Below are 72,089 nucleotides of genomic sequence, written 5' to 3'. Positions count from 1 at the left end.
TGTTCACTAAAAGAAGCTTATTTTTTAATTTGGATACTATGTCCATGGAACTGTACCTGTTCACTACTATTAAATCTGTAGCCTAATGTGCTTCATCTACCCAGCGTATCTGGTATTTGTTACTCTTTCAATAAAATAAAAAAAATAGATTTAAATACAGAGAAATTCTCAACACTGACAGAAGAGCTTGAGTAGTTTGGATAGCTACAAGAAAACCCCAACAGAATTAAAGCCCCTGAACTCTTCATTGCCTACTATTCACTCTATACCTTGCATGTATGACAAATTGTGATAGCCTTTTTATAAATTATTATAATACAGTATATTATTAAAATATCACCTAATGCATTTGGATCAATTTGCACACTTTCTTCTTTTGCTAATTGTGGCCCTTAAGTAAGCAAAACTAAAACTATGTATATGACTAACAAACAATAAAAATATACATATATGCCAGCATAATATAAATGTGAGCTAAAATTATTTGTACATTAGTATGCTATATGTACAAGTATTATGAGGAACAATGATTAGAACATGAGAAGTAGAACAGCATGCTTCTAATGCATACCCAGGCATAGCATATTGTTATTGCAGTAAAGGATCCTTTACTTAAAATTTTATTGGAAAAATGTAAATTCAATTGCAGAAGGATTTTGTTTTAAGCAACATAGCACCTTATTATGAAGCATCAGTGGCAATAGTAGGGGAAGGTTAAAATGTCTTTTCTCTGTTATCTTGATTACTATATATTTATTTTAAATTTGCTTTTTGCTTTTTCATTTTTAGTTGCCCTGGACTTTCCTTCCCATGACCACTCAATTTCTAACTTGACCACCCTCTTCTCTAACTTTCCAGCATCAGGAGCATGGCTACCCTTGCAGTTATACTTTGTGACAATTAGAAAAACTTGGCCTCAGCTGATATCAATTGTATTAGGTCCATTGACTTAGATAAAGCTATGCCAGTTTACAGCCACCTAGGAACTTTCCCACAAATAATCCACAAACACATCCTTGCACCTTCGTATGGCTCCTCTTCATCATATCCATTATGTCAAAGTATACCATATCCTGCATTACATGTCACCTCTGAGTTTCATCCAGGGCTGAATTTAGGCTGCTATGCTTATTTATGTCTCATCAACCAAAGGCCTTCAATTAAATCCCATTTTAGGTTTGTACCACTCTAGTCCCCATATGGGCACATCACAAAAATCAATGCATAGAGCTTAATCTGATTGCCAATCTCCATTCAAGAGAGGATCAGTAATGGAGTCTGGGGGCTGTGTAGGGTAGGAATAAATTTGCATCAGAAAAGCTATGTAAGGAAAGCTTTATCATTGGCTAGCATCCATTCTCATATGAGTAGGCAATTTTAGACATCCCTCTCAGTCATTAGGTCTTAATTTACCCTAAAATGCTAACATTTATTATACATATAACACACAATAGGCATATACACATGATCAGAATGACTGTATGGCTCTATATCAGTAATGAGACATTGAGTCTACCTAACTACCTCTAGGTCACTAGTTCATATCAAGCCCAGATTGGTAGGGATCAAAAATAATTACTATCTGACAACTGTTAGGTGACCTACATAAAATAGGCTGGTGGACTCAAGGCAGTTGTTTGTAAAGCAGCTAGCCCGTAAAATTTGCCACCCATTTTTACTATTTGACATGCATTTGTAAGCTTGTTCACAGCTTCACCAGTGGGACCACGCAATGTAAGGAAATCAGAAATAAATCGGTGCACAGCCTGAACTAATCTCTGATACATCGACTGGGTCAAGGTTGATACATATTGAAAGAGCAGTGTAGGGACATGTGCAGTGCTGTTGACTGACCTGAATCTGTTCTATAGATAAAACAAAGGACATTACCCTCCAGGGTTGTGAATCTGGCACCCTCCATGAGCTTTAAATAAATGTAAAATATTATATTAAAAAAACCCTTTATATAAAGTATTGTACTTTTTCATACTATTGGAAGTATTTCTCAGTTTATGAAACAATCACTTCTTTATTGATATTTAATTCATGTTGTGGCTATCTTGAAAGAGACACATGGGGCTTATTCTCCAATGACAATGGAGAGCAGTATTAACTTTTATAAATTACAGAAGAGTGTTGTTTAATTGATTTCATACTGGAAGGGGTAAACTTATTGTGATCCTGTTTGAATTATTATTATTTAGAAGAGACAAATGATTGTGCTTTTTATTACTCATACAGTACATATGGAGATGCTATTTTGGGAACTATCTTAATTTGTTTAGAAACGGTCCATTGGCTTTGATGTACAGGCATTATGTTGATGATTTAAGAATGCAGTTGTTAGCATGGGTTTATTTTAGCGTCTACAAAACTTCTTTGCAAATGGCAAGTTATCACAATGTTCACTCCTTCACTCAAAGTACATATTTTGCTGCGTGTGTGTGTGTGTGTGTGTGTGTGTGTGTGTGTGTGTATATATATATATATATATATATATATATATATATATATATATACACACATACACATATACATATACATAATAATCATAAAAATTCATGGTGGATAGGTCCATCAATGGCTATTAGCCAGGATGGACAGGGATGTTGTTCAAAGTCTCTTTGCCAGAAACTGGGAATGGAAGACAGGGGATGGATCACTTGAGGATTACCTGTTCTGTTCATTCCCTCTGAAGCACATGGCATTGTCAGAAGACAGGATACTGGACTAGATGGACCTTTGGTCTGACCCAGTATAGCCATTCTTATGTTCTTCTGTGATTGTTTCAGATCTGAAACCATTCTGAAATTCACTGGCACCTCAGTTCTTTCCATCTATAATTAGAATTTGTATAGAATACAATACTATATGTCCCTAACAGTTATACAAGAAGAATGAAGGCTGTGAAGTACCTCCCTCGCCTCCTTCTCACCCTTGCACAAAAATCCACACAGTTGGAATCCTTGAGCTCATGGAGGTCCTGAAGGGGTGGTGAATCTCCAGACTACTTGCAATCGGGAGTTGTGCATTGAAAGCACAATGGAGGCCCATGCATACATCATGAATTTACTGAAATCAGCAACATATTTAATTACCTTTTTTCCATACACAAAAAGCAACCTTATACAATTAGTCAGAAATATCTTGACTTTCTATTCAGAGAACAAAGGAAAAAACAACAAAATCTCCAGGAAAGAGCATGTCACTTGTGACTTCAGTAGATGCAGGATTAGACCCTGAGTAAACAAAACAAAGTAGCAATCAACAAATCAACAAAACTATTGCCAGAATATTCCTTACTAAAGACTTCTGTGTTACATCTATTACATCATCAATGTCAGAGGTATGACTAGAACTATGAGATCCCTGCAAGGCTTGGTCTGTGGTTCCATAAACTCAACCTTGATGTTGTTTCCTGGGGAAGACAGTGAACAATACTGTAATAGATTCATTTAGAGGTTGTAGTTCAGACAGCCTTGGAAGGGAAAGAGCTTACTTCCCTTCCCCTGTAGGTGACCCCCTATATTCCTCCCTCCTTTACTCAACCCGTTTATCTTGGATGAGCCTGTTGCTCTTCCTTGTTTCAAAGGATGGATGGCTCATCCATGAATCAGAGTGTTCTTCAGTTTGGTAGCTATATTAATTTCCTCCCCATGAGGAACAGTGTGAATTGTTAGCACATCTCCTATATGAAGTATTTCAGAATAGCCATCAGACAGCATATCAATCACCAATTCACGCATCTTACGTAGCACAGAAAAGAACAGCACAGAAATTACTAAAGGCATTAGAAATACAACTGAAGTATTATGAGTGACAACAAGTAGTAAGTGAATGTCAACAAATCAGCTAACCATTGAAGAGAATAACACTATTTTTAACTTCAGTGTCCTGGTAATCAGCATCTACACCAACATTTGGCATTATATTTTGTCATGTAGATTTGGTGGTCTCAGCCCCACTACAGTCCCTCTCCAAAAAAGTCTTGTAACATTCTGTGAAGCACTCTATTTATTAGAATCACATTTGTTCTATATTGTCTTGAACACACAAGCTCTTCAAAACAGGAATTTTGTTTAAGCACAATATAGCAAATGCATAAATAAGTCATAATACACTAGTTTAGATTATTCTAACCATAATTGTCCAAAACTCCCTCCTATCGAATCCAGTGTAATGTCCCTCAGTTTTTCTGTGCTGAAAGTAAAAAGGAAAAACTTCCCTTTCCCTCTCCAGGAAGTGACCTTCAAAACTTCCATAAGCAATGCCCTTGATTATCTAACCTATCAAGCCTTGTTCACTATTTCACCATAACATTTTGATACTCAAAGATGTATTATAATGCAGTCCTGTTTTAGGATGCTTGGCTCAACCAAGGTCCCTGTCCTTGTCCATCTCTTGCCTAGGTCTCAGATAACTCTTGACTCTGAAACAATTGACTCTGCTCTTTTGACATCTTCTATGTGTTTTAGCCCACCTGGAGCATTCTCATGAAAACAAAATAGGTCCTTCTTCCCCAAAAACACCTGCTCAGCTAACACTGACACTTCCTGCTGTGGTACTGGAAGAAATGCCAGCTACCACTATCATTTTGTATATTACATTACAGCCAGAGTAATTAGGAAGATCCAGAATACTGTAGTGGTAAAATTCAGGAGCCAGGTCCTCAGCTGGTTTAAATGAACACAGCTCCAACAGTTGATTTACAACATTTGAAAAGTAATCAATAGCAATAGAAAGCATGATTTACCAAACTCAGGAGAAAAAGTAAATGTACTATGACCATTTTAATTCCAAGGGAAGGGGCTGAATTACTTGCACATCCAGGTTGAACCTGGACCTGGACCTGAGTTATCTAAATTTAGAACCAATGCTGTTGTTGTTGCTTTTAACCGCACCATATATGGAAGTTCTGCTATTGATTTAAATGGGAGCAAGTCAAGTCTCATGTGTGAGCATATTCACAACTGTAAAAAGCCTGGGTCACATCAGTGTACACAATCTGGACTGTGACTAACATGGCAGGATTAAGTAAGGTCTAAATAAAGAACTAATGGGTGAAATTTCGCCCCATTGAAGTCAATAGGAAAACGCCCACCAACTTCAGTGGTGATATGATTTCACTCACAGAGACCACAAGAGCTCAAAGCAAACATCTCTATTGAAAATCCAGGAGCAGCTGCACTGAAAAGAATATTGCAACTGATAATAAAGGGATCTCTTTGAAAATCCCCATGGGAAATCCATTTTGGGTATGTTTCCTAAAAACGTATCTCCTGCCTACAAATCCCATGGAAGCCTCTTATCAAATAGAGACTTTTAATGAAAGAATGCTACTTCCGCGTATAATCTCATTCAAAATAGGAAAACACCAAATTGTGGCTCTGTGGATAGCCAGAGATCATTAACACTATTGAAACAAGAATGGTTTAGATCACACATGACAGTTTACTAATTATGAAAATACATTTGTTGCCTTTTGCAAGTGAAACCAAAAATTAATAGGTACAATAGAATGCTTCTATATACTGCATACAAGTATAAACTCTCAGAAAAGGCACTAGATTCTAGGATATTTGATTTTTTTTTTTCAACTATCTGTTTGGGGACAATTAGTGGCTGAAAAATACAACCCAGTTCCAGTTGCTGAGTAATACAGCATTTCTCAAACGCTCATAGCCTTATTTTCCATTATTACAGTTATACTTTAGTTATTCTAATTGTGGGTACCTTAGAACAATCTGCAAAATACTATACTGAGATGAAGTCAAAATGCTGACCTTTCCTTTTTTTTTGAAATCATAAACAACCTCAGAAATTTGACTATCAACCAGTCAGATTTTTTCCACATACATTATATGAACAATCTTACTCCTAAAGAGGTAACACATGGTTTGATATTTATTCATGCAAAGGACACAGCCAAACACTAAACTGTGAAAATGTCAGAAGTAAGGTGCAAACGGTAAGGTGCAGAGCTTTTCTTTTTGTCCTTAAAAACATGCCAAATACCGTTGAGTACAATGCTGACAGCTAATCAAAGTAGCATTTATGTGCAGCCAGAAAGCTCTTCCCTGGTTGCACAGTTTGCGCTAAAGTGTAGCCTTTGTTTGTTTTAGTTTTTGTTTATAGGCACATCCAAGCTGGTCATTACACCAAGTCATATGGTTTCTATTTGATGAGCCTTTGTCTCCTTAACAGGATGAAGAGGAAAAAGAAAATTACAGGCTAGGTTTGTATTGGCTTCTGAACAGATAATATAGTCATGGGGCAGCTTAGAAACAGATTAGATAAAAAATTCTCAGGGCAAAACCCAGACCCAAGGTTTTTCTGCAGTATGGAGACCCCAGGACCTCCACAAAGATCAGTCAAACTTGAGGTTTGTGAAGAGATAAGGATATCTTGAAGTGATGAGGCACAACTTGTACTGAACTCCGAGTCTTGCCCCTCTCATAGAGGGGGGTGAGCCTGAAATAAGCCCCCCCCCATATATGTCAAGAAATACAATGGAGAGTGCTTGGTTGGGGAGGCAGTACCTCCCTTGAGATCCTATTGTGGAGGGAAGGCTCTACCTGGTAGAGTGACACTCATCTTAGGCTTGTAAGTGCTTTCAAAAATTGTATCCATTGTCCACATTTCTTTCTTACTAAAGGGTTATTTCCCAAGGGTTTAGAATTCATATGCAATACTTGTAATTGCTTAAGGTTTTTTTCCCCAAATTTGCATAAATTCTTCATAAGGTACAGATTATTTTTATAAAATACTCAGGTATTGACTCTAGCTTTATGTGCGATATACATGAGGAATATATTCTACATTTATGTAACGGATCTTTATGCAAATCCAGTAAGCATTAATGACAGTGGATCCGATAAAGCGCTATATATTGTACTGCTTCATATTATTTTCTTGTTTTCTTCCCCCCGTGTACTTGTCTCTCTCATATGATTAGAGTGCTGACAGTGCAGACAAGCACAGGTTTTATACACATTTTGCACAAGATATTGCAGTGCGCTGTGATACCATTAGCCCTCCTTCTCCTGTTTCTTGACAATGGATCTATTAATACTTATCTTCACCTGCCTCTAGCTTTCACACAATGCAACATAGACAGCATTACCATAGGTTGGACTTTATCATGGATTGAAACAGTGCAACTCTGAACAATAGGATACTTACAATTGTGTATTTTTTTAAATCACTCTTTTCTGACAATTGGTGCTTTTAACAGTATGTACAAGACCATCCAGAGTTTAAAATAATACATGACCTCACTTAGCATGTACATTCTGATTCTCAGTCTTAATTAACTGAGTGACTGTATTTCGTTAGTTTGGGCAATTTTCATCTGTTTCTTTTGCAGCCTGAATTTACTAGTTGCAATGCAGTTAGTGAAAGAACAAATAAAAGTAGTCTATAAACACAAATCACAAAGAAGCCTTGATTACTGTACATGTAGTAAATGATGAGACATTTGATCCATTGATTCTGCCCACTCAGGTGGAAATCAATTCTTTATACAGGACATGGTCCTGAATTTATATATGAGACTGCAAAATGCACTGAGCCAGAGGTGTTCACTCTGGTTGCATGTTCTATTTTTGGATGACATTATGTGGCAGGCAAATGTGAGCTAATAACGATTACATTGATTATTCAAGTAAACCTTCCAAAACCATTAGAAATAACATGACCAAAAGCTGACAATGTCAGGATTGAAGTTTGCTAGAACAGTTTAAGTGAACCTGTTCCTATTTTCACTTTGTCTTGTCGTCATTCTCTTTATTTCCATCTAATCTGTCACGAAACTTGATTACAGAAATAGCGGGATCCACATAAGTTTAGGAAATCTTTTCTTTTGTCTTTGGATTGTTGAGTGACATGATGTTCAAGATACAGGAAACATCAGCTTACTAAAACGCAGATAAGAGACAGTGTTTAACATAATCTGAACATTTACCACACAGTAGTAAATGTAAGTTATATGAGAAATAACCAAGGTATTATATTTGAGTTTGATAAAACAAGAAAATAGTTTAGTGTTTGTTTTGTTCTTTTGTTTTCTGAACTTTAACATGTTATAAAAAGCATTTTTAGTTTTGATTCATGATTGAACAAACCCCATATCTTAAAGTGAAGCCAAGTAAAAAACACTAAATATGCAAACTTGTGATTTTCATACTATTTATATGTAAAACCACAAATCAAACCACGTATACTAAAAATGTGTTCACAGAAATGCTGCGGTTTTGAATTTTAGCAATCTTTTGAGGAACCAGGACTGAATTTCAAGTTTGCAATGAAAGTCAAAACAAGGTGAGTCCTACCATTTTGGGATTTGTTGAAAACATTTTGCATAACTCTACCAATAATTCTGATTGGTGATGATAAAATATTTCAGTGGTCATAACAGCATAGAAGAATTGAGTTCAGGCAGGACCCATGCCTAACTATTGCAGATTGCTGGAGGTCTACCAAGAACTGGTTGGTCACATGGTGCTGGTTTCCCTAGTTTCCAGTTGCTGAATCACCTTAAAAGGCAACTAAAATACATTAAAGAGTTACCTAGTTTACTTTACCAGGATAGAAATTGCTGTAGGTGAATATAAGTAGGAAGGGGCGAGTAAAGCCAATAGTTCAGACAATCTCTATTAAGATGTGATCCACCCTATGAACTACTATCCCAGACCCAGACATTAAATCAGGGGATTTTGAAAATTGCTCAGTGCCACAGATGATCTCATTTATCCCCATAAGATATGAGAAGAGACACTGTGGCCTCTAAGACAGCCTATATATAAACCATGTAGGCCCTTATATAAAGGAGCAAACATTTGATTGTATCAGCAAATGAATTAAAATTCAGGGCACACAAGAGCACAGATGTAATGTTTCCCATGCAAGAAACACACCTTTTAAGTGGGACAGCCACATTTTACACTGAGTGAAGTTTTGAAGATATCTTTTGATACAACATCTAGTTAGGGTAACCAGATGTACCAATTCTATAGGGACAGTCCCAATATTTGGGGTTTTGTCTTATATAGATGCCTATATTACCCCCACCCCCGTCCCAATTTTTCACACTTGCTGTCTGGTCACCCTACATTTAGTAGAATGCATTGCAATAATCTGTTTTTGAAGTAATTAAGGGAAGGATAACAGAGGCAAAGTCAACATCTTCAAGGAAAGTTGCAAGCTCCTTACTCAGCTAAAAACAAGCAAACAAAAAGTGTTCCCTGCTACTGCTGCAATTTGGATATCTAAAATCAGCTGGAGACTTCACTTGCCCTTTCTTCTCACTCTTCTGTCCTCTTATCTCTTTTGCTTTTGTATTTACAGTAGCTATTATGGTAGCTTTATAGTAGCTGCCATTGGCACCATTGTGGTTAATATTCAGAGAGCTGCACTATTATAAGCCCCTATATTCTTAGCGATTTATAACTGGACAAAAAAAAATCATTCTTAAATGTGAGATTTGTCAAATGAGGACTCAGCCCCCAAGAGACTTTTTTCCACGAAATTAAAGACAACAGTACCGTCTGTAAGAGCCATTTTTACAAAATCGAAATTTGGATACATTTATGTTGACATTTTACCTTTTCCTTTGTTTTTTTTAAAAGGGCAATTGATACTTCTGATAGCACATATGTAATTCAGAATGTTCCTAATTTTAATTTTACAACAAAAAACCCATTCTATTGCCTTTTTCTACCAAAAGTGTTGAAACTATTTAAAAATTACAGTATAAATTTCTGATCACCAGCATTTTATGGCCAGAGAGAAAAATGGGGAAATTGAAAAGCCTTTATATCCCAGCCTCCACTTTTTTTTTGCACTACCTCAACAAGATAAAACTTTTAAATTTCTTTGTTATTTTTTCACTATATCCTTAAAGTGTTTTCCAAGTTTGAGAGCTAAGCTCACCCTCAGATACAAGAATGCAAGTTTCAGTGGGGTCAATTAGAGTATCTTTGAAATGGCTGAGTAGGTGTTGTGCTCTGACCTCTATCATTGTTTCCTTGTACGCCTCTGTTTGTTACACCCATCTGTTCTCTCTCCTTATTCTTACATTATAAAATCTTTGAGACAGGGATGGTACAATGCGTAGCATAACTGGGAATGCTGGGAGCCACTGTGATATAACTTACTACTTTTATGGGTGCATCTGTATGTAAAATTTGTCCCAATACACGGCAGTGAGGGCTCTCTTGGGTCTGCTATTTTGTATTTACTTTTCTGGAAAGAAAGTTTCCTTGACCCCTTTAAAATTTATTAACACTTTGGAGACAGTGACTGCAGACGTTCTCCATGTCTATCAGTGCAATCCTCAGGCAGCAGTATTGCCCAGCCCTAATAGGTCTCATTAGTATGGGATAGGAGTATTTGCTCAGCAGTGGAATCTGGCCATTTCCTGCACGTGCTGTTCTGCAGGGAGCCCCTAGGAAGCATGGCTCTGTGGCACAGGTGCTTCCTATTAAAACTTTCCTTCCACCCCTTGCACAATGACATTATCAATTCCACTTCCTGAGGGCCCTTTGGAGTCATGGAGAGAGCAGCAGGGTTTGCCCCTCATAACAGAGCTCTCCTTTTACTTACTACATATGCAGTATATCTGATAACAAGTCTTGCAAGATAAACTTGATTTCTTTCTTTGAAGGCATCATAAAATTAACAGCCGAAGGGAACATAGTAGATGTAGTATATCTGGATTTCAATAAAATTGACTATGATAGCAACACTGCCACATGGTATGAAAGGTAGCTAGATGACTGTGAACAAAGGGTAATGATCGATAATAATACTGTCATTAGAAGTCATACTGGCAAACTGTGGAGATTGGTGTTAGTTTTGTCTTATAAACATCTTCATTAAATACCTGGGAGAGAGGGGTTATGTAGCATGTTAATGAATTTTCAGGTGTGATCAGACCCAAAACAGGCATTTGAAGCAACAGACTGCAGGGTTTTATTTATAAAACCCTGGTTTTGGTCTGATATATATCCTTCATTATTCTGAAAGAAAGCCTTCAGTATAGGAACCTTATTGTTCAAAAAAGCATAGGGCTTGATTGTATACCCCTTAAGCATCATGATGAGCCCCTTAGGATATGGCTACACTGCAAAGAAAAAACTCACAGCACTGCATGGCTAAAAACAACAGTATCGACATTCCGCTTGGCCTGGGACCCGAGCTCCCAGATCCTCTACCCTCACCAGGGGGAACATCCACATTGCTATTTTTAGCCCACGGCCTGAGTCAGTTGACCCAGGTTCTGAAACTTGGCACTGCAGATTTTTCTGTGCAGTGCAGACATACCCTAAATCACATCAGCAGCAATAGGACTATTCATGTGAGTAGGTGCTCGCTAAAGTCATTAAGCTCATAAATGGACTACAAAACTTATATAAACTATCGATTTAAAAGAAAACACAGAGTGTGATGTATTGCAATCAGTGTTCTGGCCTAAGAAGTGCTTTGTATTACAAGGGTTACTAGTTCTAATTCTGATGCATTCACGTATTTGATTTATAAAATTTTAATGTTGAAAATATGTAAAGTTTAGCATTTAAACTGTGCATGGAAGGTCTCCAAGTGCAGTGTTGGAAAGTACTAAATCAGTCATGAACATAACATCTTGAATGGGGGAAGGGAGATCTCAGATCCCAGATGGCTGAAGAATTTAGTGCTTGATTGATTAGTTTTATTAATTCATTTGTAATGGGCTAGAGTCAGGATAAAGGTGACTGTGAAACTTTCTGGAGTTGTGGTAATTGGCAACGCTCACTGCAGAGTAGCTGTAGTTTTAACACTTCATGAATGTATACTACAAAGGAGACAATTTCACTTCACTTATGATTTATTTTTCCATGTATCACAGCTCCTTCTTCCATTTATACTGTAAGTTACATGTTTATATAATTATAGGAAAATGAACAAATGTACCGTCCTTTGTCATATTTCACTGAGTTGGGCACATGTGTTATAAACCTCTGCGCCTAGGTGGAAAGCAAAAATGACACGACAGCAAAAGTCATGTAACTAAGGTCCTTGTCTGTGTACTGAAAATAAAATAAATTTGTTTTATATGGGATTCTCATTATTTGGCTGCTAATTTCCCTTGTATAATGAGGTTTTTCATCAAGAGCATGTTAGATTAATTTATTTTATATATATATGTATATATATGTTTATTCCTTTATAGAAGAGGGTTTTAATATTTGTAAACTTTTATGCAAAATATTTTTCCTTACTCACTTTCATTGTAAAAGTAAAATTTGATCTGATAAACTAATCCAAAGCCACATGAAGCATACCACAGAAACCCCATAGATAAACCACAAATAAATCAATATGAAATGTCATTTTATATTATTTCCGCCTTTATCAATGAACTGTGGTTAATATAGACCCCAATTCAACACAGCTCATAGGGTGAGATTCTCAAAAAAATACAAAGGGAAGGTAGGCACCCAAATGCCACTGAAAGTCAGGTGCTCAAGTGCTTTTCGGAATAGGGATGGGATGACTCATGAGATTTGGGAAGAGTGGGATCTGATTATCTTCCCACACCTATTTTACTTTAGTGCAACTCTATTGATCTCAGTGAATTCACTCATGATTTAGAAGCAGCGTACATGAGACCTACAGTGCATGATAAACTTTTTGATAACAGTGGAATGTATCCAGACTATCAAAGGTGTCAACTGTGATCATTCTTATTCAATCTCCACTTACGTTACCAGGAAAAACAGGTAAAAGTAAAACAAACAAACCAGGTCATGAAGGATCAGAGATTATACCATGATATTAAAAAAAGGAAACATAAATTTGCCATTTTGAGTGACATGGAATCAAATCTTTCTAACCTGAAGATGCAGTCTTGTATGTTTCCTAGGCTGAACTGGGTACTACATACTCACTTGGCTAGATATTCTGATGTGCTGGAGTACAAAAATGAAGGAAGAAAAGGGAGTAGGGACCCTTTCCTTTTAATCCAGGAGGCAGAACTAGATCTCTTGATAGCCCTAGAAGGGGAGGTAAACAATTATTACACCTGACAGTATACTGTGACTCCGCAGGTGTATGGAGTACCAAGTTCGGTTTGCATCTAGGCCTGCAGGTAGTCTGTGTGCAAATATTTTCAAAGCAGCAGAAAAGGGTGTCCTGGTTCACGCTGCTGGCAGAATTCCTGTAGCAAAAGAGTAGGACAGGAATTACATCATATTTGCATTGCATCAGTTGAACCTTCAATTTGATGTCACATACATATTTTGTTCCATTAGCCTGTAGTGCTATAACACATCCTAGCATAGACTGCAGTCACAATGGTAACAAACAGAATGCTTGTCATTCAGAGGGAAAATTTATTTCTGCTGACGTACGATATCTGTTTTCAGAGACTGGCTACACAATGCAAAATGAAGCGCAAGTATCAAAAGAGACCCAAACACTAGATAGATACCACTGTTCAGTGACTACCTAAATTAAAAAAAAAAAAAAGATGAAAAATCTAATATTGCTGACAATGTTCTTTATTTTCTTCTCTATATAGTTTGTTTCTGTAGTTCTTCTTTCTATATTCCCTCTCTCCATATTAGTCACTAAATTTACTCTTTTTTTCTCTTATTTCCTTCGTAGCTTTTTTGGGGAAAAAATCTTTTTTTTTTTTTTTTTAATATTAGGTTTCTATTCATTTGAAATAAAGATCACAAATGTTCAACATGGGTAATTAAAGCAACTTATGACATCCTAACCTGTACAGCCATTGAAAACATAGTTAGACCAAGATTTTCAGAAGTCAGTAGTGATTTTGGGTACCTAATTTGAGACACTTTGAAGGGAACTGATTTTTTTTCAGAGAGTGCGTTCTCAGCATTCTAAGAAAATCAAACCCCTTTAAGATGTCTTAAATTTAGTAGCAAAAAATATAGCCACCAATCATCTTGGATTTTAAAAATACTTATTGCATCAAATTCATTGCAACTCCACTGAGTGATGTTTCATTAGGGATGATTTTGTCCCATTGTATACATAGCCTTGTAGTCTTATATTACGTCTATGAAAAGAAATCTTGGGCTTCATCCTCATGTCCAGTCTCACAGCTGCTTATTTTGTGCTAGCTCATAACAGATCCCAAAAGGCTGAGATTCTACTTGGGGATCTCATTGAAATGCATTAGTCTTTTGGTCACCTTCTCTCCTTCAGAGCAAGGATCCCTAACAATCTCCTATTCTGGTAGCCATGAGGGAAGGTGTCATAGAAACAACTATACCATCTGAGGTCTCCCCATTGGAGAGGATTTTCTCACCTAGCCTGTGAAGTCCTTTTTATGTCCCCTTTGCATTGCTAAGTGGTACCAAGGGGTGCTAGCAGGGGCCAGGATCTGGATCATTATATTCTCAATCTTTACAATAGCTCACTCATTTTGCAAGATATTTTCTCTGATGTGGCAACACAATTCTGGGTCCTATTGGGGAAAACAAAATATGGCCATGTGATTAAAGACGATATCATAATGCATATGTACAAAGGGGCCAAATTAAGTTTGCACAAGCAGCCTTACTTTTGCATTTCCTGCATTTAGAGCACTTGAAATTTAATATTCTTATCATTTTTTGCTATGTAATATACATGTTTAATAAAAATGACCTCTTCCATATATGTTCCTAGATTAATGTTTAAAGGAAATAATTTATTTTCATCTCACCTGAAATCTGTAATCAGCTCTCTCTAAAATTCATTGACATTCCAGTCTTTCCCTTATGTTGATGTCAGCCTTCTCTCTCTCCTTCTCCCTTTTCTCCCCTATTTCCTCTTGCCCTGAAGGTGCAGATTGTCTCTGTTTCTATCCTCCCTAATCTCTATTTGTTTTCCATTACCTGAGGTCCAATATATTATGATATTAACATATCTTTATTAACATATCTTTTACTTAAATGCTATTCTTGAACATAGCCTGGGGGGGGGGGAAAGCCTCTTTCCTGATCTCTTTTCTAACCTCCTTTCCTCCTTCTCCCCCCCCCCCGTCACCTGTAACACTTTTTACTTGACTAATTCTCACATATCGTCCCGCAATAGACAGACAATCACAATCATAGATCCCAACAAATCATATTGTTGAGTTACGATGACTGTTTTTGGCGAGCAGTGTAGCAAGCACACAGAAATAAGAGAACATTTTTGGTTTCAGGTGCCATGCCAAGGAGCCTCTGGGCATCTAACAAGAGATAACTAAAAATATAAATTGACTAAAAAACCCAAAACAAAACAGCACAGCCCAATTAATTCCCAAACTGGTGAGGGGATTAGAAAAGAGATTTGCTATAGTGCTATTTTTCAAAAAAGAATAGTTACAATTGTCAGGGATATTTAATAAACCTGGCCTCTCAGACTTCTGTAGCTTAGGTTCTATTCTTATCCATCCAAATGGTGTGGCTAAGCTGCTATCTCTAAACTGCACCTGTGTTCATTTCTTCTTGTAGCTACCAAATGGTATATAAATTAAAAAAAAATCACAATGCTGCAGTCTAAAAAAGCTGTACACTTTCATACCGCATCATACTCATAAATACATAGTGTTTTATACCCCCCCACACATATGGTATAATAATTTTTGTAAGGCTGGAAATATTTATTTCATTGGGTTATTTTGTTTTTTGAGACAAGGTTCTCTCCTTTATGCTGAGTTTTTACTAGACAACTGCAAGTCTAAGCATTAAAGGCCAGATTCTGGCACTCTTACTCATGCTGATCCCATTAGCAATACTCATGCTCAAAAGCTGCTAATCAGCATGAATAAAGGTATTGGAATCTGGCCCCATGTGATTAGAAGTAGACAACCATTTCCAGATTCTTAGTTCTCTTGTACTAGTTTTGTAAGGAGGCTGCTGTTTAGATGAAATACTGTGATAATCTCACCTGACTGAAGCAATATTGAAAAAAAGGAATGAAACTTGTATAAGAGGAAAATAAGCCTGTGAAAATTTCAATGAAACCACAAATATTGTCAGTGAAAATATCTCTTTCATAAATATACAAAACAATTTTCCACCCAAAACCATTTTGAAGGAAAAATTTCAACCATGTCTGCAATACAGCCAGTGGGAAGGCTTCCATTTGTTTTAATGAGCTGTAAATTAGGTCCTTAGAAATGCTTGAGAATCATTAAGTCCCAGACAGATTTCTGCTTCAGATTAAAGGAGCTTGTTGAAGAAAATGGATATTTCTTTGGCATCACATGCTCCTACCATATGTATGCCCCTTCCAACTCACAGAGCTCCAATTTTCACTATATGCCTTCAGGCTACCATAGACTCCAGTGGGAAGATAAAAAGAGTTCCTTCCCAACTTTGGTGCCATCCTATCCAGTTGAACTACCTTAGGTCCCCTCCACCAGAGCAGATGGAAGGGAGAATTCACCCCAGTGAGGTACTGCAGTATTGACATGGACATCAAAGCAACACGCAAAGCATCATTACATTACTTCCCATTGTTGCATGAGCACTGCCTTTCCCACCTTTAGATTTCAATAACAAAGGCATTAGTGCTGATGTGTTCACTGTTGAATGACATCATCACTTTCAACAATGTTTTCTCCTGCCATACACATTTGCCATATCTATGCCCTTCCACCACCACAGTTACCCTCTATAATCATCCTGCTATAGTCTCACATACTCTAACCCCCCTGTTTAACTGTTCAGGCCGTATCTACCCCCAATCTTCCTCTCTCTAGTTCCCATCTCTGCCACCAGCTCCCCTCTGTGATCCTGATCTCCTTATTCCTGACATTCTCCTTTTCAGTTCCCATTTTCTCCCCAGGCTCTCCTCTGATTCTCATATCCTGGAGGACAACTAGAATCCTCCAGTCCAGAATCATAAAGAATAGTAAACAGTTCAGACACTTTCAAAGAATAATGAAATGAAGACTTCTTAATAATTTTCTTCTGTAAAGCAACCCTATTATGAAAAAAAAAATCACCCTCTGCTGATTGTAACACTGGATTTCTGAAAGCCTGCCACTGCTGAGAACTGACAGGCTGACAAATCATGATACCTTGAGGTTGCGGAGGAGAAATCAAATGTTTGCAATTTTAAACCAGCACATAAACATTTTGAATCTGGCATATTTTAAAAGCACTCTCACTCTCTCTCTCTCTCTCAAAAAAAATCAACCCTATTTTAAGCATCTCAATTTGCAAATAAATTGGTTACCCCAATCAAAAGTTGGGAGAGATTAGAAATTAAATATAGAATTGCTACAAACATCTCCATGATATTACTAAACTATGTTCTGCTCTGATCTATTATTAAAATCCTCTGACAAATAAAAAATATTATGCTTCAGAAAGCAGCCATAGATTTTGCCTAAATGTTCTGTTGTGCAGTTGTGGGTGTGCTATTTTGAGGAAGCACGAGCAGTAATAAATCATAGCATCTATCAATGACAGTTTCAAATGAACACGCTTATTGGGACAGACAGGTACATCACTAAGAGTGTTATTGACTTCAGGTGCTGACACACAGTACCAGCTGTTGGATTTAAACACTGACTCAGTGATTGAAGCCAAACACTGCATTGGCATTTTTAAAAGCATCTGTTCTATACACTGATCTGATCACAAACAGACAGCAAAGCTTAACATAAGCAGCGGAGAAAGGACTTCATGGTTTCCTAAAGTTGCAAAGGTAATCATTTGAAGCCAGATTTAAACACAGATATAGTGTTAGAGATATTCCAGCTAGACTGATGCCTATAACTACTTACTTTTACTGTTACAGCTTTCAAAAATATGCAGACTGGCCTGTCTTTGTAAAGTTGTCTGTAACCATCAGTGACTTAATATTGGACGTTTACTAAATCTGACAATTTTGCTTCAGGGAAACTCATGAAAGCATTATTTGATTTCCAGTTAATGGGTTTCACACTTCATGAGTTTTACTTTGAATTTCAGGTTTCATTAGAACCTAATTATGCATATGAAACTCAGTTGAAATTGTTTAGTTTCACCTGGATTCATATTTGAAACATATAAAAAAAATCTCAAATTTCACAAGATTATCACACAAAACCAAACACTCAGATGAGGATTGTTAGAAACAAAGCCTAGTTTTTTTTCTAAGAGATTTGCTTACCAGGGAGATTCTTTTGAAAAACAATGGCTAGAATTTGAAGTTTGTAACACAAGTCCAAACCAAGTCACTTTTGTGCATTGTCAGATTCCATTGCCAATATGTCACATCACTCTTAATATAAGATGATGTTTCAGTCTGAAACTTTTAAAGGTGTAAATCTTTCAGTGTGGTTCATGTGTTTCACAATTTGGGGAAGCAATATTCTACATACCAAAGTATTCTAAGTAGCAATAAAACTATATAATATGGTGTAGCCATTGAAGTCGGAGGATACTGGAGGCAGGGGAATGTGATGCAGGAACAGGAAGGGAGACTGAGTGCAAAAGAAATGGAGGCAGGTAAGATGGCTGAGTAGCAGGGTGACACACTATAGAGCAGTGGCTCTCAACCTTTCCAGACTACTGTACCCTTTTCAGGAATCTGATTTGTCTTGTGTAGCCCCAAATTTCACCTCACTTAAAGTCTACTTGTTTACAAAATCAGGCATAAAATACCAAAGTGTCACAGCACACTATTACTGAAAAATTGCCTACTTTCTCATTTTTACCATAGAATTATAAAATAAATCAATTGGAATGTAAATATTGTACTTACATTACCTTGTATAGTATACACAGCAGTATAAACAAGTCATTGTCCGTATGAAAATTTTGTTTGTACTGACTTCTCTAGTGCTTTTTATGTAGCCTGTTGTAAAACTAGGCAACTATCTAGATGAGTTGACGTAGCCCCTGGAAGACCACTGCATACCCCTGGTTGAGAACCACTGCTGTAGAGATTAATATAATGTGGAGTGGACAGTAAAGCAGAATGTGAATGCGTGGGTGGGGATCAAGATTGGAAAATGGGTGGCAGAATGTGAGGGGACAGGAAGCTGAGGGTATCTTTACACTGCAAATGGATACCCACAGCTGGCCCATGCCAGCTGTCTTGGGTTCGGGCTAAGGGGTTGTTTAATTTTTGTGTAGACATTTGGGCTCAGGCTGGAGCCCATGCTCTGAGACCCTCTCATCTCACATGGACCTCAAGACCCTGTGAGGTGAAGGGGCCCCAGAGCTTGGGCTCCAGTCTGAGCCCGAACGTCCACACAAAAGTTAAACAGCCCCTTAAACCAAGCCAGTTTTTAATTGCAGTGTAAACATACCCTGAGGGGAAGAAAGGATCTGGGTGGGAGAAAGAAGGAGAGTAGACAGAAGACTGATAGAAGAGGAGAAGAATGACTCCAGGGGCTAGAAGAGGATAAATGAAGTCCCCAACTAAGCAGGCAGTGGACAGGCCTGAATTCTGAACCTGAAATTATCACACACCAACTGAGGGTGGGTGGTTTCACTTAAGGGCTTTACAATCAGTAATCAGACCAAACAACCTGGTGATTTATTATTATATTTAAATCTGGTCATTTGGGATTTCTAGAAGAGCTATGTCTCAAGTTTTGAATGCTCAAGGTTGAAAACATAGCTGCTAGTGTTTTGCTTTCTGTTTTTCTTTATCTCTGCAATCAATTTCTTAAATCTTTCTGACAGGTTTCAGAGTAACAGCCGTGTTAGTCTGTATTCGTAAAAAGAAAAAAGAAAAGGAGTACTTGTGGCACCTTAGAGACTAACCAGTTTATTTGAGCATGAGCTTTCGTGAGCTACAGCTCACTTCATCGGATGCATAGCATATCGTGGAAACTGCAGAAGACATTATATACACACAGAGACCATGAAACAAAACTTCTTCCCACCCCACTGTCCTGTTGCTAACAGCTTATCTAAAGTGATCATCAAGTGATCATCAAGGAAGGCCATTTCCAGCACAAATCAAGGTTTTCTCACTCTTCCCCCCCCCCCCCACACACACAGACACACATACAAACTCACTCTCCTGCTGGTAATAGCCCATCCCTCTTTGAAACCTCTCTTTATAATGCGCATGATAATCAAGGTGGGTCATTTCCAGCACTAATCCAGGTTTTCTCACCACCACCCCCCCCCACACACACACACCCCCTCCAAAAACCACACACACAAACTCACTCTCCTGCTGGCAATAGCTCATCTTACAATATGCACAGCAATAATCCAAGTTTAACCAGAACGTCTTGGGGGGGGGTTTGTAGGAAAAAAACAAGGGGAGATAGGCTACCTTGCATAATGACTTAGCCACTCCCAGTCTCTATTCAAGCCCAAATTAATAGTATCCAATTTGCAAATGAATTCCAATTCAGCAGTTTCTCGCTGGAGTCTGGATTTGAAGTTTTTTTGCTTTAAGATAGCGACCCTCATGTCTGTGATTGCGTGACCAGAGAGATTGAAGTGTTCTCCGACTGGTTTATGAATGTTATAATTCTTAACATCTGATTTGTGTCCATTTATTCTTTTACGTAGAGACTGTCCAGTTTGACCAATGTACATGGCAGAGGGGCATTGCTGGCACATGATGGCATATATCACATTGGTGGATGTGCAGGTGAACGAGCCTCTGATAGTGTGGCTGATGTTGTTAGGCCCTGTGATGGTGTCCCCTGAATAGATATGTGGGCACAGTTGGCAACGGGCTTTGTTGCAAGGATAGGTTCCTGGGTTAGTGGTTCTGTTGTGTGGTATGTGGTTGTTGGTGAGTATTCGCTTCAGGTTGGGGGGCTGTCTGTAGGCAAGGACTGGCCTTTCTCCCAAGATTTGTGAGAGTGTTGGGTCATCCTTCAGGATAGGTTGTAGATCCTTAATAATGCGTTGGAGGGGTTTTAGTTGGGGGCTGAAGGTGACGGCTAGTGGCGTTCTATTATTTTCTTTGTTAGGCCTGTCCTGTAGTAGGTGACTTCTGGGAACTCTTCTGGCTCTATCAATCTGTTTCTTCACTTCCGCAGGTGGGTATTGTAGTTGTAAGAATGCTTGATAGAGATCTTGTAGGTGTTTGTCTCTGTCTGAGGGGTTGGAGCAAATGCGGTTGTATCGCAGAGCTTGGCTGTAGACGATGGATCGTGTGGTGTGGTCAGGGTGAAAGCTGGAGGCATGTAGGTAGGAATAGCGGTCAGTAGGTTTCCGGTATAGGGTGGTGTTGATGTGACCATCGTTTATTAGCACTGTAGTGTCCAGGAAGTGGATCTCATGTGTGGACTGGACCAGGCTGAGGTTGATGGTGGGATGGAAATTGTTGAAATCATGGTGGAATTCCTCAAGGGCTTCTTTTCCATGGGTCCAGATGATGAAGATGTCATCAATATAGCGCAAGTAAAGTAGGGGCGTTAAGGGACGAGAGCTGAGGAAGCGTTGTTCTAAATCAGCCATAAAAATGTTGGCATACTGTGGGGCCATGCGGGTACCCATAGCAGTGCCGCTGATCTGAAGGTATACATTGTCCCCAAATGTAAAATAGTTATGGGTAAGGACAAAGTCACAAAGTTCAGCCACCAGGTTAGCCGTGACATTATCGGGGATAGTGTTCTTGATGGCTTGTAGTCCATCTTTGTGTGGAATGTTGGTGTAGAGGGCTTCTACATCCATAGTGGCCAGGATGGTGTTATCAGGAAGATCACCAATGGATTGTAGTTTCCTCAGGAAGTCAGTGGTGTCTCGAAGGTAGCTGGGAGTGCTGGTAGCGTAGGGCCTGAGGAGTGAGTCTACATAGCCGGACAATCCTGCTGTCAGGGTGCCAATGCCTGAGATGATGGGGCGTCCAGGATTTCCAGGTTTATGGATCTTGGGTAGTAGATAGAATATCCCAGGTCGGGGTTCCAGGGGTGTGTCTGTGCGGATTTGATCTTGTGCTTTTTCAGGAAGTTTCTTGAGCAAATGCTGTAGATGCTTTTGGTAACTCTCAGTGGGATCAGAGGGTAATGGCTTGTAGAAAGTGGTGTTGGAGAGCTGCCGAGCAGCCTCTTGTTCATATTCCGACCTATTCATGATGACAACAGCACCTCCTTTGTCAGCCTTTTTGATTATGATGTCAGAGTTGTTTCTGAGGCTGTGGATGGCATTGTGTTCTGCACGGCTGAGGTTATGGGGCAAGTGATGCTGCTTTTCCACAATTTCAGCCCGTGCACGTCGGCGGAAGCACTCTATGTAGAAGTCCAGTCTGCTGTTTCGACCTTCAGGAGGAGTCCACCTAGAATCCTTCTTTTTGTAATGTTGGTAGGCAGGCCTCTGTGGATCATTATGTTGTTCAGAGGTATCTTGGAAATATTCCTTGAGTCGGAGACGTCGAAAATAGGATTCTAGGTCACCACAGAACTATATCATGTTCGAGGGGGTGGAGGGGCAGAAGGAGAGACCCCGAGATAGGACAGCTGCTTCTGCTGGGCTGAGAGTATAGTTGGATAGGTTAACAATATTGCTGGGTGGGTTGAGGGGACCATTGCTGTGGCCCCTTGTAGCCTGTAGTAGTTTAGAAAGTTTAGTGTCCTTTTTCTTTTGTAGAGAAGTAAAGTGTGCGTTGTAAATGGCTTGTCTAGTTTTAGTAAAATCCAGCCACGAGGAAGTTTGTGTGGAAGGTTGGTTTTTTATGAGAGTATCCATTTTTGAGAGCTCATTCTTAATCTTTCCCTGTTTGCTGTAGAGGATGTTGATCAGGTGATTCCGCAGTTTCTTTGAGAGCGTGTGGCACAAGCTGTCAGCATAGTCTGTGTGGTATGTAGATTGTAATGGATTTTTTACCTTCAGTCCTTTAATCTTTCTGTTTCACTAAGAGGGAAGACTGTTTAAGGATAAAGTGACAGTAAGTACTTCCCAGCAACTATTGTATCGTTTCCACTAACCTTCACATTATATTTAACATTTGTCTTGGACAAAGTTATGAGGTTGCTCAATGTTGTGGACAGCAAGATTCATTTGGCATAGTTAACCTAATCAATAGTGAAATAAAAGTCAACTGAGCTTACATTTTTATAACCCCAGGATAAAGTTAAAAAAAAATTGTTAGTAAGTTTAAGACATTCATGGCAGACAACGAATCCGTGTCCAAGCATAAAAATGATAATTGCATAGCAATCCCACTGTACTCTATGATTTTGGGCTACATTTAGCCAAGTCAATTTCATCCTTGTTGCCTTTTGCCTAAGATTTCCACTACTGTACCTCCCCAAGAAACAGAACTAAACAGACAAGTAGGACTGTGAATGCATAAAGCACACATTGTGTTGTACTTTGTCAAACCAGTATCTGCTAGATTGCATTCAAGGTGATTATTACAAAAATCCTGGACAGAGTGCTTTGTTAAGACAGAGTTAAGGAAGAAACTTGTTACATGTCATTTTTATTCATTTAAAAACAAACTGTGAAAAGTAAGGAAATTCCTCTGGCACTTGTTATAACTTATATTAGATCCCAAGCTTAGGCTGCTCTCTGCTTCAGGCACCCAGTGGAAAAGTTCCATGGACAGCTCACACACATTCCAATAGTTCAACACTGAGCAGGCTGAAGCAGTTACTTCTTTCACAGGACTTGTTTTTAGGAGTGCCCACAATGTCTCATGCACTTCTTGCCAAGTTTGCTGTCAGAGGCCCAAGCGCTGCAAGGTGCTCTGCATGGATGCACCCCTTCACACACGCAGAGCCCTGCTGAAGTCGGTTTGATTCTGCATGGGTGTCGAGATTCACACATGTGGAACAGCCAAAAGCTCATCATAAAACAATAATACTTGGCGTTTTTCACATGCAAAGCACTTGATTGACATTATCTACTTAATCTTCACAACAGTACTGCAGGAGAGGTAGTGTCAGTGATAGAGCTTAGAAGTTCACAATTCTCATGCACAGATCACTAGGCAATGGCCCACTTACAAAGCCAGAAGAGTGCATACTTTTTTGAACACTTCCTACTTTTCTCTAGAGCTGGTTGGGAATTTTTCAACACCACTTTTTTTGGGTCAGAAAATGCAGATTTGAGGAATCTGAAACTTCTGTGGGAACTTGCCACTTTACATACAATAGTATTCATTGGGTTACTGAAAGATTATAGCCCAGGGGTTAGAGTGCTCATCTGGGATGTGACACACTCAAAGTCAAGTACCTGGTCTGAATCAGACAAGAAGAGGAACTTGAGCCTGGGTCTCCCATATCCTAGGTGTGTGACCTAACCGCTAGACCAGGGATCAGCAACCTTTGGCCCGCAGCCCACCAGGGTAAGCCCCCTGGGGGGCCGGGCCAGTTTACCTTCCACGTCTGCAGGTTCGGTCGATCGCAGCTCCCACTGGCCTTGGTTCATCACTCCAGGCCAATGGGGGCTGTGGGAAGCAGTGCGGGCCCGAGGGATGTGCTGGCCCTGGCATGCCACGTGGCAAAGATTGCCGATCCCTGCACCAGACTATTATCTCACTCTTGTTTCTTGTGAAAAACCTCAAAAGGTCTCAGATTCATCTTGATCCAGAATGGGAGAATTTTTCACATCTTGAAATGTTTTGATGGATGGGAAAAATGTTTCCCACCAAGCTTTACTTGTCTGACCTATGTTACTAGTTCTGCACACCAAGTTCAGACCATTTATAAGTATCACAGTCATACCCACAAACATTATTTTATATGTGGAGAATTAAAATAGTAAATCATCCAAATCAAGATGAGTTTCTACTCTAAACCATTTGTGGGAGGTAGTGTGTAGGCAATTATTTATGTAAATATATAAATAAATGGAAAGGCTGATTAATATTAAACTTAGTAGAATTTTGTCTAAGACTAAGCATGTGAAATTTCTCATCAAAAGGAATATTTGTGAAAACTAAAAGGAGAGCATATTTTTAAAACTGAGTTTAGAATGGAAACTGTCCTACATCCTGAACACTATGAAGTTGCTGCTCTGGCTCTACAATACTTTGCTTCCAGAGACACTTTTGTGCCACTTTATGTCACGCAAATCATGGTAACAGTAAATCGCCTAGGTGATGGCACTATGGTATAAGAAGTTAAAACCATATTATATTTTTCCTTTTGCTGATAAAAATTTAATTTTTCTGCACATCCAACAACATGGGTAAAAGAAAGATATATATATATTTATTTTTTAAGCAATACATGGTTTTCCCATGAACTCTAGAAGCACATTAGGGTATACTATAGATTATGTGCCAACAAGTTAAAGAAAAACTGATGGTTATAAAAATGAATAATGACAGGAGAAAGAGTTTAAGAGGGAGCACAGATGAATGCAGAAATCAAATATAAACTTGATGATAATCCTTTTCCCTCACCAATCGTATTTTAAAACTGGCATTTACATTCAGGACTGGGTTGGAAGTTGCAGCTTTTAAGCCGCTAGCTGCGGGGGGAGAGTAACACTTGTTACTGGGTTGGTGAAATCTAATTCTAGAACATACAACCAATTTGGGGTTTAGGCCCTGCCTCTTGACAGTCTGCCCTGAGGTTCGTAGTCACGGTAGTGAGCCACTCCAGATAGTGTTGACAGAGCTGCTGGATGGTCAGCTCCAAAAATGTTAGCTACATATTTAAATGCATAAATATATACTTGAGAAAAAATTGTAGACCCTCAATTTTTAAAATCTTGGCAATATGTACATATTCTAGGCATAACATATAGCATATGTATAACAAATGAACACATATGCACAAGTTAAAAATAAGAGAAACCTTTAAACTTCAATAATATATTTGAACATTTGGCTTAATTTATACTATTTAATATTAAACTTTGGAAACAGATTTCATTAATGAAGTCCACATTTTCTTTGTAATAGATTCCCCCTTCTACCCCGTGTCTTATTTTCTTAATTGCACTGATACATTCTGTGCTATTGCTCAAGAAACACTTTGTAATATGAGACTTTATGCTACATGTAGGGCCATGTCCTGTTTATTTTCAAAGTGGCAAGATTTTACTTGGTCTCCCAACCCACACTGTACCTTTACAGAAACTCATATAACCTACTCAGAACAAATAATCTGTTTGTGTATACCACATACATGCTTTTCCTTCTGTAAGGAAAACTTCTACAGATCTAGCAATACCACAAAGGCAGTCCACAGTTTAGTGAGTACACATTTTTGGTACTTATTCTGAAGAGGTGCTGCACACTAAATCAGATTAGGTATTTATATCACATACCACCAAGGTATCTGAAATACCCACTAAATGAATGAGCATTTAGAACAGCTTCAATATTTTGTTTTTTGTGCTCTGGGACGTTGAATAGGCTTCCAGATTACCGAGAACGTATAAATATCATTCAGTATCTGTTTCTGTCCAAGCATATCAACTGCTCTATAATTCGGGCTGGTCAGGAATTTTCTAAATCCATGTGAGCTGTTGTGGTGCCACAGTCAAACTGAGTTGTGGTTTGGAAGCCTCATGCCTCCATTCACCAGTATGGGCCAGGATCCTCAGCAGACTCTACCTCCTATGATGTACCATTGCTTCTCTTTTGGCTGAGCTACTGCGGTGTATCGTGGCAGTGCCCTGATCATGCTCACTGGAGATGTAGTCCTGCCGGGCCAAATCAAATCGTTTGAGAACTTTATTTTCCTGAGAAAAATGTTGATATTCTGACTTTGTCGCTATTTGCAATGAAAATATATTAAAATTTTCTATGGGACTGAAATTCCAATTTTTGATCAGCTCTGGGTCATTTCCTATGAGAGATATTTTTCTGGAAGGTGGCATTTTGATGGGTTATTAAGGGGCCCTTGCAGCTGATTGTCTGTCTGAGATCAAGCTGGAGCAGAGTACAGTATAATTCCCAAGAGCCATTAGGTCTGCTCACAACCTCACGTTTCTTTTTAAAAGCTGAGAAATTAGACAATATAAACAAGGACCTGGGTTTTGAAGAGACAAGATTTTGGGAAAGGAATAAACTTGGATCCATGTGTTAATACTCAATGTTCAAGAGGGGTTCCTCTCACTTCAGTCACTCACACCAGCGAGTCCAACTAGCCCACCTGGACAAATAAGGAAATAAAGGAATGAATTCTAATGAAAAATAGGGTTTAAGAAGAACTATGAAACATCTAGAGGGAATTATTTAAGGAAGGATGACCCATAGACCTAGGGTGTGCAAAAGAAAATTAGAAGAGACACTTAGAGGAGAATAGCAAGGATGAGTGATAAGCAATATAAATGACAAACGTAACATTTTCCACAAATATTTTAAAGGGGAAAGTAAAATAAAAGAGAATATTAGGTGAAAAACAGAAATTTAGACCAATTTCTCTGTTACATACCCGAGTCTCAATGACATTGCATCAGTGTGAGATGATAAAAGTATATTAGTAGGAAACACAGGACATGATGGAAAGCCAAGAGAAAAATAATTGGAAAGATTTCCTTTGGATTCAAAGGGCATTAGATCAGGCCCACAGTGAGCTTTTGAGGATCTATTTAGTTTACCTAAGAAATGGCTAGTGACAGCTGATGATCTGAAGCTATTGTGCTAGAAGATATGTTTAGAACACTCAACTGAGTGAGTATAATAGATAGTAGGAAAGGCTATCCCCTGAAAATTTCCAATATAGCAGGGGGAAAAAATACCCATCTCCAATCAGGACAAACTTAAAACCTCAAAAAAAAATTGCAAACCAATTTTTTTTAAAAAATGGCTTGGGCCAATTAAAATGGTTCTCTTTTCTTTTGATAACTTCAGGATGTTTCATCTTGATTTAAACTTTAAAAAAAAGTATAATTGACTTAAATTTTAAAATGAAGGGTATGTCATCTACACTTTGAGCTTGAGGTACAATTCTGACAGAGCTAGTGATCTAAAAACACAGCATAGCCAAAGTAGTGCAAGTGGAGGGAGGGGCTAGCCACCCAAAGAAGGTGTCAGTCATACACACTAGGCAAGTACTCAGGGTGGCTGGCGCCTCTCACTCACATTGCTATGGCTACACTTTATTTTTAGTGCATTAACTGAATCAGAGCCAGACCAGGTTTGTTTCCTTGTGCTGGGAATCACACCACCACTCACAGTGTAAACATAACCCCAAAGTCATTTTAAACTTGAAAACAGGATAATTTTCCTTCAGAAAACATAAAAAAAAATCAACATTTTGACCATTTCATTTTTTTTTAAACCAAGTCAAATTTGTTGAAAACAAAAAGTTTTGTTTTGACAAATTGCCATTTCTGACAAATACGTTTAGTTGAAAAAATCCTGACCAGCTTTACTGTAAAGTATGCAATTGAAAAAAAAAATGGACATTTTCTAGTTTGCTAGGTTCCTGGGTGTACTTTCTAACAGATGGCAAGGGCTAATATTAATTAGGTGGATTAAAGCTTCTCTCCATCATTAAATTTCTATTTTCACATTTCCCCTTATATCATCACCTACATCAAAAGGAGGGGATTTTTTTTTTATTGGATATATGAAAAAGGACATCCAAAATTATTGGGTAGCTTTGTTTTATTCTCTGTGCAGAATTATTTGTAACACTAATACACAACCCTTTGAAAAACAACTTGGTGTCCATTTCCCCTGATACTTTTGTTTGATTTTAATGGGTTCAGTATTTAGAGCAAGATACCCATTATGGCAAATTCATTTAAGAAAAATAAATAGGTTAACTTCTAATTGATTCTAATCATAATCTGGTTTAAACAGTCACTCTAGCTATTTCCTGAAGAAGAGATAGTGTAGACATTTGCTATATTAAAGGGATATTTTCAAAATGCTCAGGCAAAATATTTGACCTCTATTAGAATACTCATAATAAATCTTGCAGAGAATGCCCTTCAAATTCTAAATGCATGTTTAAACAAAGAAACATTCTGCCATTTCACTGCCAAAAAATCTTAAAACAAAGCTAACTACCTTTTCATGTGATAACTCAACAAAAGTCTCTGTGCTTCCCCTGCTGTTCTGCAGCAGCAGATAATTAACAAGAATGGTTTTCAGACCTGAACACTTTACTGATTATGGGCTTTTATTCAGCCCCAAATTGCTTTCATCTCTGTGTAACATGAAAAGGCTATGTGAATTTGCTGGGCTCTCCAATTGCAGAGGCTGCTACCTATTTTCGGGGAGGAGGAAGCTAAAAATGGAATAGGGAAGTATTTTGCCTCAGAAGTATCTGCATGAAGCAAATGTTGGCAGGGGCCCTCCAACAATTTGTACAGTGGGGGTGCTGAAAGCCATTGAACCAAACTCTAAACCCTGTATATAATGGAAACCACTTCAAGCCAGGGGGTGTGGTAGCACCCCCAGCACCTATGAATGTTGGCCTTTGCAGACTAGACATAAAATATCCCTTCCTCCAGAATGATGACTGACAGGCTGACCTGAGGAGCAGATTCTTACCTAATGGAAATCATTATCACTCATGCCTTTCAGCTAGGGAAGATATTTTTAAACTGCAGGAGGGCATCGGGGAAGAGTAAACAACTCCAGATTGATTTGAGACAGTTTATTTAGGGAGACGAGTTTGTACACCTCAGCCCAGGAAGCTACCTCTCCCCAGCAAACCAAAACCAGTGATCAATAAAGAAATGAAGGGAGAAATCCTGCCACAACAGCAAAAACGATGGAAGGCTGAGGGCCACACTAGCAGCAAGTACTGAACCACCATCTGATGCCTATCCAGCAAGTGAGGATTAGGAAAGCCTCTCACACAAATGCACAGCTAATTGGTTCAGTTTTGAGAAGTGGGGTGAGGTGGGGAGGGAAGGACATTTTCCTCATTGGGGAAAAAATATCCTCACCTTTGTATACAAGTATGAGCTTGGGTATAATTTAAAAATGGTGGAACCAATTAACTTGAATGTTGCCATCTGTATTCCTTTTAATGAGTAGCAGGCAATTTTATCTATTCCAAAACATTCTGTTGACAAGCAACAAAGGTCTGAACATTTGAAAATAGGTAAAGGTACATGTACTACAGAAAAGACTATTGAGTTTAAGCCGCAATGATAACCTTAGATGTGGGGGTGCATACAGGCACAGATATTGAATGCCTAGCCCACTGAACCACTACAGATCAGCTAGAACATCTTTATAAGTGATGCCTGTGTACGGCCAACTAATATGTACCATGTCCTAGAAAGACTGTCAGATTATAATGACTTCTGAACCCTCTTCTTCCAATGTATCGATTTCATAATACATTGAACTTTACTTGGGTATATTATTAATTAGTGTTTGAATTGCCATAGCACCTAGGAGCCCCGGTCATGGACCAGGACCCCACTGTGCTAGGTGCTGCACAAACAGAACAAAGACAGTCCCAACCCCAAACAGCTTATAATGTAAGTAGCATAGATCTCACACCATCCACAAGGAGGTGTAGAAATATTGTCATCCTTGTTTCACAGATGAAGTAACTGAGACAGATAGGAAGTCTGCACCAAAACTGGAATTAGAAGCAAGATCTATTACATTTCTGTCTTTGCCACTGGATCCCAATGGACCCTCACGCAAGAGAAAATGCTTAAACTCCTTTGCCTCCATTAAACCATCTGTTAAGTGAGACTAATATTGTTTACCCATCATTGTAAAGATGAAAAAAACTGTACATGTGAAATTAAAGAAAAATATTTTAAAGAAAATACATCCAAAACTCAGTGACAGTAACTTTTTACATTTGTTAAACAGGATTTGGGAACACACTGTATACTGTCCCTCATTTCAGTAATTGTAATTTACCACTATCCTTTTTGGTCAGATTGGCGTTTCTCCTTCACACTAGAAAGGGGACTCCTACACCTCTGTTGCCCTCTCACTCTGTGCTGTCTCCCATCTTTGCCAATTGCTAAGTTCTTCCTCTACAGAAACTCTCCCCTTCAATATTTGTTCTAATGTAGAAATCAGTCAATCTTTCTCCCTGTTTCGTGCCCATATCTTTATACTGGAAATCTCTTCTGCCAAAAAATGGCAGAAGGAAACTGAGCACTACCGGAATGGTGTTGGTCATCCCGACTGCAACTCAGCACATCCCTGGATGAGGCCTAATAGCTCTATAGATTTTGAAGCTAAGAAAATCAGAGATGAGGTCCTTTAACAAAAGGCTCACTTCCAGGGGCTAATATAAAACTCATGCCGATCACTTTTTACCTCTTTGGGGCTATTCATGTGAGTTAGGAATTCAAGATCAAGCCTTGAGTTTTTCCATGCCTTTTGTATACCAGATATTGGTTTATTTACTTTCTATTCTGAGGCTGGCTAGAAAGTTTCAATATTTTGCACTTATCAAATATTTTTCCTGTTCCTTGGAATATAGTTACAGTGCTACAGGAACTTCCCTTATAAACCTTTTTGAAAGGAGTTTTACAGGTGAGATAAAAATTCACTGCACCCTGAAACTTGACATACTGTACAGAGTCTCAGCCTTGCAGCAGAGTGTTCAAAAACACACAAAAAAAAAAAAAAGAAGAAGAAGAAGATTTGTTTGGAAATGTATGATTTTTAGAAACTTAAACTAGAAAAATCAGATCTTTTGGTATTTCTATTCCTATACAGTGTCATGGAGAAAAATGCTAAGTATTTTTAAAATAATTTTGATTATGGTCTAATTACTACTCTGTTTACGCACTCTCCACAGAAACTCAGTAACCAACTGTTTCAGTGTCCTTATATTGCAGCTCAAATGAGAAAGAAATCCAGCACAACCAACTACACAACTTTAAGGCCTGACCCTCCAGTTCTTAATCTAACCATTCTACCACTGAATTAACTGAAAATTAGGCCTCATGTTGACATGTGAGGTCCCAATCCTTTACAGAGTGGTGCATAGGCAGATTCAGCCCCACTGAAGGGGTGGGCACTCAATCTGTTCACACATCACACAATGCAGGATTGGGGTCTTAGGGTGGGTCTAGCTGCCAAATTTTAGACACCCTCATTTGAAAGGGAAAAAAAAAAGTCTTTTTAAGAGTGGAATTTTCAAAAGCTCTCAGTGTTGGTCTAACTCTTTTTCCACTAAGTTAACAGGAGTTTTATCACTGATTTCAATTTTGAACATAGATAAGACAATCCAGAATGCTTTTAAAAATGTTATTCTAGAAATGTAATTTCTAGTTCTGGATTTCTACATTGGGGAATTTTGTAAATACATTTAAAATAATTCACATTCTTCGGGTAGCATCAATTACATGAAAAATCAGCTTCCTGAAACATGGAAAATAGCCATATCATCAAAAGGGTGCTGTGGTTCTTACATACTAATCTCCCTTCTTTACATTGATCTGAAGAACCATTCCAAAATATTTCCCAAAGAATCAGACCATTAATGGATAAGTAACTGATGCCAGTCAAACTGGATTCAACATTAATAGAATTAACTCAATGTAACTGCATAGCGTAACGACAAGAATATTTGAGGTTAAATTCTTAGGCCAAGGAAAAGCCCCAAAGGTGATGAAATGATGCAGTGCTCTAATAAAATGCATTACCAAAATGTTGATTTTATTGCTTTAATAAAAGCCATGAGCGTTCAACAATTCTGATCACACAGGAACAAAGCCCAGTAACAACTCAGTGCATAGGTCCTGCTTCAGCAAACTCTGAAGAATGTGCTTAAATTTCAGTGAAGTTATTGAAAGGGTGAAATTAAGCATATACTTAAGGGCTTTGTTGAATCATGGACATAGAGAGGACACATGCAAACAGCTATGGTTTGGCACATATGCTAAAGCAGTTCCCCAAAGGAAACAGACTGAATCTACATGTTCCTCCAGACTGGGAGCAGAGGTATCATGCACAGAGCCTCCACACCCCTGTGCAACATGAAGCATAGTTTTGCCAGCCTCTACAAATGGATGGGGGAGGGAGGGAAATGATAAGTATAGTGATACTGTGACTGCTGTACTGCACACTTAACTCCATTGGTGCCCCATGGCCTAGAGGGAATACATCTCCCCGACTGAAGAAACTCCTTTGTACAAAGTCACTTACTGAGGCTTTGTGCAGGGCAGAGGATTTCGGCCCAAGCAAAACATCTTATCACCCAGTGCCAAAAAGGCCTTTAAAAGACTAGATAGGTCATTTTTGTTCATTGACGGTACAACTGGATGTGAGGCCTATACTTAAGTTTGCCTAAAACTTTCTATTATAAACCCCTGCCATTTTCAGTTGCTTATTTTCCAAACTGAAATCACTCAGACTGAAATTTTCCATGCCAGATGTCTGCCTCAGACAATATCTTTAGGAAACTTTCAGCAAAACTGTTCAGCTATTTCTGACAACAAGATTAGTGAAAAATGTGTTTTGCCATATTAAAAAATTCCTACAATTATTTAGTTGAGAAGCTATCCCATTCTTTGAAGTAAAGACTCAGAATCTGGCAGATGGTTGCCCTAGTTTCAGGTATACTGCTTCTGCTGTGCCAATAATAATCTGTCCAATTTTGGTGGAGTTATGCAGCTCCAAAACAAATAAATGCCCCTCAGTTTGGACAAGATCACTGGAGACTTGTTAGCATTTGGCAGCTAAATTTTCCAAAGGTTTCTCCAAACACACAGGGGCTGCTCAGGGCTTTCCATATAATCGTGCAGTAACTCCTCACTTAGCGTTGTAGTTATGTTCCTGAAAAATGTAACTTTAAGTGAAATGATGTTCAACTAATCCAATTTTTCCATAAAATTTAATGTAAATGTGGGGGTTAGGTTCCAAGGAAATTTGGGGGGGGGCAGACAAAAGGCATTATATACTGTACAGTACTGTACTGTGGTTGGGAAGCACCCCTGGCTTGCCCCACACAGGCACAGACTGCTGCAGGCAAGGACATTAGGAAGCACCTTCGCAGCAGCAGTGGCAGCTTACCCGAAGAAGAACAGGCGCCGACTTTGTTGGGAGATGCTCCAGGCCTGTCTCTTCCCATCTCCGCTCCACTCCAGGCCCACCTCTTCCCACCCCCACTCCACCTCCTCTCCAGAGCATGCCGCATCCCGCTCCTTCCCTGCCCCCAGAAAGTTCTAAGCACCACCAAACAGCTGTTCAGAGGTGGGGGAAGTACTGGGAGGGAGGGGGAGGAGAAGAGGAACTTGTGCAATGCTCCCTTATAAAGTCGCTGCTCTTCCACAAAATCTTACATGCAGTGTACAGAGCAGGCAGCCAAACAACGTTAAGGGAGCATTGTACAACTTTAAATTAGCATGTTCCCTAATTGAGCAGTGACATAATTTTGAAACAACGTTAAGCGGGAGGACATTAAGTGCGGAGTTACAGTACCTGCTAGCGGCAAGGTACCATTGTGATGCCAGGTACAGGAACAGAGTACGGAGACACTATCTCCAAGACTCTTTGCATTCCTGCTGGTGATTGGAATGCAGAGGGGCAAAGGACAACTGTGGCAGTCACAGGCTGTAGGAGTAATACAAAACAGAGGCAGATGATGGGTGTGGTGAAAAAGGTGAAAGAGACAGGTTATTTTGGGGGAGAGGGGAGCAGAGACGTGATGCAGGGGATAATATGGTAGGGTAGAGAAATAATGGTCTATAACCACTATAATCACTCCTCTCCAGATTAGGGAATAGAACCCAGGATTCATGAATCCCAGCATTCCTCTGCAGTCAGCAAATATCCAGGAAACCTGCTGGATTGATCCACATAAAGGATAACAGACTACTACTGCTATTAATTACTCCACTATCTCAAATGTCAGAGGTCTATGTGGCAGATCTAAAGGTTCCAACCTTGCTGATGAACCATGTGGGAAGCAGTACAATTCCACTTCATAGAACTGTCTGTTTTCCAGTTTGCTTTAAAAAAAAAAAAAAAAAACCAAAAAATTTAGAAAATGTTGACAGATTGGGAATCTGGGAATCACCGTGGATTCTAACCCCCCAGCTGGGCAGGCCTCTGTCACACTGCTTTGCTGGAGATTCAGTCAGCCTTTCCAGGCCCTCTTATCACCCAACAGGGCAGCAGGTGGCACTACACACCCAACTAAGTTACTTGAGTGCTTTACCTAAGCCACTCAAAGACATACAGCCAATTTCCCAACTTCCCAACCTTGCACTCCTGATGGAGTATAAACCCAGAATTATACCACCTTGCACTGCACAGGGATTTGTACAATGTAATTCAGTTTGCTTTCTCCTTAATGTGGGAAAGATATGCACAGCAAGTTTGTGTTAACCAAGTTGAGACTTTCCCCAGACACTTTACTCAAAACATGCTGGTAAAGATAAAATATAAAACAAGTTTATTAACTACAGAAAGATAGATTTTTAGTGATAAGTGGTAGCAAACAGGTCAAAGCAGATTACCTAGCAAATAAACAAAAATCACAAACTAAGCCTAACATACTAGAAGGATAGGATTTGAATTAATTTCTCATACTAACTGATGATACAAGCAATCCATCAAGTTTCCATACACATGCTAGAAATCCCTTTAGCTTGGGAACAGCACTTCCCCCCTAGTTCAGTCTTTGTTCTTCCGGTGTTGCCAGGACTTCTCTTGTGTGGGGAGTGAGGACAAGAGATTATGTCACTCCCTGCCTTATACAGATTTTCCACATGGTGGGAACCCTTTGTTCTAAACTCAGTTCCCAGTCCAGTTTGTGGAAAAATACAGTACCATAATGGAGGTCAGTGTCATGTGGTCTGGTCACATGCCCTTGTATACCTTGTTGAGTCATAGCAGCCATTACTCATAGACTATCTGAAGTGTTCTCAGGAAGACTCACCAGGTGGGGGGATAAGCTTCTCCTAAGGCCTATTGTTTCCCCTAATGGTGCATTACACTGAATAGGCCCTTCACAACCAGCTGTCTAGACTGGAAGCATTGTGCCTAGTTGGTGTCACCCTGGTGTAACCACATTTGAAATACAGATACATAGTCAATATTCATAACTTCAGATACAAACATGATACATGCACACAAATAGGACAATCATATTCAGCAGATCATAACTTTTCCAATGACACCTCACAAGATATTTTGTACCAGAAGCATCATAATAATACAACTATGAAAAATATGGGGTGCAGTGTCAAATTACATTTAAAAGAACCCCTCTATTTAAAGAAAGCTAAGGTTCCAAAGTCAAGCACTGAAAAGGTTAGAGATGCCAGTTGACCCATGTATTTGCACTCTGATATTATCTTTATTAAATGATCTTATACTCTGGCAACCTTAATATTGCCATTTACTAACTTTTGAGTTCTTGACTTTGTAAACTTGACTCTTTAAATGTAATGCTTTTGGATATGTGTGTTTATGTATTAATGTCCCAAAGGAAAAGAGAGTTAATAACTTTTAGATTGGAACTATTTCCCCTACAGAAAAAAATCCTATCAGTGTTGTTCATTCACAATCCTCTTTTTTTTTTATCTTGGTAGAACCTTTGGGAGCCAATAAGAGAAAATATTAAAATACATCAATTGAGTTGTTTGAGATCATTTCTATATATGTATTTTAACCCTCCTTTAGACTTTTGTAGCAATAATATATAACACGTAGAGTTCTATTCTCTTAGAGCCTGAGGACTTTTCTATAAGAATGTCGATAACATTTTAGGCTTAGCAGATAATAGAAAATGTAAGGACTAGATTCTGAGCTGGTGAAAATTGGTATATCTCCTCTGAACCTAATGAAGCTACCCTGATTTACCCAAGGTGAGAATCCAGGCCTACATTCTAAACCAGTATTGTATGAAATAACCTTGGTTAAACAAATGAGTCAAATCTCAAACTATACAATTTATTACACAAAATCTGAAGTTCTTAATTTAAATGGGTCAAACCCACAAAATACACAAAGTAATCAACATATTTTTAATTGGAATCTAGTAGGTTTGTTACCTGGGTGTGAAACGTCTCCAAATATTCTCTTTAAATACTTCCAAAAGGCAGATTATGAAAAGGAGATTTAAAACAATAAGAGAATCAAAACAGATGGAAAATCCTCTCATTTGCTCTCATGGGTTGCAGGGAAAAAAATCCAAATGAACATACTGCCAAGAAATGTATTTTTAGCTTCATGCCTATACTTACAAATCTCCAAGTTTAAAACTGAACAGATTGATAAACACATGGGGAAGTTTGTCTGGCAAGATTCCAGCCCTAGCATTTAATAGAACCCATTGCAACTTTTGCAGGAGAGGACAGGTTTGTCATCAAATTAATTGTTGTCAGGGTGTCACAAAAATCAGATGGCATTAAATAGGTTCATGTAGAACAATGATTTTCAGGAGATTACACTAAAACAAACAGTTATGTGCCTTTTATTAGCCTAACTCATTCTAACCTAACCAAGAGAATTATGCAGAGAATAACCTCTTGATCTGCAAAATTTGAGGGGGCACAAAGCCCCTATATCAGGACCAAACTCTGCAAAGTTAGGCAGTGAGCAGGGGACACACTCTCCATATCACTCTCTCCTCCAAAAGTGTCCTTTTGGATATCTGCACCTAAATGGATCTCTTTAGTCTCAATTTTTGGTCACACGCAGCTCCATTACACCACTCTAGGAGTATAAAGAAGCCTCCCTGAGGATGGAAATGGTCCTCTGAATATAGCCTTTGCAAAGGGGGCCTTGCTGGCCAATGTAGACCTTGTATAAAGATTCTATAATGGTCCTGTTCCCAGCATTCAGGATATAGTAGGCATGGGGTGGGGATAGGCTACAGGAGATTGTGTGGGAGAGCCTGGGCCACTCTATGCTACACCTGTAGGGAGTTATGAGAAACAGTGTAGATGCTCTTAAGTTATACCGGGACCACAATGTGAGAAGAGCACAGGTGGTTTAACTTTAATGTACCTTTTTCCCCGTGACAGATATTTCAATTTCCTGCATATCTTTGGGAGACCTTATTGAATTAAGATTCATTATCTTTTGGGTCCAGTGTATTAGGTGCAAAGTTTATATATTATTATGGGTTTGGATTGCATAGAACCTCTCTAGGGCAAAGATGTGATCTGAAGCCTGGGAGTTCAAAGGACTATATTGAAAATGTGCCAGACGAGAGTGTTTTGTGACACTGAGTGTGAAGTGGATTTCCTGGTGCGCTACCTACTGGGAAGTTAATGATAGTTTCTCTCCTCCAGTTATGCAAAACCCCAGGCTGTTGAAGGTGCGCCCCAAGGAGAGGGTGCTTGTCTGATGACTACCTGTTTCCAGAGAGTGGAGATCAAAGGCCCAATCTGTATATAGAAACAGCTGAACTGCCCATCTTGTTGTTCTGGATCTGAACCTGAGACAGTTATGAACCTGTAACCACGGGGAAAACCCAATTGTGAGTTTTGAACAACTGACACCCTAGCCTGAGTGTGGAAGTGGGGTGACCTCTGGTAAGCTTTTTTCACATGCATGCAGGTTTGCTTATTATTTTTAATGTTTTCTCTCTAATGCTGTCACCTGAAGAATAAAGCGCTGTGTGGTGATTTGTATCTGTCAGTAAACATGCTGTTCATAGCCTCTGACGAGAAAGAAAAGTGTAGGGTGCCCATTAGCTAGAGACTTAAAGGGTAATAAGAAAACATTCTACAAAGACATTAGAAGCAAGAGGATGACCAAGGACAGCGTAGGCCCGTTACTCAACATGTGTGGGGGGCTGGAGGAGGGGGGGGGAGAGGATAACAGAAAATGTGGAAATGGCAGAGGTGCATAATGATTTCTTTTTTTCAGTTTTCACCAAGAAGGTTGGTGGTGATTGGACATCTAACATTGTGACCATCAGTGAAAATGAGGTAGGATCTGTCACCATGGATTTGTCAAAAAGAAATAATGCCAAACCAACCTGATAGCTTCCTTTAATAGGGTAACAAGCCTTGTGGATGAGGGGAAGCAGTAGAGGTGGCATATCTTAACTTTAGTAAATCTTTTGATAATGTCTCATATGACCTTTTCATAAACAAACTAGGGAAATGCAACCTAGATGGAGCTACTATAAAGTGGGTGCAAAACTGGTTGGAAAACCATTCCCAGAGTGTAGTTATCAGTGGTTTACTGTCATGTAGAAGGACATAATGAGTGGGGTCTCGCAGGGATCAGTTCTGGGTCTGTCTCTGTTCAATATCTTCATCAATGATTTAGATAATGGTATAGAGAGTACAATTCTAAAGTTTGCAGATGATACCAAGCTGGGAGGGGTTGCAAGTGCTTCGGAGGATAGGATTAAAATTCAAAATGATCTGGACAAACTGAAGAAATGGTCTGAAGTAAATAGGATGAAATTCAACAAGGACAAATGCAAAGTACTCCATTTCGGAAGGAACAATCAGTTGCACACATACAAAATGGGAAATGACTGCCTAGGTAGGAGTACTGCGGAAAGGGATCTGGGGGTCATAGTGGAGCACAAGCAAAATATGAGTCAGTGTAACACTATTGCAAAAAACAAACAAAAAAAAACCACAAAACATAATTCTGGGATGTACTATCATGATTGTTATAAGTAAAACACAAAAAATAGTTCTTCCGCTCTACTCTGTGCTGATTAGGCCTCAACTGGAGTATTGTGTCCGGTTCTGGGCACCACATTTCAGGAAAGATATGAACAAATTGGAGAAAATCCAGAGAATAGAAACAAAAATGATTAAAGTTCTAGAATACATGACCTATGAGAGAAGATTGAAACAAAATGGGTTTGTTTAGTCTGCAGAAGACAACACTGAGAGGGGACATGATTATAGTTTTCAAGTACATACAAGGTTATTACAAGGAGAAGGGAAAAATTCTTAACCTCTAAGGATAGGACAAAAAGCTTAAATTGCAGCAAGGGAGGTTTAGGTTGGACATTAGGGAAAAAATCCTAATTGTTAAGCACTGGAATAAATTGGCTAAAGAGGTTGTGGAATCTCCATCATTGGAGATTTAAGAGCATGTTAGACAAACACCTGTCAGGAATGGTCTAGATAATACCTAGCCCTGTCATGAGGGGATGGACTAGATGACCTCTTCAGGTCCCTTCCAGTCCTTTGATTCTATGATTAGGAAGTCTGGCTTTGCTGGGGATATCATAGGGTAAGGCCAGGAACTGTGCAGCTTTGAAAGCCTCCAGTCAGGAGGGAGAGAAACGTGGGTCTCGGCCCGAGAGAGGTGAAGGCAGGGAACCAGAAGGCTAAAAGTGTGTGCCCTTGGTGGACCATGAAAGGGGAATATGGGAGCAGTTTCCCTGAACTGTGACAGTACCTCACTCTATCTCTATGCCTGATGCAGGAGTGGAGGAACAAGAAACCAGAACCTTAAGAGATGTTGGTTTTGCTCACACTCAGGGTGATTATCCAGTGATAACACAGCTCCACAGATGAATGATATGATTAATTTGGCCTTTTCTTTCTTTTTCTAAAAAGATTGCTGTGGGCAGAAATGATCATAGATAGTGAAGCAGGATTAATCCAGACCTGCAGTTTTGCCTTTACCTTTAATCTAATAAAATACCTTTAAAAATCAACATCTAATCATTTCAAATACATTGCAGTTAGCAAACACTGAACAGTATGATACAGAATAAAAAGTAACATTTAGAGATCATGTTTTACAGCTACTGTTTCAAACAGCCCAGTTTTCTCTGTAAACCCCACACAAGTCAAGGAGAGAGACATAGCCGGTTTTGAGCTTTTTCTCTATTGCCATTCATCTGCTCCTGGGGAAGGAAAAGGCTTTTACTAAGTCAGCTGCAGAACTTCACAGAAGAGTAAATTATTTTAACTATTGTAGTGTCTGTGAAAAGACAAATCTCTGATAACCCCATCTTGTTTTATTTCTACATAAAATAAAACTTACAAAGTAAGATTAAAGGATTCCAATATTTTTAGTCTAAAGAAATGGCACTTAAGGAGGAACATGATAACTATATAAATACTTAACGGGCAATAATGTAAGAGGGGAAGAATTAGTCACATTGGACATTAGTCATAAAACAACGAGTGATGGGCTGAATTAAAAGAATAAATTTCGCTTGGTTAATAGGAAAAAAACTTTGACAGGAAGGACAATCAGAGTAGAATGGTTTGCTTTGTGAAGTAGTTATTGCTCAATCTTTAGATGCATTAAAAGGCAAGATTAAAAAGCTAGATATAAAGTATAGTGGGCTGCAGGGGACTGGAAAAGGTGACCACAAATGTCCTTTGAAATACCATCACTCCAAAGTACTATGAAAAAATGGCAGAGCTAGTGACAGCATCAGGAGGTGGAGTGCAGCAGAAAGAACAACAATTTTCAATGGGAGGAGAGAAAAAGAAGGAACCACACAGAATTCAACAGCATGCCCTTTGAACAGCTATTTCTGTTTAAATTCTTACACTGGGCCTGTCAGCTTGATATCTGAGCACCTTACATTAAAGCTGTAGTGATTGACTCATATGGGGGTCACATCTAATCCTCCTCTATTAAGCAGATGGTAGCACTCAGCAAAAAACACAAAAACACCCACAAATGAAAAAGAACTCTACTGGGTCAGCAAGTTGTTCTGCATCTTTCTTTTTCTTTCTTTCACGGGGGAAACTGTATATAGTCACTGGATTTTCACATAATCAGGCACATCACAACAGTTAATAATTAGCAGAAAGGCAAAAAGCCCCTGTTGGGGGTTCCAATTCAGACCTAACAAGCCTTTATTCTAGTTTCTGCTTGCAGTAGGTGCCGTATAGCTTGCAGTTCTCTTCACTGAGTAACCCAGATATGTACAGAGGATTCCCTGGTGGTGATGGGCAACGGCCCTAAGCCACATTCCCCAATTCACAACTTCTTTTGTAAGGCATTCTGGGGCCATTGGCAAGAGGGGATTTTTCAGGAGCTGGAAGCAATGTGGCCAGAGTACAGTGAGCTTTGGCTACTCTGTGCTTTGGCAATGACCCACAAAGTGATGCTTCCCCACTACATACATTAGAGCAGTCCCTCGGGATCATTCTGGTTTTTGGCTAGCCCAAACGTTTGGGAGGTGCAACTCTTTCCAAGTTCCTGTGCCTCAAACTGCTTCACCAGCTAAACTTAAGAATATTAGTTACATTCAATTATATTAATTGTCATCTTCAAAATCCAGCAGCACAAAGCCAAAGGCATTTTATCATCTCGAGTTGTTTCTTTTTTCCATTTTGTTTCATTACTTGTTTTTCACATGTCAAGTCTTCCCTGAGCCTAATCATCTTTCCTTAGATCACAAGCTGTGTCCAAAATGATTGTATAACCTTTTTGACAGAAGCAAGAATTTGAGTGCACATGGTATTTCTCTTGAATGACTCCTTCATTGTGCTAATCAAGACCCTAGTCCATATAATTCAATACAACCATCAACTCTCCACCATCAGCAATGACAGTCAGGATAACTATTTTAATACAATATTAAGGTCGCAAAGGTATCACAAAACCAGGAGGTTAGTAAATGATAGTCCTACAAGCAGTGTTAATTCATCCCCATTGCCTATCACACAAGGAAGAAAGGAAATACAAAATTATCCACCCTTTATTCATAAGAGAGTTTTCTTATCTAACAGTATATTAAAATAAAAACCAACTTTCCAAACTAGCATAAGCGGCATCCGGCACTGAGGGCTTATACTCCTGGGAGATTGTTGGCTACGGCCATAAGGAAACCAATGTGTTGGCTAGCAGTTTGTCCATAACACAGCTTCTAGTTGCCCACTGCTGTTCACAAAGATATATTTTTAAGTAAGAACTTGACTGGCCTATCTGACATCATCAAAGTGATCACAGCTATGGCTGGGGAGATGTTAGTGGTCAGAAAAGAAAAAGGAGCTGTCTCGGTTCAGATTAAGCTGGTGGGTGAAAAGGCTAGTAAAATATATTTAATGAGTAAGAAAGTCAACATGAGACAGAATAAGAGGAGAGACTGTGTATACATATCTCCTGTAAAAATACAGGCACATGACGTAGAATCAGTCAATATAGGGTTCCAGAAATTCTTAATTCAGTCCATTTTCATAAAATTACTCATGGCGTCAATGAGCACCTTTACATTAACGGAAGCTGAATTCACCCTTAAATTCTGTTTACCAGTTTCCTCTAATACACATTCCTATGTTTACAGGTTTAAGTAATGTTTAAAACAGGGATTGGCAACCTTTGGCACGTGGCCAGCCCGGGTAAGCCCCCTGGAGGGCCAGGCCAGTTTGTTTACCTGCCACGTCCGCAGGTTTGGCAGATCTCAGCTCCACTGGCTCTAGACCAATGGGGGATGTGGGAAACAGCGTGGGCCGAGGCATGTACTGGCCGCTGCTTCCCACAGCCCCCATTGGCCTGGAGCAATGAACCGCGGCCAGTGGGAGCTGTGATTGGCCAAACCTGCAGACATGGCAGGTAAACAAACCGTCCTGTCCCGCTGTAACGATGCTGGTTCTGGTGGAACCCAAATGAGAGTGCCAATTCAGGACAAATTGCTTCAAGCAAGGCAGTTACATCCCAAGGCTGGGGTTTTTCTACCTCTAAGGCAAACCAAGCCAGCCAAACAGAGCAGACTTTGGTCTCACCCCACTGGCTAACCACAAGTCACACAAGCAATTCCCTTAGACACTCCAGTTTCCGAGTATCTCCACCAGTGCCACTCGTTATGGGGATAAATGGTTATGAAAACCAACACCCCAGTAAAAGAAAAAAAGTTCTCTTGATCCCAGAGGACCAAGCCCCAGACCCAGGTCAATATACAAAGCAGATCTTACCCACAAATCACCCTATTGCCAATCCTATAGAATCTAAAATCTAAAGGTTTGTTCATAAAAGGAAAAAGATATAGATGAGAGCTAGAATTGATTAAATGGAATCAACTACATAGAGTAATGGCAAAGTTCTTGGTTCAGGCTTGCTGCAGTGATAGAATAAACTGCAGGTTCAAATCAAGTCTCTGGAGTACATCCACAGCTGGGATGGGTCTTTCAGTCCTTGGTTCAATGCTTCAGTGTAGCCAAGTTCCTCCAGAGGTAAGAAGCAAGATTGAAGACCAGAAGGAGGAGCTGCAGCAGCTTTTTATATTCTCATGCCATGTGGTCTTTCTTTCTTTGTTCCAAAGACAAGTTGTCCATCACTTGGCCTGGAAAAACCTCAGAATTCTGTCCATAGGCATGTCCCTGCACACCTTGCTGAGTCACAAGGCATGTCTGCCTTCTCTCAATGGGTCAGTTGTATAGCTGATGGTCCTTAATGGGCCATCAAGCAGGCTAGGCAGAGCTTATACCAACTTGTCTGGGGTGTCACCCAGAAGCACAGCATAAGTTTGAAATACAGACAGTATAGAGCCAATATTCATAACTTCAACTACAAAAATGATACACACATATAGACAGCATAATCATAATCAGCAAACCATAACCTTGTCTTAGACACCTCATTTGACCCTCTTTATATAATATTTGATGCCACTACAGGACCTTGCTTGCAACAATGATCTATACGGTCCCCGCTTATGTCAATAACGTCACACCCACCCCACCAGGGGGCTGACCTTAGCGGGCCACATGCCAAAGGTTGCCAATCCCTGCTTTAAAACTATTGCACTTGAGACATTCATATGACAGGTGCTCTTACACAGTAAGTGCAAGATAATATTAAAGGAAGGAACTGCATAACTCAGAATGGAAGCAATAAAGCTCCTATAATTAAGAATGTAAAATATTTTCTATGAGTCATGATCCCATTTTCCATGGAGAGAAAGGATGACGCAGTGGTTAAGAGACGAGGATTTTAGAGACCTGTGTTCAAGTCCCTGCACTACCACTTGCTTGGGCAAGTCATTTAGTCTCCCAGTGCCTTTGTTCTTAGTAATGTAAAATGGGAATAAATAGTACTTGCCTATCTCCCAGGAGTGTTGTTTGGGTAAATACAGTAAAGAAGGTAAGTTATTTAGCTACTATGATAATGAGGAGTCATAGAAGTACCTTAAATACAAAAAAGCCATTTTCAGATAATGAAAAAAACTTTGCCTTTTCAGTGGAAACTTGCAATTTGGCATGGAAATAGTCCTCCCTGAAGAGCAGTGCATGATGTTGTTCCTTACAAAGTTAGTTTTGGTGTCTCTGAATTACAGTATGAGCATAAGACCTGTGTCCTGAGCACATTCTGTAGAAATTTTGGCTAAACCCTTCAAGTACACAAAGGAACGTTACATAAAATTGAACAAGAACATTTTCTACCTTCTAGCCCTTCCACTAGCAGCTACTAACTAAAATCAGTCTCTCAAGGATCAATAAAAAAGCAGCAGAAAATCCAAAATGGGGATTGCACATAAACGTAATTCAGGTGAAAAGGTCCAATTTAGCAGCTCAGGAGACTGATGTGTCTATTTATCTTACAAATCAGGAGCGCCAGAAAGCTTCTTCAGACTGCCCTTGAGCTGTTCCTTCAAAAAAGTTGCTGGTTAGTGTCAACTGCATCAGTGGATTTTGTGATGAACAGTGTAGGGGAAACACATACCTCCAGATCATTCCACTTAGGGTACCAAACTTTGCAGGTGTGATAACTTTGGTTACTAGTTACTTGCACTATGTTTGAAGAGCAAACAAGTAGTAAGACGTTAGATTCCATCATCCATACCTTGAGCCATCTAGTCTTCTATCCATTTAATAGTGTATACATGTATAAGAAAAAACAGATTGTGATTTTTATGAAATAGCTTCGTTTCTTCAGGGCTGAAAATAGAACATGCTTGAGTAGTAAAGTGAACATAACTCAGCTCTCTCTCTCTCTCACATCCTTCAACTGACCTCACGCAATTTAATATTTGGATTGAGACCCCAGATCAGGTATATTTCATCTGGGTTTCTGCTTTCTCTGGGAATGTTTCACCTCAGTTTGGCAGGGATTGCTTTGTGCTGCCACCACTGAAATCCCTTCTCATTGATTTGAGAAGGAATTTTAAACACAGTGTACCTCTTACCCCAACATGCCTGATGTCATCTCTTACTCTAGCCAATGCACACAGTCTGCTCCATCTCTAGTTTAGGTACTTATATGCCCCCTTCCCTCCATTATTATAGTATCCCGCCACTTCATATCTTTAATGTGTTTATCTGCAACACCCTAGTCAGGTAGGGAAGTGCTATTATACCCATTTTACAGATGGGGAACCAAAGCCCAGAGAGACTAAATGACTTGCGCAACCACAGTCACACAGGATGTCTGCAGTGGAACAGAGAATTAAAGATTGGCCTCTTGAATCACAGGAGTGGTGCCCTAATTGCTAAATCATCTTTCCTCCCCTCACCTGGTATAAACTTCTGATTTTTCTTCTTTTATCATCTTCTCTTTTCCTCTCTCTCTCTCTCTCTCTCTCTCTCATGCCCCCAGTCCTTTTCTGTTTTATCTTTGTCCTTTATCTTGAACTTTCCCCTGCCTCTGAAGATCAGGCCAACAGTATTTATACTTGAAAAATATATCACGCTACTCAGATGCTGAACCTTTTGCATATAACCATTACTTTAATGCAAACCAAAACAAATGACCTGCTATTGGTAATCTGCTCTGGAAAGTCAGTATCACTTTGCTGAAAACTGAAAGACATTCGTAAAAAACAGATAGTATAATAAATAGCTCACACCACTGACCCTGATGGGGGGGGGGGGGAGTGAGCAATGACACTGTAATAATTTACAGTGAGATATCAGAGGCTGATTAAGGAAAGCATTTAAGTATGTGAGTATTCTTATAAGTCAAAGGGACTATTGTACTTTAAGTCAGAAGTGTGTTTAAGTACCTTGCTGACCCAAAGCATTAATGAATACTAGTTTAGACCCCAAGCCTGATGTACATGAATAACTTTATCCATGTGACTATGCCATTGACTTCAAAGGAGTACTTAAGCATGTGCTTAACTTTACTTGCATAAGTGTTTGCAGGATTGAGACCAGAGAGAATATCAATGGAGAAAGCAGCAGACAAAAGTGGGAAGAAGTGAAAGGTTTTTTTTTATTTTATTTTGATGTTCTTCCTGCTTGTACTAATAGACCTAGCATCTGGTCCTGAAACTGCCAATTTAATTTCTAAGATTTAACATTTTTCAATATATTTATCCCATTTATATCCCCTTTATAAGTAGAAAAATTAAAACTTAAGTAAAAGACTATTAAAACAAGTGTTGTGTTGGTATTTTTCACTAGCTCACCCAAACAACAGATCTACTGAAGATTTATGTAAGACATCTTTAACAACTAAATGAAATATTTGGAGGTACACACACTTTCAAACATTGATTTTACTTTTACTTATTGTAGGTAGAAGGGAAAAAATAACTGTGGCAGTGTGTTTTGAAAAGCTGTACATTGGTCTCACTCCATAGAGCACCAAAAGGCACAGGAGAAGTGTGAAGCCTCATAGGTTACAAGCCCCTTGATAACAACATAGATGGTCTGTAGGAGGTAATTATTTGTAAATGCCCTTCTTTTAAGCCTATATAGTTTATTCACAGAGAACTGTAGTATGCTAAGTGACTCTTATAATTCTCCAAGTAGCACGAATTGAAAGCAATAAATGCTAAAAATAGGAATGTAAGATTTCATACAATTCTGTATGATGGTGCACTTACCTACAGGAAATGGACACGGCTTAAATTCTAGTTTATAAATCACTTAGTCACTATCTAGGGGAGAATGTGCTTTATGTAAAAATAGTACCATCTTTAGAACAAATCTGTACCTTCTATCTATTCAAAGTCCTATCCTCTTACTCCAGTAACTAAAACTTTTAGTGCTTTTTATTCCTGTTGGCTGTGCTTAACTAAAAGCAGCTATAGGAGAGTAAGCTAGATTCTATGCATGAACAAGAGTCTTGTTTCTTAACCTTTCAAGTCATTTACACTAGTGCAAGTCTGCCCAGTCTTCTGAAAGTTGATTTTGAAGACAGCGAAGTTGGAACTGAGTATATAAGTAAATATGGATAAACTCTCTGTGGTAGAAGAAAGGTGTATTACTTTCAAATCTGAAAATGAGATGGCAGGATTGAAGTTAGAGGGAAAAGCATTAAACAAAGCACATTCGATCTAGAGTCATTAAAAATAATGAAACATGAAAACCTACTGTTAGCAGGCCAAGATAGGAAGAACACAGTGACCTTGAGTTAGTGTCCAAATTATGTCCCAGAGTGAAGGAGTATTTGTGTTATTGATAGTCACAAAACTACACCATCAGCCTAAGCTTTACATTTCCCTGTAAGCCCCTAACCTGGCTTCCACCTCTTATAGCTTTGTTGGACTTAATTGGCCTCACCTGCTAGCACCATTAGTTAGTAATTACAGTGAATCTTAATGCAGGGTTTTATCACCTGTGCCTAGGGTGACTAACAGATGAGCCCTGTATTCCTAAACACCACCACCCTGTCACACCCACAATGCATTTTTTATACATTCACATTGCAGAGCAGAACTGCATTTTAAAGTGATCAACCAGCAAAAACTCATACAACATATTTTAAGCAATTTATGAACGACCAGCATTCCCCAAAGATGAATAACCTTGGGTTTAATGGGTCTTTTATTATTTCAAATTAAAGTTGTACCTAAATCAAATCCCTGAACGGAAACACCATTGAATGGGAGGTGGTTCACAATCCAAAGTCTGTTACAAGTCAACATTTTGTGACAGCCTCCACATTTCTACAATGGCGCTAAACCAAAATTCTGGATTTAAAGTCCTCTGATCTTTTTATTTGTGGATTTGATTGGCAGAGTTTCAAAATCCAGATCCAAATTTTGTGGCTCCGGCCCTTCAAAAATTCAGATTGTGATGAAGATTTTACTTACATTTTTCAATATCTCCCACAATGTCTTTCTGAGACCACGAACTCATCCTCTACAGCACTGCCTCCCCACACATCTTCCCACCTCCCCAGCCTCTAATAAACTAATAAATGAAACAAGTATCTGGTGCTACAATAGGTATTTGGGGATAATCTAACACCACATCATCACATTTGTATCTATGAGATCTGCTTTTTTTTCTTTTAAAAAATGACTAGTGGATAATTTTCTCTGTCTTTAATAACCCTATAAAACCTTTTATTTGATCAAAATAGTTCTGCAGACTTCTTCTGGCCTAAGTTCTTTATTGTGACTGTCCATATAATACTATAGATATAAAGTGACTTTTTAAATATAGGATTAAAGCTAATAAATTGAGGTGAACACAGAAGTATCACAGAGATTCAACCTTGACACATTTAATCAAAGATTCACATAAAATTTTGAATTAGCTCTATTTCAGGATTATGTTTAAAAATACTATACCCCTGTTCATTCTAAACCAGTTTAATTCTCCCACAAGGCCAATTTTCACAGACATGCTCTCAAAAATATTGTTTAATTAATAAGCTTATTTTATTCTCTTCTTACACACACTAATAGCTTGCGATTACTTGGGCAATTTGAAAAGTTCACACTACTGTTTTTGTTTATGAAGCTGAGCCCTATGTAGAAGTATACATAAGTCTCCTCTCAATCATTCTAAATTAAATGAAGGGCTCTGTTTCAAAGGTTGTTTAATAACATTTCATATCTTTCCTGGAAATGCAAAAGTCAAGCAACAAATCTTATTTTCAGCAGTGACATACTTCTTGTACACTGAACAATCTGAAAAAAAAAATTCCTTCCCAGTCTTCGTAACAGATCTGTTCAGTTCGTCTTTCTGTAAATAGCATTTTGATTTTTTAAGATTGTGTTCCATACCAGGGTGGGCAAACTTTTTGGCTCGAGGGCCACATCTCGGTATGGAAATTGTATGGCGGACGATGAATGATCATGAAATTGGGGTTGTGGTGCAGGGGGGGGTGAGGGCTCTGGCTGGGGGTGCGGGCCCCAGAGTGGGGCCAGAAATGAGGAGTTCAGGGTGCAGGATGGGGCTCTGGGCTGGGGCAGGAGGGTGGGGTTGGAGAGGGGTGAGGCTCCGGCTGGAGGTGCGGACTCTGGGGTGGGGCTGGGGATAAGGGATTTGGTTTAGGAGGTTGATCCAGGCTGGGACTGAAGGTTTCAGAGGATGGGAGGGGGATCAGGGCTAGGATAGGGATTGGGATGGGGGAGGGGGTGAGGGTGAGGGTTCTGGATGGGGGTGCAGGCTATGGGGTGGGGTTGGAGATGAGGGGTTTGGGGTGCTCTGAGCTGGGATTGAGGGGTTCAGAGGGTGGGAGGGGGATCAGGGTTGCAGGCTCTGGGCAGCACTTACTTCAAGCAGCTTCCAGAAACAGCGGCATGTCCCTCCTCTAGCTCCTACGTGGAGGTATGGCCAGGAAGCTCTGCACACTGCCCCATCTGCAGGTGCTGCCCCTGCAGCTCCCATTGGCCATAGTTCCTGGCCAATGGGAGCTGCAGGGATAGCTCTTGGGTTGGGGGCAGCGTGCGGAGCCCTCTGGCTGCTCCCACATGTAGAGCCAGAGCAGGGGATTTGCCGCTGCTTCCATGGGCTGTAGCACACACAGAGAGCCCCCTGACCCCACTCACTGGCTGGAGCGTGAGACCAGGCCAAGCCTCAGAACCTGCTCCCCAGTTCGAGGGACAGATAAAATCAGCTGGCAGGCCAGATGTGGCCCGCGGGCTGTAGTTTGCCCACCTTGTTCTATACAGACAGCATAAGAATCCTCAAGCAACCTAGTTGTGGCAAAAAAAATATAGTGTCTTGTACTATATAATTATGTAAATGTATTGACTAAAAATGGGTGAATGTAATTGGTGTAAATATTTCCTTGGAGGAAGATACTTGATTACCTAGCATTATGCTCATTATAGTATATGTTTCTGCAAAGGAATGCTGTTCATGTGGTATGCAGATAGTCATGATAACAAGTACTCTTAATTCATCAGGTAATCACTGTAGGAATATTTGCATTATCATATTCAAATATCTAATATTGTAAAGGGCATGTCTCAGTTCCTGTTTCTTGCTCTCTGCTGCACTGGATGATTGGTCACTCTGTTCCCTTCTACTTTCTCTCTTTTCATGTCTTCCATGCTTCAGTGTTCTCCTGTCTCAGTGACTGCTCCTTTAATGTTTTATTTGATGGTTCATTCACTTAGTCTTCCAGCAACAATCTGTTGCTTTTATGTTTCTATGGGGTACGTTGTCCTGTTGATATCTTTGTGTGTTATGGAGTTTCTGTTCTTGAATCTCACACTTTTACATGAGAGAGGGGCCACTGTAACACAATTCATCCTGTCCATGAACCCATAGACAGCCCTCTACTGGTCTGTGAATTCCAGGGTGGAAAGGACGTAGGCTGGAGATCTAGACACGCCTCAGCCTTTCCAACAACTCCGCTGTAAATCCACATAAATGTTAATTTAATATCATGCTGCATTGACTTTCCCATCATGCTATGGAAAATCCCCTCCTTACCTCAAATAAGTTGGAGGAGCATGTCCCAAGGCAGTAGGTCAGAAAGGGTATTACCATAAGAAGCTCTGGCAGCATTGTAAGGTAGCTGGGAGCGGATGGTGGAGGGTTGCGGTACTGCTGTGGAGGACAGGGCCTCTTGCAAATTCCTATTGTTCCTGTTGCAAATTAATTTGTCTTGCTTGGAAGATAAACAGCTTTTATGTTTCTGACATTGCTTTATTTCTCTATGAATATAATATGACCGTTTTATGCAAACCTTAATCCCACTGACTAGCAATATCTGTGCTATTTGATTAAGAGTTGCAGATCAGGCTTTTAACTGGTTATGTAGAAGATTGCTCTTGTTTAGCTTTAGACATATTTGACTTTAGGCTTGTGTAGGCATATCTTGAATGCTGATTCCAGCTTTTGGAATAATAGAAACACTTTAATTTGTTTTTCATCTTGGGCCCATTTATCTTTTCATTTGCACTGTTTTTACCCCAATGTAAAAACACTGAGTTCAGTGGAATTCTTTACACCAGAACAAGTGAAAAGAGAATCAGACCCTTTGTTTTCACTGTGTTACCTATGGAGGTTTTGGAGTGGCTTTTAATGGTATTGACTAGAATGTTCCTTAGGGTTCTATACTAGTTGTGATGCTGGTAGACCAGGTGCCAGCTCATGCCTAGGCCTCAAGTGAATACTATTAAATGCATAGCTGGAAATCAGACTGCTCCTCTTTTCAGCTTGGACTCTAGGGCAACGGGAATAAAAATGCCGGTTAAGAAGAAATTGGTATCTTTATGCTGTCTGGACTCTGAGGGGCAAAGATTCCCAAACATAAGCAAAAGATCCCCAAACTGCTTGGCTTAGATTAGCCGTAAAAAAAGTTTGCTTATTATAGAAGCTTCTATTACCTTTTGAATTTAAGACTGTAACTCATTTATGTGTGTATGTTTGCCTGATTTAAATGTAAATGACTCATTTCTTTTTCCTAGTTAATAAACCTTTAGTTAGTTTGTTACAGGATTGGCTGCAAGTGTTGTCTTTGGTTTGAGATCAGAAAACATTTGTAAGTCACTGGCCCTTTGGGACTGGGACTAACCTGAATATTAATGTAATTTTTGGTGTAAGTGACTACCTGTCACAAAGTCCAGCTTGCCTGGGTGGCAAAATAGACTGGAATGTCCAAGGGGACTGTCTGTGACTCCATGGTAAGACAGCTATATTTCACACTTGTTACTGGGTTGGTGAAATCTAATTAGAACATACAAGCAGTTTGGCATTTTTGCTCTGCTTTTTGACAGACTGACCTGAGTTTGGCACTCACAGTCATGAGACGCTCCAGACAGCATGACACTTGGTAGATGTTTGTTTGATTTTTAGGTCTTCATTGTGTTCCCACAATTTGTGATGGAGTGAGTTTCCACCACAGAGCAAATAATGAGTAACAATGTTGCTGAACCTGAAAGGATTCAGATTGCTTTGGTGAATGGTTCAGAAGATGGCAAATGTAGTTCTCAGTAGCTACATGAAAAATTGTCTGAGAGCAAAGAACCAAACCATGCAGCACACTGTATGGGAAAAGGATGTGGAGATAACTGGAAAACATCTTTAGAATGTTAATCTTAGTGAACAGCAGTTGTAAAACAAACAAACTAAAAAATATACTGGTTTGTATTAGCGGAGGGATAAAATGCAAAGCAAGAGTTGACATTGTGAGTGCCAGATCCAGCTATCATTGACGTCACTAGAAGTCTTTCTGTCAACTTCAAGGGGAGGTGGATTGGGTCCATATTAGAGCCCAGATAAAATTGTGTTCAGATGGAGTTAGGGTTGAGAGTACGTACCAATAATTTAGGGTTCAATACATGATATGGATGTTGTAATACCCCAAAACTAGCATTATAAACTCAGGAACTTCAGAGTTAAGGTTAAGGAAAAACAACAACAACAACATGACAAGGCACGGAAATGCACATTTAGGGTACCCAGACAGCTTTAAGGACATGTCTACACTTCAGACTCTTTACAGCAGCATGTAGAGTACACACACTGCACACACCCTTCGCATGGATATAAACAGCAGAGTAGATGACGAAGCACTGCTTAGCTGAGTAAAGATGTGCCTCAACCAGTGGTGGCAGAGCCTTCCCAAAAGTGGGGGTGCCAGGGGCCTCTTCCCACTCCGTGGCCCTACCCCTTCTGCCAGAGGTCCCACCCCGGCCAAGCCAGAAGCCGGACTGGACCAGGAGCTGTGGACCCTCCACCTGCCCTTGGCCTGAACCCTTAGGCTACCTACTCTACATGGCTCTCTGCACACCCACGCAGCATCTCCCTGGTCTACACTGTTATTTTTAGGAGTGTAGTGTCCCACTGCAAGAGCCTTTTCCTGCCACAGGGAAAGACTCCAGAAGCAGGAAAAGGCTCTGGCAGGACGCAGATTGCCGTTCTCTATTATGTGTAGCTACACATACCCTACATGCTGCTGTCAGAGATGTGTATAATAGACATATCTGTAATCTTCCCTGTAATGACACCATGAGGAGAAAGTTAAACAGTTGAGTAATTGCTTTCATGAATGAGGATGCCATCCTGAATTGGGACCAAAGGCTGGAATTTTGAAGGGACCCAAAGGAATTCAGGTCCCCAACTCCTACTGATTTCAATGGGATTTAGGCAACTAAATCCATTGGGCCCCTTTGAAAATCCCAAGCCTTTTGTCTTTTCTTTGGAAATTATTAGTATATTTACTTTCTAGCTGATTCCAGAACCAATTCAGATTTCTCTGAGCTTCTGAGGCAGAGACTCTCTTTTTAAAATGTGTATAGTACCTTGCACAATGGGACACTGATCCTTGATTGAGGTCTGTAGGCATCGCCATAATACGAATATATTTAATAATACATATACTACTATAAATATATTTGTATTTGTAATAATACAAATAGGTGTAGAAATCAGGTTGAATATTCCCAAATTTGTTATTCAGTGTTTGAATATGCTATGCTATGCTATGAACCTTAGTAACAGAAATTATTCCATTTGTCAATTGACTGTGCTGGCAATGTTACTGTACCATTCATATTTGAAAACACCTTTAGTATTTTATTTAATCTTTGTATTACTTGCCATAACCTTAGCTAGCATATTGTGGAATCCAATATGTTGTTCTTTTATATTCATTCTAGTAAGCAATGTGTTTACTTAAGCACTCCCATTGATTTGCATGCATTTTCCATTGTGTCTCTTTTATACTTTAATAGTTTTTATTCCTATTCTGTTTGTATAATAGCTAGTCAGTTATGATATTTTTTTTATTCTTCCATTACACATATTTATCTTGTACTTTTTACTAGTAACTTAGAGGCACTATTCATCCTATCCTAAATTCTCTGCTGCAGGCCTTTCATCTGTATGCTTTAGGATTTAATTCCAGAAGTCCAATGAATTAAAGAGAATGTTTAACAACAGGGCTCCAATTTTGTTTTATCTTAACACTGGATTAAAGCATTAGGAATTTTGAGGTTGAACAGAAACTCTGACTTTAGGAACTATACAGTTTTTTTGGTTTTGTTTATCACAAGAGCTCTCAGAAATTAAAATTATAGTTGGATGATTTTTTTGATCCATTCCTCCCCTCCCCCCCCCCCCCAAAATGCAGTTTTGGTAACACTGATATGTTTTGCAAATTTGTGTCAATCATATTGTTTTGGTTAAAAAAAGGTTTCATTTTGACTTTTTTTTTTCATTTTAAGTAGTTTTTGTTTTGGAATTTCCTTTGAAAAATTAAAAAAAAGTATTAATACTCAAAATCAAAATGAAATGTTTGTTTTTGGGTGAAACAAAATGTTTCATTTGACCTGAAATGAATTGTTTTCGTTTTTTATTTTTTGACTCACTATTTTTTAAAAATGCTTTCAGTTAGACCCAAAAGAATTTTTTCCTGAATTTTTGAATTATCAGTGAACCAAAAAATCCATTATTCACACAGCTCTAAGTAAGATACGATATTCTCAATATTGAATGTGAATTGCAATTAAACAGTTTTATTATTCTTAGTATACACTGCAGAATGACTTCACTGATGATTTTATATTACAGCTTCACTAAAGTAGAATTTTATGTTAGTTTATGTAGCTAGCAGCTGACTATCACTGATAAGTTTTAAGTTAATTTGTTGGATGAGTGTTCTAATGCAGCTGATCTTGGTTAACAACTTATAAAAACTCAGGTTCATATCACAGCTAGTTTGTGAACTCACTCTGTTTAATATATTGGGTCACCTTAATTGATTATGTGTACACCTATAATGATGATTTCTTATTGCCAGCCTCAACCGAACCCCTTATGGGTTCATCTGATATATTATCATTAGATTAACCTTTAATCACACCATTTCCCCAGTACTTCTGCATAATTGTCCCATCTGGCTTCATAAATTGGATGGCTGGTATCCTGCCAAGTTACCAACTGGCATATAAGCAATTGACTATTTCATAGCTGGACTTCTCTGATGATGAAGTCTCTTGAGCTAGAAGGTTAAAAATATTTTGTTTTGTTAATGCGGATGATATTTTGGTTATAAATCATAGGACAGATTAAGAAATGTAGTATAAATAGAGGAAGAGTGACCATGATAGATGGTGAATGGGGAAGGGTTGTATAGGGAATGAAACTGTTGATTGTAGGACCTCATTTGTTGCAGAAGTTGGAAAGGGTCTGGTGAATGATGCAGAAGACTTCAGGTGGCAAAGGGATGATATTGTGATTAAGACACTCAAATGCCACCTCTGAGAGTTTGCTTATCCCTGCCTCTGCTCCAAACATCCCGAATAACATTGGACAAGTCTCTTACCTCCACAGTTTTGGAGGTGACCATTAAATGTGTATTCCTCACTTTCTGAGGACTCAGTTTGACACATGGAGGGCTTGACTTTCAGAAATGCTGAGCACTCATGACTCACCTGGAGTTGAAATTGAAGTCAGTGGGAGCTATCAGTGCTCAGCACTTCTGAAAAATCAGGTCTTAAGTATTTCAAGTGCCCAATCATTGATGCACCAAAATTAGACCAGAATCCTGTTAACATGCATGTGGCTTAACTTTACTACTATGAGTAGTCCTATTGAAATCATGGTAGTAAAATTAAACACATACATATGCATTTGCAGGATTGGGGCCTGAGTGACACCCCCACACACACACACACACACCAGGGTTGGCTTCAAATCTGTCTTGATTTCCCATCTGTGAAATGAGTTTAATAATACCACCTTGCCTAACAGGAAAAGGCCCATGAAAGTCAGTCAGGGAAAGACCGTCAATTCATGTGCACAAGAGAACATAATGAAGGGTGCTTTGGAAATCTTAAATTTTGGTATCTTCTAACATCTTTGATCCAAAGGCCACAGACAGAGCTCCCCCTGAATGAAGGTGAGCGTGTTGTACAGTGTGGCAAGTTGTACATAGGCAGTAGTCTCAGTCATCAGTGAGGCAGGTTTGTGTAGAAGTCTCTGTAAGGGGAGGAGAGAGGAAGCCTACTCATAAGTGTCAGTCAACCACTTTCACTTAACAGGGAAACTGAGGCATAGCTGAGTGTTGCTGCAGCTAAGACCCAGCTGAAAGTGGGATGATGGAGGCACAACTCTGCATGGATGTGGCTAAGACTCTAGACAAAAGTAGGAGAACTGAGGAAGAGAAGGAATAAGACACATAGTGTGATTCCTACTTGAGGGTGGAGAACCCCAAGGCACATATGCAGGAGCCACGAGGCTGCCATCTGTCATATAGGAACCTTTACAGAGGTTATGGATACCCCATGGATATTGGGGGTACACCTCTGTCAGGGAGCCCCCCATTAGGCAAGGCAGAGAGAGGAATCAGACCCCAGGGAAGGGTCTCCAAAAGGGGAGATAATTTCCTCATATACATGCAGTGTAGGGGTAAAGACAGACTCCCTAGAGAGGGCATCCCATGGCTGGGAAGGGGGCCCAATACCCTTTCCCCACCTAACACAGAATAACCTGAGCCCAGGAGTTACTGATTAGTTAAAATCAGCTTTGCAGGTGATGGGCCATCCGGATACACTTTTACATGCAACTAGGGTGGATTCAGCAGGATTCAAAGCTGTTCATTTCATTGCACTTTGGCTAGTAAGATAGGAATACTGCCATCGGAAGAAACCAACAGCTCCCTCCCCGCATCCTCACTAAGTTTGCTTGTCTGGATACTAAGTTTGATACAATGAGGCAGGTATCGCTGCTCACTCTTAATAAATTGGCAAGTTTGCAGGAGCTGGCTAGGATGGCTGAATCATCCAAGAAGATTACTTTGCATGAACTGTGTCTTTGGCGATCTTCAATTTCACAGACTGGGTATGCCCTGGGGAAGGGTATTTTGCAACTGACTGAGGAAGCAGTCATCTTCCATGACTGGACCTAATTTGTTAGTAAGAATTCATTGAGAAATGGAGGGCTGCCAGGACTCTAGGGCTTGACAAGGCTAGAAGATGTGTGAAACATTAGGAATAAAGAGGATATGTAATTACCCTCCAAAAATATTATACTTTGTACCTGAATTACTTCTCTGACTGAGGAGTGGATACACTTTTGGTCAATGTTAGGGAGGGAACTGTGAAGTAGCTGTGACCTCAGCTTAGAGTGGGAGTGAGGCAGCTCAGCTAATTGCTAGCAGTTCCTTGTGGTAGGTGTCCAGTGCAGGTACTTGTTACACTGGGATCTGGTTCCCTGAAAAATGGGAGTTGGAAGTGGGCTTAAGAGAAGGAATCCCCTAAAGAATCTGAGGAACAGGATTTGGGCTCTTAGTGTCTAGTACAATGAGGAAACAACCCCCTTTCCGAGCCCCTTAACTCTCACAGGAGAGGAAGGTGGTGGGGTCCCAAAAAGAGTTTGGGAGGAGCTCTGCAGGGTGAGTGGCTGATATCAGCCCTCCATCATGTGGACACAATTAATGAACAAACAATGATCTGCAGTGTGTGAGTTATTGCCAGATAGTTCCAAGATTTATTAGGTTAATAAATGTTGCAGCCTAATTAAATCACTTTTTGGTCCAGATCCACACACTGACTTAGATACATAATTCCAGTGTTAGGCATCACCATGATCCACAAAAGCCCCATTCGGCTGCCTTCTAACCCTCACTTGGTGCCTAAATGTTCACTGTAAAAGTTCCTTAGCCACCTAAATTTCTACCTCTGAGCATGCACACTTCTGCCTCTCTCTAGGAGTCTGGACACCTATCTCATGCCTAAGCCCTAGTGTGATCCACAAAGAGGATAATAGGCAGGAAGATAGGCAGAGGAGCACCTGTCTTGACTGGGGGAGGGGGTGGGGCAATCCAGTAGGCATGCTCAGAGCATGCCAAACTCTACACAAAATGGCAGGGAGAGAAGAGAGGGATCTCCCTTAGAGCCTTTATCCTAGTGCTCAGAACACTCACTCGGGTTGTGGGAGACACTGGTTCATTTCTGCCATCTGCCAAAGGAGGAGAAGGAATTCAAACAGGAGTCCCACACCTTAGGTGAGTTCCCTAGCCACTGGGCTTTAGAGTGATTGTCACTCTCTAGCCCAATTAATATTTAAGTATTTAATTATTTACTTAAAGGGCACCAACTCCAATAGGAGAGATTGAGACCCCCACATCAGCATATTCCACAGTCCAAAGGCTAGATCACTCCCCTCCCCCATTGCCCTAACTCATTCAGACAGAAAACCGCTAAAGCACCTAAGCTGCTTAACTCCAGACGCAGGATTCACAGTTATGGCTCATAAGCAGAGATAGGTGCCTCCCTGCAGGTGGGAGTTAGGTTCCTAACTCTGTGAGGGGGTAGAGCTTAACACATACCCCTCTTGTCAGCGTCTCCCACTTGCTAAGATAGGTGGCTCCATACTGCGTGTACTGGCTTTTGTGGATCCCATTATTAGGCACCTTTCTCACTCTATTCATTACATAGGGAGCATAGGCACCAAACCCAGGTTTAGTGTATCCTAGCATTGTGCTAGTTGCAACACCTAACTTTCTTTATGGATCCAGCTCCTTGTCTTTCTTCATACATGTCCAAGCCAAAGCGCACACACAAGATGACATGTGTAAGGATGGATAGGCAATCTTAATTCTGGTATTTACTAAATTGTGGGTGCTTGATTTTGCAGCCTTAATATTCTTTTAATGAAGAGTTGTGTGTGCTTATATAATTACACATATTCTGCCTGTGTGCATGGATGTATATGTGGAAAATATTTTAAACTCTTTCCACTTTCTTTGACACTTTCAAAACAGACATCCATTTTTATCATGGCTGCTTAAATGTCAGATAGAAAATATTATGGGTTGGATTTTGTCTTCTTAAATAAAGTTGTTGTAATATATTATCACAAAGGTCGGGTCACTTTTAATTAGGAGTAATATCTGCTGTCCCTTAAAAGTCTCTGTAAACAATTGATTATTAATTGCATGTGTTAACGTTTTGAAACACCCCCTTAATCTTCAGGAACCAGCAGGGTTTTATTATTTTTATTTTCCTAATGACAACATAGATTCATAGACTTAAGGTCAGAAGGACCATCATGTCATCTAGTCTGACCTGCACATTGCAGGCCACAGAACCTCACCCACCCACTAATGAAATAGACCCCTAACCTCTAGCTGAAGTTTTCAAATAATGGTTTAAAGAGACTTCAAGTTACAGAGAATTCACCATTTACACTAGTTTAAACATGCAAGTGGCCTGTGCCCCAGGCTGCAGAGGAAGGCAAAAAAACCTAAGGTCTCTGCTAATCTAACATGGAGGAAAATTCCTTCCCGACCCCAGATATGGCGATCAATTAGACCCTAAGGTTACAGGGACAAACCATCCCGATGAGTCGAAAGAATAGTAAATATGGCAGGCGACCAGCTTGGCTTAATGGTGAAATCCTAGCGGATCTTAAACATAAAAAAGAAGCTTACAAGAAGTGGAAGGTTGGACATATGACCAGGGAAGAGTATAAAAATATTGCTCGGGCATGTAGGAATGAAATCAGGAGGGCCAAATCGCACCCGGAGCTGCAGCTAGCAAGAGATGTCAAGAGTAACAAGAAGGGTTTCTTCAGGTATGTTGGCAACAAGAAGAAAGCCAAGGAAAGTGTGGGCCCCTTACTGAATGAGGGAGGCAACCTAGTGACAGAGGATGTGGAAAAAGCTAATGTGCTCAATGCTTTTTTTGCCTCTGTCTTCATTAACAAGGACAGCTCCCAGACTGCTGCGCTGGGCATCGCAACATGGGGAGTAGACGGCCAGCCCTCTGTGGAGAAAGAGGTGGTTAGGGACTATTTAGAAAAGCTGGACGTGCACAAGTCCATGGGGCCGGACGAGTTGCATCCGAGAGTGCTAAAGGAGTTGGCGGATGTGATTGTAGAGCCATTGGCCATTATGTTTGAAAACTCGTGGCGAACGGGGGAAGTCCCAGATGACTGGAAAAAGGCTAATGTAGTTCCAATCTTTAAAAAAGGGAAGAAGGAGGATCCTGGGAACTACAGGCCGGTCAGCCTCACCTCAGTCCCCGGAAAAATCATGGAGCAGGTCCTCAAGGAATCAATCCTGAAGCACTTACACGAGAGGAAAGTGATCAGGAACAGTCAGCATGGATTCACCAAGGGAAGGTCATGCCTGACTAATCTAATCGCCTTCTATGATGAGATTACTGATTCTGTGGATGAACGGAAAGCAGTGGATGTATTGTTTCTTGACTTTAGCAAAGCTTTTGACACTGTCTCCCACAGTATTCTTGTCAGCAAGTTAAAGAAGTATGGGCTGGATGAATGTACTATAAGGTGGGTAGAAAGTTGGCTAGATTGTCGGGCTCAATGAGTAGTGATCAATGGCTCCATGTCTAGTTGGCAGCCAGTGTCAAGTGGAGTGCCCCAGGGGTCGGTTCTGGGGCTGGTTTTGTTCAATATCTTCATAAATGATCTGGAGGATGGTGTGGATTGCACTCTTAGCAAATTTGCGGATGATACTAAACTGGGAGGAGTGGTAGAATACAGAGGGACCTAGACAAATTGGAGGATTGGGCCAAAAGAAACCTGATGAGGTTCAATAAGGATAAGTGCAGGGTCCTGCACTTAGGACGGAAGAACCCAATGCACAGCTACAGACTAGGGACCGAATGGCTAGGCGGCAGTTCTGCGGAAAAGGACCTAGGGGTTACAGTGGACGAGAAGCTGGATATGAGTCAGCAGTGTGCCCTTGTTGCCAAGAAGGCCAATGGCATTTTGGGATGTATAAGTAGGGGCATAGCGAGCAGATCGAGGGACGTGATCGTTCCCCTCCATTCGACATTGGTGAGGCCTCATCTGGAGTACTGTGTCCAGTTTTGGGCCCCACACTACAAGAAGGATGTGAATAAATTGGAGAGAGTCCAGCGGAGGGCAACAAAAATGATTAGGGGTCTGGAACACATGACTTATGAGGAGAGGCTGAGGGAACTGGGATTGTTTAGTCTGCAGAAGAGAAGAAAGAGGGGGGATTTGATAGCTGCTTTCAACTACCTGAGAGGTGGTTCCAAAGAGGATGGTTCTAGACTATTCTCAGTGGTAGAAGATGACAGGACAAGGAGTAATGGTCTCAAGTTGCAGTGGGGGAGGTTTAGGTTGGATATTAGGAAAAACTTTTTCACTAAGAGGGTGGTGAAACACTGGAATGCGTTACCTAGGGAGGTGGTAGAATCTCCTTCCTTAGAAGTTTTTAAGGTCAGGCTTGACAAAGCCCTGGCTGGGATGATTTAATTGGGGATTGGTCCTGCTTTGAGCAGGGGGTTGGACTAGATGACCTCCTGAGGTCCCTTCCAACCCTGATATTCTATGATTCTATGATTCTAAGCAGTTGGGCAAGACCCATCGGACAGATACCTGGGAAATAATTCTCTGTAGTAACTCATAGCCCTTCCCATCTACAGTCCCATCTCCAGCCATTGGGGATTTTTGCAAATATTTGCAACAAATTACATAACATTTAATCATCCTGCATAAGGCTCGGCATAATATGATATATGGAAAGTGGGCAATGGGAGGACAACTCTCAGGAAAAAAAAATTGGAATCTCCTGGCAAATTGTTGAAGACATGCACATTGACAAAGCTAACTCTGAATCATAACAGTTTATAGAGTTACTTTAAAAACAAAATCTTGCCTGTAAAGAGATTATTTCCTAATTACTAATAATTTATCTGTAGGATAATTTTTACTGTTTACCTGCCAGATTTAGATGTATGCAACATCAGTTGTCAAAGTGTATAGCAGTGGTTAGCTACCAAGTTGGGGACTGTAATCTCGGCATTCTAAAGTCATATGTTCCAGGGCAGAAACTGCATGTGGGAATATATCTTCCTCCCCTCCTCGATGTATCCACCAGCAATATTTTAAAGTGGGCTGTGTATGAATACACACACAAACAAGGAACAATGGGTAAAACAACAACTATCCCTTCTATAAAGAAACTGAAGACGGATTTCCAGTTTTTAATACTAAACTACTCCAGGGATGACAAAAAACATACAAATTAGTAGAACAATTGCAACTGCCAATGAAGGGCATTAGCAAAGTTATTGTATTTTGTACAGCCTTATGAAGAAACTTTAAAAAATACAGATGGATCAGATACTTCCAAAACAAAACTAAACGGTGAAAAGAGAGCAGAGAGACATCTTAAAAATAAAATACTTCAAGCAAGCCAAACAAGTTGGGCTGGAAAGAGACTTTGCAACAAAATAAACAAAACATTGGCTCTTTTTCTACTGATTGACTCCAAACAGTTAAGGTTGGTGAATGCATGAAAAGAACTCCAGCGATGGTCTTGTAAATCTCCTGAACAGACATAAGTTGGAGGCAGGCTGGCATAGCAGTTTTTGCAATACAGAGAAAGGGCCTTGTAGACCATATCAATAAGAGATGTAGTCTGACATCCATTTAGACACAGGCTCAGATTTTTGACAGGTGTTTAGGAGTTGGTCCACTCAACATCACAAGGCCTAAATTACTTAGAAGCCCAAGTCTCATTTTCAGAAGTGACTTAGGCATGTTACAACCTATGTCCCATTGACTTTTAGTGACATGTAGGCTCCCAAGGGCCTAAGGCTACACCTACACTACAGCTGGAGGTGTAATTTCCAGCTTGGGCAGACCTGCACACATGAGCTTTGATTGAGTTAGCACACTAAAAATAGAGAGTAGCTGTGGCAGCAAAAACAGCAAGCCACTCGGAGTTTATACCCATCCGAAACACAAGGCACACTCTTGAGATGGCTAGTTCCTCCTACAGCTCACCTATTTTTAACACATTAGCTCAGAGGTAGGACAGGTATGTCCTCAAGTAGGAATTTACACCGCCAGCTATAAGTGCAGACTCACCCATAATTGCACGCTCTGCCTGCTACCTTATGTAGAATAGAGCTGGTAAAATAATACTTGCCCAGTAACTTGTTTGATGAATTTTGCAATGTTTTAAATACAATATTTGATGAATCTTTTTGTCTATTACTTACACATCTTTAATAAAAAAAAAGGTGACTTGAAGTATTCAACTGAATTAGGACCTCTCTTTGGGTACTAGGTGTCTGAAAGTCCAGAACTTATATATCTACTTTCATCTAATTCAAGACATCAGTTACTGTGATATCTAAGCAGAAAATATCTGCAACACAAGATAATTGTATCTGAGAAGAAATATGGGTGTCCCCTCCCCCCTGTCTCCCCCCATCTGCATAAGAGCTTGGAGAGGCATAATGCAATATAAAATATAGTGCTCTCTTGCTTTGGAATCATTCCAAAGTTACAAAAATGTGAAAAAAATGCAAACATATTCTTATGAGACTGCCTTGTCTGTTGGGAACTGAGATTAAGAGTACAGTATAATAACTTCTGTCATACTACTTGAGCTATATAACATAGAAAGATCTGAATGTATTAGATTTTAATTTCTATCTCTGTTTCTGTCTGCTGTACCCACAGTCTGCAGGGAAATGTTCCAAATCATTCCTTATATCCAGCTGCATTTGGCACACCTTTGTGTTTGCAACACAGTGTCCTTGCTAAGGCTCAAAACTGTAATGTGACTGCATATTTTAATTTTTGGAGTTAAGCCTGTTTTATGGTTCATGGACATTATTTTAAAGTTCCTTCTTATATGGACCTTAATTTGTAATATCTTGCCATTTAAAAAAAATTCTGTTGGGTTTAAAAAACAAACATTAGCAAAGATTCTGTTGGGTTTTTATTGTTTGTGAACAGTAATTTTATTGTACTTAAAAACAATAAATCTTGTACTGGATGCCATACCGCACTGTGGAGATAGAATCATTAAAACATAGTGCTGGAAGTACTTTGAGAGGTCACCTACTCCCTCCCACAGCACTGAAGCAGGACTAAATATACCCTAGAGCATTGCTGCCTGGGTATCTCTAAATTGTTTTTAAAAAACCTCCAATGATGGGGATTCTACAGCCTCCCTCAGTATACCAGGTCAGTGCTTAACTACTCTTACAGTTAGAAAGCTTTCCTAATATCTAACCTAAAACTCCCTTGGTGCAGATAAAGCCAATTACTACTTGTCCTATCTTCATTGGACATGGAGATCATTGTCCTCTTTATAATGATCCTTAATAAATTGAAACACTTATATCTCCCCTCAATCATTTTTTCTCAAGTGGTGCCCAATTTTTTTTTTTTAACCTTTCCTCATAGGTCATGTTTTCTAAATCTTTTATCATTTTATTGATTTGCTCTGGACTCTGCCCAACTTTGTCCACATTTTTTTATTAATTTTATCACCCAGCCCCCTAGCATAAGGGGAGAACAGAAAAAAAGAAAAAACAAAAAAGATAATTTCAAGGGAAGGAAAGAAAAGGAAGGAATGGGTGTGGGAGGACGGGCAGGAAAAGGAGAGCAACATCACAGTTTCCACTGATTAGGAATTAATCAAAGATTTCTAAAAAAAAATTCAAATTTGTCTGAGATCCCGCTTCTCCTAAACATTACCTACTCTTTAGCTGCTAGGTCAGCCAAACTGCTGAGTCAAGCTTTTATCACTAGAGACAGTCTGCTTTTTTATATAAGCAACATGAGTCACTTGGCTACATGCACTGATCTAGGGAGCCAAGCTTCCCATGAACTGGAGAGTTTCCAAAATAATAGACTATAACCCAATATACAGTTTTGAGAAGTAATTTTTAAGGAAGTATTCAGTATCATATTTATCTTTCTACCTACTTTTTGCCAAAAGGATTGTATTCTGGGATAGCCCCAAAACACGTGAGCCAGTGTGATTCCAGAAGAACCACACCTCCAGCAGCAGGCTGTTTTGACAAGGCCTACAATGCAAGACAAACACACAGCCAAACCAGGGCTGCTCTCTCAGCTGTTGTGGTGAGTCAGCACACAACAGAGCCTGCAGTGAGTCAGCCCTAAGGCATGTGGCAGCAGCCTATCATGGAGCAGAACCTGGGTCAGGTGACTCAAGGCTCATACATTTCCACAATGCCACCAGAATTGCAGATCAGTGCCAGACTCCAGCAACTCTCAGCTTGCCCCTGCCCTGCCCTGGCCTCACTCTAGCCTTGTCACCAATCTGCTTCAGCCTTGCCTCTTGATTTCTGCCCCACCCCACCACCTCCTTCCCTGCCAAAAAAATAACCACAAACCCTTCAGACTCTGACTATCCAGTTTTTGATCTTTAGTGTGTATCTGGACCCTGGTTTTGGTACTTTTATCCATTTGTTTATGGACTCAGGCTGGTGTCAATGCCGAGATCAGTCCCTGGATCTCAATTCCAGGACCACCCTTGGCTCAAACCTAGCTGTGACCTACAGTCCCACCACCAGGCCTGATTATTGGAGGCAGTGCCTGAAACATGCAGTGTAACCTATGTGGAGACCAGTGTGAACAAAATATAATTTTCAGCTGTATCAGCCTTAATCATAGATCAAAAAGTTAATAATGTTTTTCAAGGCACACCCCAGTTGCTCAAGTTAAAAGATATACACAAATCTTTGTTCCAGGCCTGGTGTGGGCAATTTAAATTAGGTAGGGTCTTTTGGGCCAGAAACTCATAATACGCTACAGCTGGTCATGTAAACCTTTGGTGCTCTTGCCACATCAACAACAATTCTAGATTCTGTGGTGATCTTAAAGTGGCACCTAAAACTGGATACGACACTTCAGCTGAGGCCTCAACAGTGCCGAGTATAGCTGAACTATTATCTCTCAGGTCTTACATCTGACACTCCTGTTATTACATCCCAGAATTATATTAGTCTGTTTTGCAGCTGCCTCGACAGTTATTTCTTTGTGCTGGTGCATTTGATTTTGCTTCTTGAGCGTAGTACTTGTCTTTTATTGAATTTCATCTTGTTGATTTCAGACAATTTTTTCAATTTAATCAATATAATTTTGAATTCTATCCTGCCTTTCAAAGTGCTTTTAACCCCACCCAGATTGGTGTCATCCACAAATTTTATAAGCATACTATCCACTCCATTATCCAAGTCATTACTGAAAATATTGGATAGTACTGGACCCACCACAGATAACAGGACAACACTAGATATTTCCTCCTAGTTTAACAGCAAACTAGTGACAATTCCTCTTTGAGCACAATTTTTCAACCAGTTGTTCACCCATTTTATAGTAATTTCTCAACAGAAAACTAAGGAAATGGGACCCACATGAATGCCATGTAGGACTTTGTAAAAAGCCTTACTAAAATCAAGATAGCACGTTTACTGTTTCCCCCCATCTAGTAGGCCAGTAACCCTGTCAAAGAAAGAAATCAAATTTCTTTGGCATGACAAGTTCTTGACATATCCATGGTGGTGACTACTTATCTTCCTATTATCCTCTATGCTTTCAAAATAGATTGTTTAATAATTTGTTCCACTATCTTTCCAGGTATCAAAGTTAGGCTGACTGGTATATAATTCCTGGCATCCTCTTCATTCCCATTTCTAATGACAGGTACTATGTTTGTCCTTTCCCAGTCTTCTGGAACCTCACCCCCTGCCCCTCCATGAGTTCTTAAAGCTAATTACTAACAGTTTAAAGATTGCTTCAGCTAGTTCCTTAAGTAGCCTAGATTGACTTTCATCAGGCCCTGCCAACTTGAATACATCTGACTTATCTAAACATTCTTTAACCTGTTCTTTCCCTGTTCTGGCTTGTGTTTCTTGACCCTTGATATTAGCATTAATTGTGTTAAGATATTTTTGTTCTTTCTATATATGCTACAGAGTGAAAATGGAAATACATCATTGTTCTACTGTTCTGAAAAGGGCCATAGTTTAGAAATACTGCCAATACTTATTCATTTCTACCTTTTCTCTTATAATGAGGCACCATCACAGTGAGCCATTTGTAAAACATACTGCTGTGGAAAGCTTTGCATTACTTACTGGTTGAAAGTTTAGACTTTTTTTTTTTTTGGTCAGACAATGCTGATTCATTTTAACCAAAATATGTTTGTGGAAATCTATAAGTTTTGACTAAACTTTCAGTGGGAAAGGTTTCTGAGGTCTAGGATGGAATTTCAGGAGGTGGCAAGCAAGACTCCATAAAAGCAAATGGTGTAGTTGTTAGGGCATGTCCTTGGGATGGGGGAGATCCAGGTTCAAGTTGTGTCTCTGAATTCCCAGTTGAGTGCCCTAACTATTAAGCTAATGTTTTTTGTTCTTGCTGTTTGTTTGTTTTGTTTTCTGGGATGGGTGTCATTCTTTCTCAACAACAACAAAATCCCCAGAGGTCTTAGATTTGTCCCAGTGTGGAATGGCTATATTTTTCACAGGATAGGAAAGTGTTTCCTATCCACCGTTCATTATACGCACTCAATATAGAACATCACAAAACTAGCATCCGGTCTTTATAAAAGTCAGTGAAGATATACCAGCGAAGCATTTGGCTTACTGTGATTTTTATCCAGGCACATAATACTGAATTATTTTTGCAGCTCTCCTAGTTCTTCATAAAAATGCATCTCATCTGGTCCAGAACTCTACCAACAATTGTACCAGATTGGACATTCAGATCACATTGCTTCATTTAAAAGTGACAGGGGAACCTGTGCTAGTCACATACTGATGTACCACATGGCTTTTTAATTGGCATGCTGTCACTGCTAGCATTTCATCTCACACATATGAGAAAGCAGATAGATATTACTGGATCATTTGGAATTTTAAAGCACTTCTGCTTAAATAGTTCTACTGTGCTGCAGTGAGTCTTGAATATATTGTGTATATAAATATCGCAGTGGTACAGAGATCCCGTTTGTCATAAGGAATTACAGCATTGAATATCTGGAGGATAGCCACTTTGTTTACTAAAACTCAATGGGGTCTAACTACATTAGTGCAGACATCAAATTATCTACTGTGAATTGTTTCTCTGTCTGACAGCATGTTGGCTGTAAAGATTCCTCCTTTTGTTTAAAGGTTTGAATGGCCTTGGTTCTAGCTACCTTGCAGAGGTGTTGATTCCATGGAAATCCACTGTTTTCTTCCCCTCTTGTCTTGCCAGATTTGCTGGTTGTCATCCTGCATGTTAGATGTAAACCTTGGCAGGAAGTGCCTTCAGGGTTCCTATTCCTTCTCTGTGGAATCTTGTCCATGAGGAATAGAGTGTGACATCTCTCCTTTATTTCACAGCTATTTAAATAATTTTCAGTTGTCAAAGGCATATAATTATATTCAAATGTATGTGCAGTCATCCTTGAAGGTGCACAATGAAAATCCCTAAATAATAGTTACTAATAATGCATGTTCTGCTACTTAGAACAATACTCTCCTTGGATAAGTCACTGGTATTGGGGCTTTATGTACAAGAATAACAGTGCTTTCATTGAATTCCAAAACACTCTGAGAACTGATGTGGCTCATAACTAAACATGCTAGGTAAAGAGAAATTAATCCTACAAAACAAAATGATTTACGATGCTCTCCTTGGATAGAATTACAGCCTTGAAAAGGCTGTATATTATAAATTCAAGATTACCAAGTCTCCAAGATAGACATGTCATTCATGAAATCTTAGAACAGACAACATATCGCTGTGGAAAGGTTTGCATTACTTGCCATTAAAATTAACTATTCACGTACAATAAGTACAATTGATCTGTTATATCAGCTTCAAAATACAAAATGCTTTTTAACCTTCAATCATTTTTATGGCAGAGATTTTGTTTTTGCTTTGATATAACCACCTGGTGGCACTGTTGATTAAATTTGGGAAAGACTGGATGCTGACACAGTTATATGTACATTTCATCTGTATTAAATTTGCTGGATGTGTGTGTATTAATCTTATTGCTGCACTCTGTTTGGGGATAATGGAGGTGGGGAAGGCTGAGTGCAAAGAAAGATGTTGAAGGTTACCTTTGAAAGATACATTCAGTTTGAAAGAAATACATAGTAAAATAAACGTATGCCAGGCCAATATAAAAACACAATGTGGTCATATACAGTTCATTGCCATAGGCACAATATTTTTGTTACAAAGGGATTTCTAAGAAAAAATGACATTTTTAAAAGAATCAATTTTCAAAGTATGGGTTAACTTTGTTTTGCACCGAAGATCAACATTTTTTTTCTCCTGCTGATAACAGAACACCTTAATTAATCACTCTTGTTATAGTGTGTATGGCAACACCCATTTTGTGTGTATATATATATATATATATATATATATATATATATATTCCTACTGTATTTTCTACTGCATGCATCCGATGAAGTGAGTTTTAGCCCATGAAAGCTTATGCTCAAATGAATTTGTTAGTCTCTAAGATGCCACTAGTACTCCTCGTTCTTTTTGCTGATACAGTCTAACATGGCTACCATTCTGAAACCTGTCAACAAAATAGTGTTACTGACAGAATTGGTTCAATGTTTTAGTAAATTTGACAAGGATGTAATATAGCCTTTCATGAGAAATATCTGTAGTGCTCTATTCATTAGGCATAATAGAATTTCACAATTGTTTTCACTCCCATTTCCTGTTTAAATTGATACTTACATTTGGCATATGCTTGCTTTGGCGTTTGAGTTGGCCTTTTCAGTGATTCTACAAAGAAACGCCAAGCTCCTACCAGACATTACACTTACACCCTGCTGAAAAGTAACTAAAATCTTTGAGCTTCTGAGATTGTAAGTGCTTTAAGATGGGGCAGTGAGCTATAGCAATGGAATGATCTGGCTGACAGTACTGGCTTCAGGGGATCTCTATCGGTTTTCACTAGTTGTGACTGACCTTTGCAGTAATAAAGGTAATAGCAGAATCAGTTTGCATAATCTGCATCCTCTGTGTATCAGCTTGATGTATATTTGCTAGAGAGAGCATGGAGGAATTCTCATAAAACAGTCAAAGGAGGCAGAGCTGGGAATTTATGTATAAACACATCATGGCTTGAAATTATCAGTGGATTGCTATGCCTGAGGCCAGAAATCCTTGTCTTGGATCACTAAAAACTGAAACCTTTTGGTCCATTTGTCTCCTGCCACATCACAAGTCTTCATAAATGCATTTTTTATGACAGCAAATGACAATTTCCCAGTCTTTAACTTTGAAAATATATTGTCACTTTGTTAATGCAGGTGTATGAAACCAGCAATGTTTCTATAAGTCTTTTGTTGCTGTAGTATTGTTTTCCAGATTTATTTTTACATCTACTATACCTCTGGGATTTCTCTGTTACAAAAAGTTGTAACTATCCAGTCTTAATTTTCAGTACTGTGGCAGTGAGATTGAGTACTCAAGAGAACAGAGTATTCTTTGATATGACAGCTAAGTTTAAATAAAATGTTCCACTCATTTTAAAGGTAATCGGTGACCCTGTTGATACCAGAAGAACTAATACAGGCATTATCATCTTGTCAAAACGTATTTTCATACGTGAAATGAACTTTGATATGCATGTCAAAATTCTGACTATGAACCAATTGCTGATTGCTTCACCACATTAATAGTCTTACTGACTAAAGGGACGACTGATGTGATAAAGCAAGCAGGATATGGGCTTCTGTTTATAATACCTTGCAAGGGCCTGATTCTTCTTGGGTATGCAAGAGATGCAGGATCCGGCCCTGCCTAGTTTCGTATTTTCATGTGCAATTCAAAATGATGTGAATACAATGCTAAGGCTGATATGATGTTTTGGATATGCAATATTTTAGCTAAGACATCACCAAGCACTCCTTTTAGTTGTTAAATACTACAGTATAAACAAGCTATACTTACCCCTTCATTGTTTGCAGCCTCTATTGCTGAAGTAATTGGGGCTGATCACCTATATACATCAATCTCTTTGAGGCACACTGGTGTATTGAGCACTGTGTTGGAATTGCAAGCCATTAGTTTGAGAGGAGGAGAGGGCACCTCATACTGCCTGCAGGCTAAAGGGCCTGTAACAAAGCCTATGATCTGATCAACTGCATCTTCTGCTGCCTGTCTTGATTCTGAAAAGACACAGCTTAAAGCAGAGTGTGGTGACCTTAGGGAGTGACCTGTTTCCTTTCTCTTTGTGTGTGTTATAAATCAGAATTCTTAGAAATAATGTAGCGACACACTGCAACCTTCCAGGAAGAGTATGTGTTTTTAATACAACGTTTCTATAGGTATGCTATGAACATAATACTCCCTAGAGAAAAACATATTTCTCGTCCCAAAAAATAATCAGAAAGTTACACCCAGAACCTGCTTATGATGGGACAAGCTTTGCAAGAGCCATTCTTACTCTTACCCCTACTCCCAAAGTGTGTCCACTTTCCCCACAATACTTTTTACACAAAATATTCCATACAAACATGT

Source organism: Natator depressus, chromosome 1 (assembly GCF_965152275.1).
Source record: "Natator depressus isolate rNatDep1 chromosome 1, rNatDep2.hap1, whole genome shotgun sequence".
Classification (NCBI taxonomy): domain Eukaryota; kingdom Metazoa; phylum Chordata; order Testudines; family Cheloniidae; genus Natator; species Natator depressus.
The sequence above is the reverse complement of the archived record's forward strand: the minus strand, read 5'-3'. Positions refer to the sequence as shown.